Source organism: Prionailurus bengalensis, chromosome B4 (genome assembly GCF_016509475.1).
Source record: "Prionailurus bengalensis isolate Pbe53 chromosome B4, Fcat_Pben_1.1_paternal_pri, whole genome shotgun sequence".
NCBI classification, from domain to species: domain Eukaryota; kingdom Metazoa; phylum Chordata; class Mammalia; order Carnivora; family Felidae; genus Prionailurus; species Prionailurus bengalensis.
This window is the reverse complement of record NC_057358.1, coordinates 54,379,278-54,451,127: the sequence shown is the minus strand read 5'-3', so window position 1 is coordinate 54,451,127 and position 71,850 is coordinate 54,379,278. Positions and strand designations below refer to the sequence as shown.

The 71,850-nt window shown below is 41.8% G+C and overlaps 3 protein-coding genes across 3 annotated transcripts; all 3 read left to right on the top strand.

Annotated features, from left to right (window-relative positions):
• The first annotated feature begins 20,462 nt into the window (after positions 1-20,462).
• LOC122473064 (cationic amino acid transporter 3-like) lies at positions 20,463-23,466 on the top strand. The gene is given in 3 exon segments (XM_043563172.1): positions 20,463-20,534; positions 21,263-22,323; positions 22,326-23,466. Coding segments are annotated over 2 exon segments (1,770 nt in total). The 5' UTR covers positions 20,463-20,534; positions 21,263-21,521; the 3' UTR covers positions 23,294-23,466.
• A 22,599-nt stretch (positions 23,467-46,065) lies between these two features.
• LOC122473074 (cationic amino acid transporter 3-like) lies at positions 46,066-68,427 on the top strand. The gene is made up of 2 exons (XM_043563184.1): positions 46,066-46,563; positions 66,159-68,427. Exon 2 carries the CDS (start codon positions 67,192-67,194, stop codon positions 68,119-68,121), a length of 930 nt encoding a protein of 309 aa, XP_043419119.1. The 5' UTR covers positions 46,066-46,563; positions 66,159-67,191; the 3' UTR covers positions 68,122-68,427.
• Positions 57,882-58,503, top strand: LOC122473077 (cytochrome c-like). The gene has a single exon (XM_043563187.1). The coding sequence runs from the start codon at positions 58,159-58,161 to the stop codon at positions 58,471-58,473; it is 315 nt and encodes a 104-aa protein (XP_043419122.1). The 5' UTR covers positions 57,882-58,158; the 3' UTR covers positions 58,474-58,503.
• Positions 68,428-71,850: the final 3,423 nt, after the last annotated feature.

The window sequence follows — 71,850 nt, the reverse complement described above, 5'->3', positions numbered from 1 at the left end:
ATGCACATCTGGGAAAAATCCCAGTTTGGGGCAGGGTAAGACAGCCTAATATTGTAACAGACACAAATCAAATACCCGGGTGCCCCTCCCCTACTGTTCTGTCATAACAGCCATCCTTCCAAATCCTGCCTGTCTCCTTTGCCTCTAGGAATCTTGGCTCTGTAGTCTGGCTGGGCCACTCATCCACCACATAGTATAGCACCTGGAACAAAGCAGATGCTCAATTAGCACCCTTGGTCTTGCCTACTGGAGATGTGTTAGGGCAGGGCCAATGTGATTTGTAGTTTTTTTCTCAGTTGGAGACTCATCATGAGATCTGGAACAATTTTTTCTGATTCAGTTTTAATGATCTGTCTTAGTATATTTAATGTAGACTTTAGGGACCTGAAGTTACTCTTTTTGCCTCTCCTTCCACTTCCACCCAATTCTTTAAGGAACCTAATTTAGGGTTTAAAGACATCTCAACACTGTCAAGTAGAGGAATCATTGCCCCTTTTCCTTGACATCCGTGCCTTCTTGGTACCATCACTTTTGCATTCATCCTTTGTTTTCTAAGTAGGCCCCATCTTCTCCATCTCTGACAAACATGCCTCTATTTGAAGGTTACCATCCTGGAAAGGTGGCACCTTCCTTCGGTCACTGTTTCAGCGTCTTGAAAGCACTATGTTATGATTGTCTAGAGCAAGAAGCTCTGTAGCCTGGAACTATATATTTTTCTTTACTTTCTCCAGCACAATACTCAATGTATATTCAGTTAGAATGTGCTATGAATGACGAATGAGTGACTCAGGAAGTCCTTCATGATGAAGCATAAGCCAATTCCTTTTAGTTTTATTCTTGGAGTTTTGAGACATGTGGGTGAGGGTGCTGGGATGGATGGTGCTGGTAGAGGAACATAGTGAGAGATTGTTGGAGAGGTGGCTGGGGAATGTGACTCTATCATTGTTTATAGGGGTGCTCTTTAGCTGCTCCTGGAACTGGCCTCCAAATCCCACAGGCTGGGCTCCACCTGCTCCTCACACTCTTCTCCTGCCAATTAGGACCTTCTCTATACCTAGAACCCTGGGAAACTTATTTACTTCTAAATTCACATCTTGCTGCAAATAAAGTCTCCAGCAAAGTCCAATTTGAGCCCTCAGTCCACCTCCTCACCCAGACAGAGTCCCACTAGTCTTCCATTGCCCAGCTCCAGCTTTCCTCCAGGATTCCATCTAAGGTACCTCCTTCACCCTTTCCCACCCTTCCAGGCTGTGGCCTCCCCCATGGCCCTGTCTCCTGATGGCCCCGCCTCCCCATAGGCCCCACCTTCTTGAGGGCACCCTCCAAGTTCCACTCTTCGTTCTGACTCTCCTTGGCCAAGCTCCTTCCCTGTCTCTGGATTTGACTTTCTTTTTCTTCTCCTGTCTTATCCTCCAAAAAGCCTATAGGTAAGTAATTTCTCCTATTTGTAGAGTTGGCAGGAAAGCTGAGACAGAGCCAGAGAGGAAGAAGGCTGAGCTTGGAGTGCTGCTGGGTGTCCAAGTGCTCTGGGGTTTGAGAAGAGGTTATTTCACGGATAGATTGTGAATTGGGGGTGCACATTATAGGCCTTGTGAGTTTGGAAAGAGCAGACAGGTTTGCTGGGGTCAGAGTGATTTGGAGGCCTACACTCTCTTCTCTTCCAGACCAAAAATGTCTCAGCTCTGCTGAGTAAGATATGAGTTAAGGGAGGTTATTTCTTGGTGCTTTTCCTCCAGGGTCCTTCTCACCTCTTTGCCCTGCCCTTCTTCTTGGCTTTCTTTTCTGACCTGGTTCAGAGCTTGCTTTATTCATCTTAGTCTTTCCCACAGGGCCTAGCACATAATATGCTAGACATGTTCTTTGAATGAAGATTCTTCCACCTGGCTCTGCTACGTCCTCATGTTTTCCCACACTTTCCCACTTGAAGTTCTCAAAATGTCTGTGTCATATCTTTTTAGGGAAGATATTGATGTGGACTTTGTAGAATGGCAGGTCCAGTATGATAAGGTGCTCCCCCTGACCATAATGATTTGAGGTACTTCCTCCATGCTCAAAGAGACATATCTATTTTTACAGCTGCAGAAGGTATCTCTCTCCCTTTATCATTTAATTTTTAAATAGGGTGTGTTGGGGATTGCTTGTAGGGTAGGTCAGGCTGTAAAAGCAATAATTACCACGTTTCCCTAGGGTTTGTCTTCCCAATGGTCTTTAAAACACTTTATGAACGATTCTCTGAGGTCCCAAATGTATTGTAAAGGAGCCAGTGTTAAGTTAGCCAAGAAACTTGAGATTCTTTCTCTTAGAATCTATCAAATTTATGCTCATGATAGGCATATTTATTGATTGATAAAGCCTTGAAGGATAAGCCTAAAATAGGTATGGCTCTCTGGGTCTCCAAAAGGTAATTTGGTATTATTGAAAAACGTATTTGCAACTCTTTAATTTTAAAGGCCCTTGGAGTATTAAACTGTTGTTCATTCTCCCTGCCACCGCACTGCCATGTACACCATACCCCAACACCAGAAGTCCAGACAGCACTCATCCATGTGTGACACCTATTTTATTGATTATAGGTGGCAAATGTTTATTTCTGGGTTGTCTTTCTCTGCCCTCTAGCATTTCCTGGGCAAATTTTCTCCATTGTCAATTGATATGTGGAAGTGCCTCTAGAAGATAGATTCATTTTTTTCTTTACCAAACACATCCAAATTGATAAATATAATTTTTGGATTATATTCTTTTGGTTCGTCCTTGTCCCTTATTTTTTTATTATCACAGAAATCATAAAGCCAATTGTAAACTAGAAAGAACTACGGAAGAGGGATATACAGTATCCCTTAAATAGTGGTGGTAGAGGCTCTTTGTTATAATTTGTGTTGCTTGAGCTGAGTTGAGGCAGATGATCTTCGTGGAAAAGCCATATTGATCTATATTTAGCTAAGAACTCAGGAGTTAGAAACATAATACAACTTTCGTATGAACCAGATTATCTGCTGTCTTTACTACAACAAAACAAAACAAAACAAAGCAAAACAAAGCAATGAACTTGATAAGGAAGATGGTGAAGGTGTGGAACAATTACCTAGGGCTATGAGAGGAACCAAGCAAAATCTGGTGAAAGAAGACAGAGAGGAGAAGACATGTGAGTCCTTACATGGAGGACAGGACACATTTAAGACATGAAGGAAGATAACCAGGGAGATAGTTTTTCCCAAGCCACCTTGTGTGCCCTGTATTATTGAGGATGTATATTGGGAGGAGGTACATGGAAAAAGGAGCCGTGGGATCTGGCCACTCACAAATGCTTTTCTAAATGTGGATATAGAGTATAGTGATAAATGGGACACTAGATGCACTATTCTGTGCATAAAAGGAAGGAAGGATTTGAGGGGGAGGGGGAAGCTGTTTAACAAGGCTTTTCTGGAAAAAAATGAGTGTGGATCGCTCCTTATTGTAGGTAAATGTCATCCTACATTATACTTGTAGTTTGGAAAATAAAGTGGACAGGAAGATGGGTTTCCTTCTACTGCTTTCTTCTGAGGACTTTTATTAGGTATTCTGTGTTGACAGGATTGAGGGTTGAGAAAAAAAGGATATAGAATTGTAGAGAGAAATGGAGAAGAAATGGATTTTTACTTTTGACATCAACATATCACATTGCTTTCTAATCCCTTAATTTTACTCCCTCCCTGGATTTTCCCAGCTCTCTTTAATAATTCCTGTTTGGAAATTGTAATTCTGATTCTTCCTGGTATCTGATATAGTTTCTGAAGATCTCTGGAACGAGAAGCTCAGGTTTTTCTGATTTACCAGGTTGATCATCTTGTTTTGGTGTGATAGAAATGTTAAGAATTTCCAAAACTGGATTCTGACTAGAACTTAAGATTTGGAACAATTATCACTGCTCTAATTTTAATGTTCTGTCTTAGTGTAGTTATTATAGACTTTGTCACTTTAGAGACATGCCACTACCCTTGAATCCTTCCCTCCACCTCTACTCCAGTCTTTAAGGAACCTAATTTAGGGTTTAGAGGCATTTCAGCACTACTAAGAGAAGGCAGTAGTTCCCCTTTTCCTTGAGACCCATTCCTTCTTGGGCCATCACTTGTGCATTTAGCCCTCAGTCTCTAAGTAGGCCCCATCTTCTACATCTCTGAGAAGTCTTGCCTCTGTTTGAAGATTATCATTCTGGTAAAGAGGTGGTACCTTCCTTTGGTCATGTTTCAGGGTCTTGGAAGCCCTACATTTTGAATGTCTAGAGCAGCAAGCTCTCTAGGCAGAGAGTACATCTTTTTCTTTACTTTCTCCAGCAGAATTTCAATGCATATTCAGTTGGAATTTTCTATGAATGCTGAATGCCTATTTCAGTAAATCCCTTGTGGTAAAGTTTAAGCCAAATCCCCTTTGGTTTTACTTCTGGATTGATGGGAAACATGGGTGAGGGAGCTGGAATGAATAGTGGTGGTAGAGGAACCCAGTAGGAGTTTCTGGGAGAGGCAGGTGAGTGGTGGTGCTTCTATGCTTGTTTAAGGAGCTCTTCAGTGGGCTTTTTAACTGGATCTGTAAATGGCCTCCAAATCACCACAGGCTGGGCTTCACCTGGCTCTCCACACTCTCTTTGGGCCAACCAGGACCAGGGGAAGATTGTTGACTTCTAAATTAACAACATCTTGCTGCCCACAAAGTCTCCAACAAAGTCTCATTTAGGTCCTCAGTCCACTTGCTCACCCATGCAAGGACACACTGGTCTTCCATTGCCCACTTCTAGTTTTCTTCCTGGTTTCCCTCTAAGCCACCTCCCTCCCCTTTCCCACCAATCCCATGTCCTGCATCCCTGAAGGCTCCAACTTCTAGAAGGCCTGCTTCTCCCAAGGGCCGAATCCCTGAGGGTCCCCTGCTAACCTCCACTCTAAGCCCTGACTCTACTTGGCTAAGCCCTTTCCTCTCACTGGGTTTTGATTGCACTTTCTTCTCATGTTTCTCTCCTCATTAGCAGAAATAGGCCATGGGTAAGTGGTTTCTCTTGTTTATAGAGTTGGCAAGAGAACTGAGACAGAACCAGAGAGGAAGAAGGTTGTGATGGAGTGCTGCTGGCTGTCTAACTTTTTGGTGTTTGAGCAGAGGGTATTTAATGGCACTGGAGCTAGACTTTGGATTGTGGAGTGCAGATTAGAGGCTTTGTGAGTTTGGGAAGGGCAGGCAAGTTTTCTGGGGTCAGAGGAATTTGAGTCCTGCACTCTGTTCTCCTCCAGACCAGAAAGGTTCTCAGCTCTGCTGAGGAAAATATAAACTAGGGGAGGTTTTTCCTTGGTACTTCTCCTCCAGAGTCCTTCCCGCATCTTTGTCCTGCTGTCCTTCCTGGTCTTTTCTTTCTGACCTGGTGCAGAGCTTGCCTTACTCATCTTTGTCTTTCCCACAGGGTCCAGCACATAGTATGCTTAGACACATTGTTTGAATGAATGAAAATTCTTCCACCTGGCTCTACTGCTTCCATGTTTTGCCACACTTTCTCACTGGAGATTCTGAAAGTCTCTGTGTCCTATCTTCTTAGGGAGGACATTGGTGTGGACTTCAGGACAGCAGGTCAAGTTTGATAAGGTGGTTCCCTGTCACCATGATGATTTGAGAGTCTTCTTCCTCCATGCTCAAAGAGACATATATCTATTTTTACAGCTGCTGAAGGTATCTCCCTACGTGTACTATCTAACTTAAAAAGTTGTGGTGGGTATTGATTATAGGTCCGGACAGGCTGTAAGAGGAAAGATTACCAAAATCACCTGGGGTGTGGCTGCCTAGAAGTCTTTAAAACATTTTATGAAGGCTTCTCTGAGGTCCTAAGTATTTTATAAATGAGTCAGTTCTTTCAAGGTTTGAATAAACCTTGAAACCTGATGGCTCTGTTCTTAATCTATAAATTTTATGTTCATGATAGATGTTTATGTTTATTTATCAATAAAGGTTTAGAGGAGAAGCCTGGAATGGGTATGCCTTCCTGGATCTCTAAGAGGCAATTTGCTTTTATCACAAAACATATTTCCAACTTTTTAATTTAAAGGCTGTTAGAGTCTTAAATAGTTGTCTGCTCAACACTCCCTACCCCCAACAGGCATGTATGCTGTGGGCAGTAGCCCAACACTAGAAGCCCAGACTACCCTATACATACACAACACCTGTTTAATTGATTATATGTAGCAAATGTTTATGTCTAGGTTGTCTTTCTCTTGCCCTCCAGAAGTTCTTGGGCAACATCTGTCCATTATCAATTGACATGTGTTATTACCTCCCAAAGGCAGATTAATTTTAACCTTAGTTTAAGCAAAATCATGTGAAAAAGCAAATTTCCTTTTCCAGTATATTTCACATTGATAAAATATGAGTTTTGCATTATATTCTTTTGGTTTATCTTTGTCCTTTTTTCTTTTGTTATTACAGAAATCACAAAGCATCCTGGGGATTAGAAAGAACAAGGGGATAGGGATAAAGGGTGTCCCTTAAAGTGGTGGCAGAGGCTTTTTGTTATACACTATGATGCATGAGCTGGGGTGAGGCAGAGGGGTTTTGGTGGAGAAGTGATATGGATTTATATTTGGATAAGAACACAGGACTTTGAGGCATGATGCAACTTTCATATGATCTGATTTCTTTCCTACAAATAAACAAACAAACAAAAAAACAAAAAAGCCCGATTAATTTTCCTAAGGAGCAAGAAGCAGAATGGAGCAGCTCCCCGGTGAATGAGAGGAAGCAAGCATGGGGTGTTGTAAGAAGACAGAGAGAAGGAGTTAGCTGAGTACATCCATGGGGAGGATAGAAGGACACAGTTAACGATATGAAGGAAGGTAGCTGAGAGATAGTTGTCCTTTCCTAAGCCACTTTGTATGCCGTGTATTACTGAGGGTGTACATTGGGAGGAGGTACATGGAAGAAGGAGCAATGGACTCCCACCACTAACAACTGCTGGTCTAAAAGAGGACACGGGGTTTGGTGATAATGGGGCCACTGAATGGATTTCTGGATTCTGATGAGAAGGAAAGAAAGGATTTGGGTGTAAATACAGATGTTAAGCAAGGTTTCTTGGGAAAAAAAAAAAAGTTTGGATCGGTTCTCATTGTAGACAAAGACCGTCCTACATTACAGTTGTAATTTGGAAAATAGAGTGGACAGCCAGTTGGATTTCCTTCTACTGCTCTCTCCTGAGGACTTTATTAGGTGTTTTGTGTTGACTGGATTCAGGGTTGAGAAAAGGAGTAGGGAATCATAGGGGGAAGTAGAGAAGAAATAGATTTTTACCATTAAAATCAATATATCACATAACTTTCTAATCTCTTAATTGTACACCCTTCCTGGGTTTTCCCAGCTCTCTGATTCTGTTTTTGGAAATTCTATTTCTGATTGTTCCTGCAGCCCATCTAATTTCTGAAGACCTCTAGAAGTAGAAACTAAGTCTTTTCTGATTTCTCAAGTTGATCATCTATGTTGTTTTGGTGTGATGGAAATATTAAGAAACTCCAAAACTGGATTCTAACTGAAATTAAACCTGTAACTGTGTCAAATCATGAATGAGAAACATTGTATTTAACTCTGTCTTCTCTGAAGTTACCCAGAGAGACTCAGAAAAGTCTCTTTGTTCACAACCATCGCAGAATGGTAGTAGATGATATGGAGTCTATACAGCCTCTGGAGAAGCTCTGGTTATCTGCTTTTTACTCAAATAATGGTTCAAGTTACTAGTGTGGTGTGTGCATGAAGCAGTGACTTCATACATATTGTGGGAAGGAAGCAAAAATGCTTTTTTTTCCATCTACATAGATTTTTTTCTATATCTATATAGATTTTGGTCTACATTTGGATGGATGGATTTGGTCTACATACAGTTGGTATGGAGTGTGTTAGTTTGCAGCAGGATGGGTTTTCAGTGACTTGAAATTCATGGTCTGCCAGACTGGAATGAATTTTAGGCGTGGAGCTGGGGGTGGTAGGGTAGGTGGGTGAGTTGGACGAGATGGATGTGTTTCTGCTTGGTCTAAAGAGCACACAGTTTGGAGGTTGCCATCCCTTCAAGTTTAAGTCTGGATTGCACTTTGTATGATTGGCTTGCAGAATTCGGGTTTCTAGCTGTATTCAGAGACCATGAAAGAGGTTCTACCCTATGGAAATTTTATCCTACAAACTTAGAGAATGGTTTCTTCCAAGTAACATGCAAGCAGAATATAGTGCAAAGTAAGATTATAGGTGGGAGGATGCCTGGCAGGTGATCCATTTGGTGAGGTTGTTCTCAGGAGATTCTTGAGAGATAAGTTTGGATATTTATTTTTTTAGCATGAGTTGAATTTGGTTACTTCAGCTTTCTTTCCAACATTTCAGGGAAGCTATCTGAGCTGTACTTCTCTTTACCCAGGGAATAACTTACACCTTTGTGGTTTTTCTCTCTTTTCCTTTTCTGCACAGAAAAAAAAAACCCTGAGAATTATTATATTATTATTATTAGTAGTAGTATTAGTATTAGTAGTAGTAGTAGTAGTAGTGGTAGTATTACTATTATTATATCTCAGTATCTATATCTGTATTAATATCTGTAGCAATTATTTAACTGGATCTGTTAAATCCAGTTAAAGCTGGGCAAACTGGATTTACTGGCTCAGGGTGTGGTAGAGTTTGTTTTATATTTTTTCACGGGGGTCATGGAAAGAAGGCCTCAAAGAGGCTGTATTTATTAGATCATGGTTAAAGCAAAACATGTAGCTTGAAATGATAGTTTCCCAGTGAACAGTTATGCATAATGCCAAGATGGACTAATTCCCACCTCTTTCATGAGGCCTCTCAGGCTGACTCACAGTACACACAAGATACTCACTTTCTTGCCAACACTGGAAAATGAGGTCCTTACTATTCTTAACTTTTATTGACTAGGAAGTCATTTGGGATCTTGACATGCCCTTGCCTCAACTGTTCGTTATCATTTAGGAATACCCTTCCTGGTTCATAGTTTATGTATCTTTTACATATTTTAGAAAGTTGGAGTTGTTTATGAAAAGCTCTTAATTATTCATTCCCAGAGAGGAGAATTCTCTATTCGCCACCACTGTCTTTCACTTTGTGTAACTAAGTGCATGATCATTTGGGGATAATAATGTTGGTATGATAGTTTAGGGGGAAGAAAAATGTTGCTTTTGCTTGAGTTCTTTTGAAGAAAGAATTACTGTGGTGCCTGAATTATCTAATTTGGAAATTACCTTTGTAGTGATTTATGCTTAATTGAAATATGATCTTTAATAGATTGAATCCAGTCTTTCTCACTTAGAAAACTTGTGATTTTTATTTTATTTTATTTTATTTTATTTTATTTTATTTTATTTTATTTTATTTTATTTATTTTGAAGGAGAAAGAGAGAGCACAAGCAGAGGAGGAAAAGAGACATAGAGGGAAAGAGAGAGAATCTCAAGCAGGCTCCACACTGTTAGTGCAGAGCCTGAAGCTGAACTCAAACTTATGAACCATGAGATTATGACCTGACCTGAAATCAAGAGTTGGAGGCTTAACCAACTGAGCCACACAGGCACCCCCCCCCACTTTCTCATTTTAGGCATAATCCAAACTACCCAGAAACCATCTATGTAGCTGTTTACAGAGAGTACACCAACAATGGTAGCAAAGAGAGAAAATTATTTTATGTGGGAGCTTACAACATAAAGGCATTTGATGCGTACTTCCCCATCCTCCTGAAAAAAGTGAAATCCTATTCTCCATACCTCTCAATCTACTGGCTTTTGCCCCACTCCTCCCTTCTGGAGGCCAGCCTTAAGTATAGTTGTGCAGTTTGAGTATTGTGTCATGTTGCCTAATGTCAAAGCATTAGGTGACTTATTTTCCAAACAAATTAAATCAATGAAAGTAATAAAACTGTGTGTTTTCTGTCTTGTTCAGTTGTCACACGTCAAAGGGATGACACTGGAGCGAATCATAAATGTCATAGGTACTGTGCTTTGTCTGAGCTGACTTGGGTTACTTCCTTTGTACTTTCACTTTGTTGTGGTGAAATGGACTTGGGCTTCAGTTCTTGTGTCAGATCTCTGACATCACCAACTGATATGTAGAGCCTGGGGTACTTCCTTGGCTGTGGCCAGTTAATCTTCTCAGTTTCAGCTGGGGAAGGAAAGGCAAGCTGGAAGTATCATCAGGCAGAAGATTTGCTCCTTGGCTCCACCTCATCACCAACTACTCCTACCCTCTTCCCTAACTGGGTGCCCTCCCAGTAGATAATTCTAGTTCAGAGAGTTATGCCACTGGATATTAATGAGGGGAGAGAAGGGCAAGGAGAGCACAATGGAGAGATCAGATTTCTATCTGTAGGTGTGACCAAAGAAGCTTCCAGGAGGAAGGTCATGTTAAACACGGTTTGGAAACAGTGTGTTCTAGGCAAAGGGATGGTCTGTGTGAGGGCTGATATTAATGCCAGTAAGATATGCATGTGTGAGGAAAGGCTTGTCCTGTTCAAGCAGGAGCCACAGAAAAGGTTAATATAGTAGTAAGTGGTAGAAAAACAGTGAAAAGTAAGCCATGTATATATAATCTTAGAAGTTTGGACTCAATAGAGAGCAGGAAACTGTGGGTCTGGTTGGAAGTGTGTGTGTGTGTGTGTGTGTGTGTGTGTGTGTGTGTGTGTGTATCTTTTTAAGACTTAAAGAAAGTGTCATTTTCCAGAAAGAGGTTATAGAACATTCACACTTCAGTTATCTGATGCAGTGTAGTGATCAGGTAGAATGTGATTTAGGGCTTTATCCTGCTTCAAGTGCAGTACTCTCTGAAGGCTTCTGGGTGAATCTGAGTTAGACCCGAGAGTTAGACCTAATCTTATTGTTTAGAGTTACCAATTTTAAGGACCAGCAGTGTGGTCCAGTAAGTATGGCAGGAGGTTGGCTCTGGATATGCTATATTTGTAAAGTATAGGAACCTACTAGGTATAGGTCTAGTATGGACAAGGTGATAAATGTCTAAGTGACTTCATGTCAGCTGAATTGAATTGAGGGCTAGGTTGCTGATCCCCAAATATCTGAAACCAATGAGTTCAGTTGGAATTTCTTAGATTTATTCCAGATTTTTATGCAGTTTCCATGAATAAAGTCAGGATCCTTAGAGACTACTTTGTGAATTCTTTTGTTTCTGGATGTATTTGTGTTTTTCTTCCTTTTGAATCTAAAATGGAAAGGCAATCCTTTCTCTTTTCTGTTGGTCTTCTGTTGACTAATAGCATGTTCAGAATACCCACTATTTCTTAGCTCACATCCATATTCATTGATAACTTTAAAAAAATAATGAGCTTCAAAAATAGACAAAGAGGTCTGAACTGATGCCTGAAGCCCATTGGTCTTTATGTTTATTTCCATGGATGATTAATAAATACTAACAATGCTCTAGGTGCTGTGAGCTCAGTGCTGGTCACAGATATGGCTCACAATAGAGAACGCTAATGCCCATTTTATATATTCTATTAGGTCAGATGTCTGGTTGTCAACAAGAACCAAGCAAAAATGATCAATCTAACATAGGTGATGTCCGTTTTCCCAGCATCACCCTGATATTTTAGCTCTGAGACGGGGTTAGTCATATTTTGGAGTGACTGGCAAGCTGACATTTTTCTGGCACTGGTTCTTTGGATTAAGGATGAAAAGGATATTTTCATTCCATGGCAAACATTCACAGTCTGCTCCCAATTGGCAGCCCAGTCTGGGGAGAAAATAGCCATATGAATTAGGAAGCTTAAAAAGATGTTTTGTTAAATCATCCTTGTTAAACTGGTGCCATCTGCCTTCCTACCTGCCTTTGTAGCATTTGGGGCAGTCTCTTGTGACAGGTGTTTCCTAAATGTTTGTGCAGGCAGCATCTGGAAGCCCTGTATGATGACTGAGGTTTGGGAAGTCCAATCCTGGAAGTATTTAGGTTGTTAGGGAAATTGCACCAATCTTCCTGCCACTGGGCTCCCATTTTAGATAATGTCTGCTACCCACCCCCATCTTCCTTTACACCTGAAGCATGCCTGACAGAGCAGGTGATTTACCCAGGCCCAAGGCTCATTCCAGGAAGGGCAAGTCAGGACGTGTGGAACTCAGTTAGGAAGAAGGTGATGGGCCTGAGGGTAGAGGGAGAATTGGGGTGGGGGTGTGACAGCTGGGTCAGAGAGTCTGGACTGAATATAAACTATTGGAAAAATCACAGATTATTGCATTGAGAAAGGGCATTTCTGAATATGGTGTATAAGGGTGATGTTTCTGTGCTGTTATCAGCTGGATTTGTGGTAGATTCTCTCAGAATTCCCAATCATGGGTTTACTTTCTCTTCTGTATGTTTATTTGTTCATTTGTTTGTTCATACTGCTTCTGTTTGAGTCACAAACTATAATTATTTAGTTCCCAGGTGTTTTGTTCTTTGAGTTGCTTCTCTAGTATCTTCATACTTTGTAGCCCACTTTCCCTCATCTTCAGTAAAAGTGGGAAGAGCTCAAGGACCACCCTGCACAACACAGTTGAGGGAAGCAGGAGTTGTCAAAAGCATTACCCCTTCCCACCCTGCCATTCAGATGGTCGTCCTCTGCGATTCCTACTTAGGGTCCATGGATGGGATTCAGTAGAGTGGAGGACATTTCTTTGAGGTGACCAGTGTCAGCGAGGTCTGTGATTCAACAAATGTGAGGAACTACAGTTGTGCCTTTGTTAAGAGGTAGGTGGCTGGAGATGGTTCCCCAGAGAGAGAGAAATGGTACAAGCATTCTTAGTGTCCATTAAGGAGCCTCCAGAGACAGTTGAAGGACTAAAGGAGAAAGAGGAATCAGGAAAAGGGAGATGAGTTTAGAGTAACTGGCAGGAGGTATGCCTGATCTTCAGTCGTTCTCCACCCTCCTCTAGCACCCTCCTTCCTTGTATTCTCCATGTCCTGGAGATTATAGGATTCCGGTTTCCTTCCATTTAAATCTGTTTAGTGCCTGACATTTCTCAGGCTCTGAACCTCATCCTCTCACATCATCATCTCATGAAATTCCTTTGTTGAACCTGAAATGCACAGAGTGGAGTCAACCTTGCCTTAATCATGGATTATTAGCACCATCGCTTCCTGTCAGGCCTTGTATCAATGGATTTTATTTCCCCCTTTCATTATGATCTATTCTCGTATCCCCTCCTCAAGGGGGGGTGATAATTTCTTTAACGTATGTATAAATGTTCTTCCAATCTATGATCTATATGTGTATTTAGATACATTCATCCACTCAAACAAATTCACAGTGTTGACTCTGTGTCAGGCACAGTTGTAGATGCAGAGAATACAGTCAGGAGCAAAACAATAAAAAAAATCCTGTTTTCATGGAGCTTGCATTATTTTTGAATGAGAAAAATCATGAACAAATATATAACATGTAGTACCTTAAGTAGTGATAAGTACCGTGGAAAAAAAAGGGGCGGGGTGATAAGGTACCTTGTGGGTGGTTAGTGGGAGACTGCATTTTTTTATGGGTTGCTTAAGGGAGGATGTGCTACAAATGTGCTATTTCACCAAATGCAGTTAATGAATCAACCACGTGGATATGTGAGCTAGAAGTGGTGCAGTTATGGAGACAGCAAGTACAAAGGTTTTTATCTGGTATGTTAGGAGGCCAGAATGTTTAGGAGGCCAGTGGCTAGAGAACAATGAGTGGGAGCAGGGAGAAACAGAAGGCTGAAAGGTGGCTGGGTCAGTTACAAATACTGTAGGATTTGGGGGCCATTATAAGTACAGACTTTGGCTTATACTATGAATAAAAAGGGAAAGTAGTGGAAGGTTTTGAGCAGAAAAACAATGTGACGTTTTTAACAGATACATGTGTATTCTTGAAAAATGTACAGAATTTTTTTGCTTGTTTTTAAATGTACATAAATAACATTGTGCTATACACCTCATCCTGCTTTTACTGTTGCTACCTAATATTGTTTCTGAAATCTACCCAAGTAATGCTCTATAAATCTACAGTATTATTCCTGACTGCTGTGTAGTATTTCATTATGCATATACAGCACATATTACTTATACATTCCTCTAGTAACAGATGCTGGCAAAGCTTCCAACATTTTGCTTCCACACAGTCTTGTAATGAACTCACTCATATAAGTCTCTTTATGGACTCAGGAGAGACTTTCCTTGTGGTGTTTACCTGGGAGAAGTAGGAGGGTGTGTGCATTTATAATTCCACTAAGACTGTGCTTCAGGGTGGTGGCACTCCCACCAGCAGTGTCAGATAGTTTATATCTTCTTACAGAATTCTCATGTGGATCCAATAAGGGAAGTCAGGTAAGCTTCCTTGTGGATAAGGAAACTGACACTTAGAGAGATTAAAAAATCACCCTAGTTTATGTTATCAAACAGAAGAGCCATGTCTGGAATCCAAAATTTCTGACATAATGTTCATTTCTCTTACCTCTAATGTACCCACCACTGCCCCTGAAATAAGATGAGGCATCTGTAGGCAAAGATGTTGTTGTTGTTGTTGTTGTTGTTACTGTATTTGAGCCTTGAATTTTTCAATCCTGGTTTAACTCAGCCAGTCTAGGACCAAGTGTTTAGCACCAGCATGTATAAAGGTATCTAATTAGAGCCCTTAGAGTTTCAAGGAGAAATATATGGAATAAAACTTTCATTTTCTCATGAGGGCTAGATGACAGTTGAGTTTTAGTGGGTGATTTTGATACTAGACATTTATAAAGACCAATTAATTACCAGATTTTTGGTACTTTGGATCAGATTTCAATATTAAACATTAGGTGGATTATATTAAGTACATATTGTATGTTAGGCACAGAGCTAAGTACTTTACAGGCATCATTTCACTTACTCCACACATAAACCCTATGAAATATTTACTTTTACTCTCTTTTGACTGAGGCTTTTGATTAAGTTGTGGAAACTTAATCCCTGAGAGGTGAACTAATTTGTTCAGAGTCACCCAGTGTGAGGTTGACGTGCGATTTGAATCTGAACACTCTACTTGCAGAACCTTTACTCCTAACTCCTAAACTGTGTTGCCTTCCTGTGATCAAAGAATTCAGAGTCTCTTTCTTCCCTTTAATGTACTGTTGAACTCGATTTGCTAGTGCCTTGCTGACAATTTCTGCATCCAGTTTCATCAGAAATATTGGCTTGTAATTCTCCTCTTTAGTGGGGTCTTTGGTTTTGGAGTCAAGGTAATGCTGGCTTCAGAGAATGAGTCCAGAAGTTTTCCTACCATTTCTATTTTTTGGAAGAGTTTGAGAAGAATAGTTATTACTTCTGCTTTAAATGTCTAATAGAATTGCCCTGAGAAGCCATCTGGCCCAGGACTCTTACTTTTTGGGAGATTTTTGATAACGAGTTCAATTTCTTTGCTGGATATGGGCCTATTCAAATTTTCTATGTTTTCCCGTTTGAATTTTGGTAGTGTGTGAGTGTCTAGAAATTTGTCCATTTCTTCCAGGTTATTCAGTTTGTTGGCATATAATTTTTTATAGTATTCTCTTATAATTGTGTTTCTGTGGTGTGTTTGTGGTCTTTCCTCCTTTGTCATGATTTTATCTATTTGGGTCCTCTCTTCTTTTTGAGAAGTCTAGCTAGGGGGTTATCGATTTTGTTTATTCTTTCAAAACACCAGCTCTTAGTTTCATTGATCAGTTCTACTGTTTTTTGTTTGTTTCTTTTTGTTCGATTCTATATTGTTTATTTCTGCTCTAATCTTTATTATTTACCTTCTTCTGCTGGCTTTGGGATTTATTTCCTGTCCCTTTTCTAGTTCCTTTAGGTATAAAGTTAGATATATTTTAGGTATTAAGTTAGGTATAAAGTTACGTATATTTGGGAACTTTCTTCCTTCTTGAGATAGGCCTGAATTTCAATGTATTTTCTCTTATGACTACTTTTTATAAATCCCAAAGGGTTTGTATTGTCATGTTTTCATTTTCATTTGCTTCCATGTACAGTATTTTTAAATTTCTTCTTTAATATCCTGCTTAACCCATTCATTCTTTTTTTTTTTTATTTAAAAAAAATTTTTTTTTTCAACGTTTATTTATTTTTGGGACAGAGAGAGACAGAGCATGAACGGGCGAGGGGCAGAGAGAGAGGGAGACACAGAAATGGAAACAGGCTCCAGACTCTGAGCCATCAGCCCAGAGCCTGATGCGGGGCTCGAACTCACGGAGCGCGAGATCGTGACCTGGCTGAAGTCGGACGCTTAACCGACTACGCCACCCAGGCGCCCCAACCCATTCATTCTTTAGTGGGATGTTTTTTAACCTCCTAAGTATTTGAGGTCTTTCCAATTTTTTTCTTGTGGTTGATTTCAAGTTTCATAGCATTGTGATCTGAAAATATGCATGTATGATCTCGATCTTTTTGTACTTGTTGAGGGGAGTTTTGTGACCCAATATGTGATCTATTTTGGAGAATGTTCTATGTGCACTCGAGAAGAATGCATATTCTGCTGCTTTATGGTGAAATGTTCTGATATATCTGTTATGTCCATCTGTCCAAAGTGTCATTCAGAGCTGTTTCCTTATTGATTTTCTGCTTAGATGATCTGCCCATTGATGTAAGTGGAGTATTAAGATATCCCACAACTATGGTATTATTATCAATAATTTTACTTATGTTTGTGATTAATTGATTTATATATTTGGGTGTGCTTAAGTTGGGAGCATAAATTTTTACAATTGTTATTTACCATGATCATGTAGGACTCATTCCTGGGCTGTAGGGCTGGTTTAGTACTCACAAATCAATCAGTATGATGCACCACATTAATAAAAGAAAGGATAAGAACCATATGATCATTTCTATGGATGCAAAAAAAAGTATTTGAGAAAACACAGCATCCTTTCTTGATAAAAACCCTGGAGAAAATAGGGATAAAAGGAATACGCCATAACATCATAAAAGTCATATATGAAAGGTCCACAGCTAATATCATCCTCATTGGGGGAAACTGAGAGCTTTCCCCCTAAGATCAGGAGCATGACAAGGATGTCCGCTCTCACCACTGTTATTCAACATAGTATTGGAAGTCCTAGCCTCAGCAATAAGACAACAAAAAAAAAGATAAAAGCCATCTGAATTAGAAAGGCAGAAATCAAATTTTCACTCCTCACAGATGACATGATGCCCTACATAGAAACCCTAAAGTCTACACCAAAACAAACAAACAAACAAACAAACAAAAAACCACTAGAGCTGATACATGAATTCAGCAAAGTTTCAGGATATAAAAACAATGTATAGAAATTGGACACATTTCTATATACCAATGATGAAGCAACAGAAAGAGATATGAAGGAATCAATCCCTTTTGCAATTGCACCAAAAACTATGAAATACCTAGTAATAAACCTAACTAAACAGGAAATGGATCTATATGCTGAAAACTATAGAAAGATTATGAAAGAAATTGAAGAAGACACAAAGAAATGAAAAATTATTCCACGCTCATGGATTGGAAAAAAATATCGGTAAAATGTCTATACTACCCAAAGCAATCTACATATTCATTGGAATTCCTATCAAACTAACACCAGTACTCTTCACAGAGCTAGAACAAACAATCCTAAAATTGGCATGGAACCAGAAAAGACCCCAAACAGCCAAAGTAATGCTGAAGAAGAAATCCAAAGTTGGAGGTATCACAATTCTGGACATAAAGCTGTATGAAAGAAAGAAAGAAAGAAAGAAAGAAAGAAAGAAAGAAAGAAAGAAAGAAAGAAAGAAAGAAAGAAAGAAAGAAAGGAAGGAAGAAAGATTGATTTTACTCTGACCTGCATGGCAAGCATGACAAACTCAGTCGTCATGACTCAGCAGGAAGTTTTGGGCTTCTTTTCTTAACTGCCTTTCAAAATGTCAATTATTAATACAAAAGTAAATTTATTATTGTGTGATAAATGTATCATGCTATATCTTGCTATGCCAGAATGAACAGATTACTTGTAAATAACATTTTATGTTAAATAAATTAGATATCTTTTTCATTAAAATTTTTTTATGTTTATTTATTTTTGAGAGAGAGAGAGAGAGAGAGAGAGAGAGAGAGAACTCACAAGCAGTGAGATCATGACCTGAGCCAAAGTCAGACGCTCAACCAATTGAGCCACCCAGGAGCCCCAAGAAATCTTTGTCATTAAACAACAACAACAACAACAACAACAACAAAACTTCAATCCTTTCCTATCACCAGATATCCCAGTGTGTGGCATACCTCTTTAGAGACCATTTGCCCATGCTTTTGAATATACATCTATAACTATATACTTATAGAGATAGATTTCATGGAAATTATGTAATATTACATAGAGTTGTACTGTACATATAATTTTGCAACTTCTTTTTTTCTCTCAATAATGTATATTGAATACATATTAATGTTACTTTACATAGATTTAACACGTACCTTTTAGTATTAACATAAAAAAAAAGAATCTCTTCCCTTTAAAATTGAGGACCATTTCTTGTCAGTTGGGTGGTTTAGAGCAATCATGGGAACTACTGGACAAGAATCTTCAGAGGGAGAGGATATAAAGTTTGAAAATGTCTCTAGGTGTCTCCATTATGCCTTCCTCTGTCCCCTGAAGTGAGAACCTCTGCCTTAGGACATCTCTCCTAGATTATAGGTCCTGAAAATGATGCCTTCAAAAAAATAGGAATTTTATAACAGGGTGTGGGTGTTGGCTACCTATAACCCAAGGCAGCCTGGTATTTTTAAAACAAGTCTTCTGGCAAATAATGGTTATCACCTATGTGTGGCTTATACCTTCCATGAATGATGTGTGGTGAAGGTTATATCAAAGTTGGTTTTCACATTATATTTTCATTTTGCTTTCCTTCTACAAGTAAGATAATACCATTTATATCTTTACCTGAGCCATTTTATAAAGGCTGCTTGGCTACAAAGTAGTTATCTCAAAGTCAAGAGATAGGAATTTTTGATTTTGTGTTCTTTCAGGTTTCTTTTCTCAGTTTACACATTTGTTCAACAGATATTTATTGAGCACCTGACTCACAGTCTAATGGAGGAGGCAGGCAGCTGACTTGTAACTTGGACACATTAGGATAAATGGCACATGAGGAAAATTCAGATTCTATGAGAGGTCACAGGAATGGAAGCATAAGGATCAGGGGAGGCTTCCTCGGGAAGCAACTTCTGAGCTGGGAACTGAAAGAGAAGTGGGGATTAGCTAAGTGAAGGGACAAGAGGATATTACAGACAGGTAACAGGGTGAGTGTGGAATTTCTCAGCTGGAGCAGGAACTGGGCAGGGGGTGAGGCTGGAGGAACTAGCACAGGTCAGATGATGAAGGAAGGAAGGACCATGAAGGAAGGACAGCAGGAACCACTGAAGGGTGTGAAACCTGGGGATGGGTGGGAGACACGTCAATCACATTCATAGTGTAGTGTCCATGAGTTAAGAATTGATACTCCTTATTTTTCTCCCATGCTGAGAGTAAATCATAAAATGGAATTGGTGAGGGGCACTTGGGTGCTTCAGTCAGTTAAGACTCTGACTCTTAATTTTGGCTCAGGTCATGGTCTCATGGTTTGTGGGATGGAGCCCTGCATTGGACTCTGAGCTGACAGCATAGGGCCTGGTTGGGATTCCCTCCCTCTCCCTCTCTGTCCCTCCCCTGCTCTCCCTCTCTCTCTCCAAAATATTAAAAATAAATAAACTTTAAAAAATTTGAATTGACCTTTCATTCTTTTGAAAGCTTTACCAACATTTCCTAAAATTCTCTTAAATTCAAAGCTTGAGTAGGAAGGAGAGAGGGAAGTTAATGGCTTTGTTTTCTTTGTTCTCCCCTACTCATTTCTGGGGAATTTCTGTGAATTAATTGTTCATCTAAAGTTTTGCTCCTCTTGAGGTGGAGACCATTTGAATAGGAGCAGGGAAGTAGGGGTAAAAAGGAACCACATCCAGGTTTCTCCATTGGGAAAATATATTTGGCCTCTTCAGACCACTGTTTGATCCAGTTAAAAATAACTCCTTTTGAAACATTAGTAGGCAGTTACAAGTAAGTGTTTCAACAAAAGCTCACAGAGCAGGGCAAATTCTCCAGGCTCCTGGCAACTGACATCACAGATGGCCCAGGGTGTTTACAGAGCACAGTGTGGTCAGCAAGGAGACTGTCAGCATAAGTGAACTCACCTTCTCTCCAGGATCCAGATAGGGAGGAGACAGAAGAAATTATTTTGGCTGGGAGCTACTGTGATGTAGGTGACCTAACTTTTTTCTCCCTATCCAGCACACTTTCATAACTGTGGACATAAATATTGCAGTAAATTTTGTCTGATTGTTTGGGTGAGGTTTATTCAATGTCAGAATTCCTAAAATGACCTTTCAAACTCTTCAACTTTCTTAGTAATGGACCTTTGAATGACTGCTGCACCTGTTTCTTCAGTGTTTCCTTACACAACCTGTCACTCTCCTTTTTGCAGGTAGTTATGAAGGCCCTGCCGCTTTTTCCCCTCTTCCTCTCTTCTCACAGTGACCCTGTGGGCCAAGGTGGGTAAAGCAAAGGGTTGGACTGTATATTCTTTGCCATCAGTACAGCTAAATGGATGATGCAGAATGTGGAGAAAGGGGGGCAAAGTAACATTTGTCCTTGGATAATTGATTTTGGGGATAAATGTTTTTTTTTTTTTTAATTTTTTTTTCAACGTTTATTTATTTTTGGGACAGAGAGAGACAGAGCATGAACGGGGGAGGGGCAGAGAGAGAGGGAGACACAGAATCGGAAACAAGCTCCAGGCTCTGAGCCATCAGCCCAGAGCCCGACGCGGGGCTCGAACTCATGGACCGCGAGATCGTGACCTGGCTGAAGTCGGACGCTTAACCGACTGCGCCACCCAGGCGCCCCTGGGGATAAATGTTTTAAGGCCAGGGACCAATATTTGTGTTTTAAACTCAGATGATATTTTTTAAAAATGGTTCTGCAATTGCAACGAGGCTGTCTAGTCAATGAATTAATGTGTCATAGCTCATGCTCATCATACACACCACAGAAACAACCCACATGTGAATTATTGCACAATAAATTCATGCTCTCTTGTGTATTGCAGCTTAATTAGTCAGCTACATGAGTTAGATGAACCTAAATGGGATAATGTCATGTGATGTATAAAACAGGACAATACTGTGAGGTATTTGACACATTTTCTGCAGGGAAAGCAGGGTTGATTTGTCTATGATGTCTTTTGATATCTGTTTCTGTGATATTTGTTTTGTAACAGGTGACATGAGATATCTGAGCTGCATTGGTTGGTTGAGCATCATTGTTCAAGAAGTATTTATTGTTTATTTAGATATTATGAAGGGATAGGATATACCAGATGAAAGATGATGCAGCAGATTTGAAGCCTGAGACTTGGAACGTGGCAGCCCCAAATCAACTTGGGTTAATTCAGTTCTTCAAACCCCATCTGAACACTCTCAGTTCCCTGGCCTTGTTGCAGCTCTCTGACCCTGGAATCCTCTTCAGTTGCAGCTAAAATGCTGCATCAAGCACTTCGCAGATTTGGTCAAAAGCTGGTATGCAGACGTAAGCTGGAACAACCGGTGGCTGAGGATGACCCATCCAGAAGCCTGAGCACTCTGGATTTAGTGGCCCTGGGTGTGGGCCGCACAGTAGGTGTAGGTGTGTATGTCTTAGCTGGTGAGGTGATCAGCAATCAAGCAGGACCATCCATTGTGATCTGCTTCTTGGTGGCTGGCCTATCTACTGTGTTGGCTGGGCTGTGCTATGCAGAAATTAGTGCCCGTATTCCCCATTCTGGCTCTGCATATCTCTACACCTATGTCACTATAGGTGAATTTTGGGCCTTCGTCACTGGCTGGAACCTCATCCTTTCCTGTGTTGGTGGTATAGCCAGTGTGGTCCGAGCCTGGATCTTAGCTTTTGCTAGCCTGATTGGGATCCAGATCTTTCAGAAACTGCATGAGAGCATTGCACCATATGTTCCCCAGGTCTTTTCAGAATACCTAGACTTCTTTGTTGTGGGCTTTGTGTTGTTGCTCATTGGATTGCTGACTCTGTGGGTGGATGAGATTTTCCTGGTTAACAAAGTGCTCACATTGGTGAGCCTTTTGGTTCTTACTTTTGTCATCATCGCTGGCTTCATTAAGGGGGACCTGCACAACTGGAAGCTCACAGAAGAGGACTACGTAAAGGCTGGACTCAATGACACCTCAAGCTTGGGCCCTCTGGGCTCTGGAGGATTTGTGCCTTTCGGCTTTGAGGGGATTCTCCGTGGAGCAGCTACCTGTTTCTATGCATTTATAGGTTTCAGCAGTATTGTACCAGGGTTGACAAAGCCAAGAATCCCTGGAGTTCCATACCCACGGGCATTATGATTTCACTGTTCATCTGCTTTTTGATGTATTTTGGTGTTTCTGCAGCACTTACACTCATGGTGCCTTACTACAAGCTTCAACGTGGCAGCACCTTGCCTGAGGCCTTTCTTAATATTGGCTGGGCCCCTGCCTGCTATGTTGTAGCTTTTGGATTTATCTGTGGTTTTCCTGTCAGTATCTTAGGCTTTATGGTCCCCATACGTCAGGTGATATACAGGATGTCAGAGGATCACCTCCTGTTCCCTGTCCTTGCCAGGATCCAAACAGGCAAATACACCCCCATCGTGGCCACTGTGATCTTGAGCATTATTGCACCAATCATGGCCTTCTTCTTTAGACTCACTGATCTTGTGGACCTCTGGTCACTTACTTTCCTGATAGCTTACTCCCTGGTGGCTCTTTGTGTTCTCATCATCAGTTATCAGCCTGAGAGGAGGAATGGGGGAAATGAAGCAGAGATGCAGGAGGAGAATGGGCCTGCAGCAGACAGGCTGACTCTACAAGGACTACTTTTTCCAGGCAGCTACTCCCCAACTCCATTCTCTGGCCGGATTGTCCGTGTTTGCTCCTCACTGCTTGCTCTGCTGCTCACTCTTCTTTGCCTGGTGCTGGCCCAGTGGCCAGTTCTGCTTTCTGGAGACCCAGTGTGGATTTCAGTGGTTGTGCTGCTCCTGGTGCTCATCACTGGGATCACTGGGGTCATCTGGAGACAGCCACAGAGCCCCAGTCCTCTTCCCTTTAAGGTCCTTGCTCTCCCTCTCCTCCCACTACTGAGCATCTTCATGAATGTTTTCCTTATGATGCAGGTGACAGCTGACGCCTGGATCTTATTTGGTATCTGGATGTTGATTGGTTTTGCCATCTACTTTGGCTATGGGCTCCAGGGCAGCCTGGTCGCTAACCCCACTTAAGTTAGTTCCAAAACTATACACCTTGAACTCAACAGTTCCAGTACATATTTGGTTTAACGTCATCACACTGAAATGCAGTCTTGTCCCCTGCACAGTTATGTAAGGTACTCTTAGCACATGGAAATCTAGGTTTGCCATGGGATGTTGATGTGGGGGAACACTAATAGAGCTTGTAGTTATCGTGAAGTGAAGGGTGTGTCTTTGCTCTTTCTCCTTTTTTTTTAATTGTGTACTTTTTATTTGTCTCTGTAGCTCTATACTGGATTTAAAAAAACGATTATTAAAATAAACTAAAAATTATTTTGCTTTCTTTGTGGTAATATCCAGTGGAGGAAATACTGGATCATTTGGCAGTTCCATTTTCTAATTTTTGAGGAACTCCCATACTGTTTTCCATAGTGGCTGCACCAATTTACATTCCCAACAAGAGTGCATGACAGTTCCTTTTTTTCTACATCTTCACCAATACTTGTTATTTTGTCTTTTCAATTGTAGCCATGGGGCAGGTGTAATGTGATATTTCATTGTAGTTCTAATTTACATTTCCCTGATGATGAGTGATGCTGAGCATGTTTTCATGTGTGCTTTGACTTCTGTTTTTAATTTTTAATGTTTATTTTTTTTGAGAGAGAGAGAGAGTGAGCGAGCGAGCAGGGGAGGTGCAGAAATAGAGGGAGACACAGAATCTGAAGAAAGTTCCAGGCTCCAAGCTGTCAGCACAGAGCCCGACATGGGGCTCAAACTCACAAACTATGAGATCATGACCTAAGCCAAAGTCAGAAGGTTAAACGACTGAGCCACCCAGGCACCCCTCTTGACCTCCATTTTTTAAATGGATTATTTGTGTTTTGGTGTAGAGTTGTGTAAGTTCGTTATGTATTTAATATATTAACCCCTTATTACCTATATCATTTGGAAATATCTTCTGTCATTTTGTAGGTTGTCTTTTCATTTTTTGATGGTTTCCTTTGTTTTGCAAAAGCTTTTTAGTTACATTAATTTGAAAACATATGTACACCTATGTTTATTGCAGTGTTACTTGACAATAGCCAGGATATGGAAACAACACAATGTCCATCAATTGATGAATAGATAAAAAAGATGTGATACACACACACACACACACACACACACACAAATGGAATATTATTCAGCCATAAAAATGAAATCTTGTCATTTGTAACAACATGGATGGACCTATAGGGTATTATGCTAAGTGAAATAAGTCAGCCTGATAAAGACAAATACCATATGATTTCATTCATATGTTGAACTTATGTCTTAAAACATAAAACAAATGAACAAACAAACAAAAAGAGACAAAAAAGCAACCTCCCCCAGACTCTTAAATACAAGGAACAGACTAGTGGTTGACAGAGGGGAGGTGGGTGGGAGGATGGGTGAAATAAATAAAGGAACTAAGAGCACACTCATCTTCATGTGCAGAGAAATGTGTAGAATCATAGAAATATTATATAGTACACCCTAGAATAATAGAATGACACTGCATGTTAATTAATACTTCAAAAAATAATAAAGGGGAGACAAGAGGCCAGAAAGAGATGAAATACGGACCCTGCCCTTAAGGAGCTTAAATTCTAATACAAAGGGTAAAGCCTAACTGTAGCATAAGGTAGAAAGTGTTGTCCTAAGTAATATGCAAATAAAATGTCCTGGGAATTCAGAGTGGAGGATGATCACTCGTGGATGACACAGTAGTGAGGATTGATCCGTGAAATCAGAGTAGACTTTGTAGAGGAATGGCATTTGAATTGGCTCTCCCCAGGGACACATAGGATTTATGCCACACATGGGAAGCAGGGAGAGATTGTAGGAAGAGAGAACAACTCTAGGAAAAGCATGGGAAAAGGAAGCAGTGTTCAGAGCACACTGAGCATGTAGTGTAGCCTGAGCCTTGGCTGTAAGAGGGGGGCAATAGAACATGCACAGGTGGATTGGAGCCAGGGCTTTCCTCTGACCAGAAAGCACTTTGGCTTTAAACCTACTACCCATACTGAAAATCCCTGGGGCTGGTTCTTCTACTTGGCGATATCTGCATTCTTGGACTTGAAAGTTACTCTACAATTGTCAGCTTTTGTCCACCTGCTCAGAAACACAGAGCTGAGAACCAAGTGTCCTGGGTTCTGGTCTTATTTCCACCACTAAGTAGCCATGTGACCTTGAGCAAGCCTCCCAGTTCCCTCAACACTCTGCTTATTTATCTGTAACATGAGAGATCAGAACTGATCATTTCTAAAGTTTCATTTACTTAAATAATTCTAAGATTTCCTCTGGTTCTTGTGTCCTCTCATTCTCTGAACTAAGTCTCTACTGCATGTGATTTGAACCAACATTCTGCCCACTTTTCACTACAACCCATTCTTAGAGCTGTAGAGGTCTAATAAAGCATACCCCATCTCTCCCTCTTATGTTTGGAACCTATTGATAGAGACAGATAATTAAACCTTCAGCTTTAGATCTGCAGCCTAATTTGTTTGCTAATACTGCATCCCTAAATAAGCTAGACTTACTCCTCATCACAAATAGTGCTGAGCACCCCCACCCTACACCATAGGAGAGAGCCTGCATTTATTAGATTTTCTCATGTATGAACAGCTTGGAATGAAAGTGTCCTGTGGGCATGTTGTTTCTGGATAAAACACACACACACACCACCACCACCACCACCACCACCAACAACAACAACAACAACACAGACTGGATCATGTTATGGTCTAAGCTGGTTATTCTCAGTTGCTGTCTTTTCAACCCACTAAACAAAGTCGAAGTGTGGGCGAGGGGAGGGGAGAGAAGCCAGGAATAGTACTCTGTTCAGGGGTGCTCAAACTTCAGCAGGTGTCACCTCACCTGGAGGGCTTGTGAAAACAGACATTGCTGGCCCTCACTCCTAGGGTTTACAATTCAGTAGATCCAGTGGGGCTTAGAACTTTTACTTCTAACAAGTTCCCAAGTGATGCTGATGCTTCTAATATAGGGACCACACACTGAAAAACAAAGCTCCAGCTGAAGCCCCTCACATGTATGATGAAGTGTTGGAAATAAAGTCGCCCTTTGGACATTTACCTTTATTTAATCAAGATGTAGGTTAGTATTTCATCCTTAATACCTTCATAGTGGAGAAATCATGGTGAATCATTTCAAAATGTATATGTTTATCAAATCACCGCAATGTATACTTAGATATCTTATAATTTTATATGTCAATTATACCTCAATAAAGCTGAAATAAAAGAAATACCACAGTTATCTGGGTGTCTTTATTTTCTTCATTTTGTTGGTGATTTATGTCTTAGGTAAGGAGTGTATCTTGTTCATTCCCTCAGAACATCCAACTGGGGGCCATGCATATAAACAGCTTTTAATAAATTCATGTTCAATTGACTTGATCCTTACACTGTTCTTTGATACAGAAAATGCTCCTTCCTTTCAGGCTAGCACTGTGCTAACCCTTTAAAACTATCTTCAGTTTTAGAAGACTTCCTTAATAATCATCATTTCTCTCCATTCAGAACTATCTCTATCTCTATCTCTATCTCTATCTCTATCTCTATCTCTATCTCTATCTCTATCTCTATCTCTATCATCTCTTCATCTCTATATCTATCATCTAGAACTGTGCCCAGGCACTTTTGGTTTTGCCTTTTTGTGACTATGCTTGAGTTCTGCTGACTGTCCTGTCTGTTCCATCACAGTGGAATCTTACTCAGGGAAGGAGGCTATTCTTCCCTTCTCCCAGGCCCAACAGTAAGAACAGTGCTGTTCATTCAAAGAAAAACTATTCCCATAGGATTGGGGAAGGGTCCTGAAGTAGTAAAACTGATAGAAGGCTCACCTGCTTTAACCTGACTCAAGGGAGTCCCTGCAGATGAACTAGCTCAAGAATTTCCCAAAGTCATCTTTCTTTCTTTTAAAAAAAATTAATGTTTTTTAATTTATTTTATAATTTTTTTTTTACTTTTCTTTTTTAAGAATTTTTTTTAAATTTTTTATTTTTTTAAAGTTTACATCCAAATTAGTTAGCATATAGTGAAACAATGATTTCAGGAGTAGATTCCTTAATGCCCCTTACCCATTCAGCCCATCCCCCCTCCAACAACCCTCAGTTTGTTCTCCATATTTATGAGTCTCTTCTGTTTTGTCTCCCTCCTTGTTTTTTATATTATTTTTATTGCCCTTCCCTTATGTTCATCTGTTTTTATCTCTTAAAGTCCTCATATGAGTGAAGTCGCATGATTTTTGTATTTCTCTGACTAATTTCACTTACCATAATACCTTTCACTTCCATCCACGTAGATACAAATAGCAAGATTTCATTCTTTTTGATTGCCGAGCAATACTCCATTATATATATATATATATATATATATATATATATATATATATCTCACAACTGCTTTTCTTTTTTAATTTTTGTAACGTTTATCTATTTTTGACAGAGAGAGATTGAGCATGAGTGGGGGAGAGGCAGAGAGAGAGGGAGACACAAAATCCCAAGCAGGCTCCAGGCTCTGAGCTGTCAGCACAGAGCCCAATGCGGGGCTCGAACTCAGACTACGAGATCATGATCTGAGCCGAAGTCAGATACTCAACCGACTGAGCCACCCAGGCACCCCTATACCACAAATTCTTTATCCATTCATCCATCGATGGACATTTGGGCTCCTTCCATGCTTTGGCTATTGTTGATAGTGTTGCTATAAACATGGGAGTGCATGTGTCCCTTCGAAACAGCACACCTGTATCCCGTGGATAAATGCCTAGTAGTGCAATTGCTAGGTCATAGAGTAGTTCTATTTTTCATTTTTTGAGGAACCTCCATACTGTTTTCCAGAGTGGCTGCACCAGCTTGCATTCCCAAAACAATGCAAAAGAGATCCTCTTTCTCTGCATCCTCACCAACACCTGTTGTTGCCTGAGTGGTTAATGTTAGCCATTCTGACAGGTGTCAGGTGGTATCTCATTGTAGTTTTGATTTGTATTTCCCTGATGATTAGTGATGTTGAGCATTTTTTCATGTGTCAGTTGGCCATCTGGATGTCTTCCTTGAAGAAGTGTCTATTCATGTCTTCGCCCATTTCTTCACTGGATTATTTGTTTTATGGGTGTTGAGTTTGATAAGTTCTTTATAGACTTTGGATACTAACCCTTTATCTGATATGTCGTTTGCAAATATCTTCTCCCATTCTGTCGGTTGCCTTTTAATTTTGCTGATTGTTTCCTTCGCTGTGCAGAGGATTTTTATTTTGATGAGGTCCCAGTAGTTCATTTTTGCTTTTGTTTACCTTGCTTCTGGAGACGTGTTGAGTAAAAAGTTGCTGCAGGCAAGATCAAAGAGGTTTTTGCCTGCTTTATTCTCGAGGATTTTGATGGTTTCCTGTCTTACATTGAGGTCTTTCATCCATTTTGAGTTTATTTTTGTGTATGGTGTAAGAAAGTGGTCCAGGTTCATTCTTCTGCATGTCGCTGTCCAGTTTTCCCAGCACCACTTGCTGAAGAGACTGTCTTTATTCCATTGGATATTCTTTCCTGCTTTGTCAAAGATTAGTTGGGCATAGCTTTGTGCGTCCATTTCTGGGTTCTCTATTCTGTTCCCTTGATCTGAGTGTCTGTTCTTGTGCCAGTACCATACTGCCTTGATGATTACAACTTTGTAGTATAGCTTGAAGTCTGGGATTGTGATGCCTCCTGCTTTGGTTTTCTTTATAAGATTGCTTTGGCTATTCGAGGTCTTGTTCCATACAAATTTTAGGATTATTTGTTCTAGATCTGTGAAGAATGCTGGTGTTATTTTGATAGGGATTGCACTGAATATGTAAATTGCTTTGGGTAGTATCGGCATTTTAACAGTTTTTTTCTTTCTATCCAGGAACATGGAATCTTTTTCCACGTAGTTGTGTCTTCTTCCATTTCTTTCATAAGCTTTCTATAGTTTTCAGTGTATAGATTTTTCACCTCTTTGGTTAGATTTATTCCTAGGTATTTTATGGTTTTTTTGGTGCAACTGTAAATGGGATCGATTCCTTGATTTCTCTTTCTGTCACTTCATTGTTAGTGTATAGGAATGCCACCGATTTCTATGCGTTGATTTTATATCCTGCAAATTTGCTGAATTTATGAATCAATTTTAGCAATTTTTTGGTGGAATGTTTTGTGTTTTCCACATAGAGTATCATGTCATCTGCAAAGTGAAAGTTTGACCTCCTCCTGGCCGATATGGATGCCTTTTGTTTCTTTGTGTTGTCTAATGGCTGAGGCTAAGGCTTCTAATGCTATGTTGAATAACAGTGGTGAGAGTGGACATCCCTGTCTTGTTGCTGACCTTAGGGGGAAAACTCTCAGTTTTTCCCCATTGAGGATGATATTAGCATTGGGTCTTTCATATATGACTTTTATGATCTTGAGGAATGATCCTTGTATCCCTACTTTCTTGAGGGTTTTATAAAGAAAGTATGCTGTATTTTGTCAAATGATTTCTCTGCATCTATTGACAGGATCATGTGGTACTTGTCCTTTCTTTTATTGATGTGATGTATCACATTGATTGTTTTGGGGATATTGAACCAGTCCTGGATCCCAGGTATAAATTCACTTGGCCATGTTGAATAATTTTTTTTTTTTAAATTTATTGTTGGATCCAGTTGGCTAATATCTTGTTGAGGATTTTTGCATCCATGTTCATCAGGGAAATTTGTCTATAGTTCTCCTTTTAGTGGGGTCTTTGTCTGGTTTTGAAATCAAGGTAATGCTGGCTTCATAGCAAGTATTTGGAAGGTTTCCTTCCATTTCTATTTTTTTTAAAAAAAGCTGTTTTTCGCATAGTCTTCCCCCCCCCCCCGCCATTTCCATCCTCTCTCCACAAGCAAAAATAGCTCCCTGCCCCCGGCGGCTTCTCTCCCCCAGTTCACTTCTCCACGCCATGTACTTGCTGAGTGCTGTGGTTCAAGTTGTGAAGATTGTTGTGTTAATCACCAAATCAGTTTGTTACGTGTGCAGGCTGGTTTAGTGTTGACCTGGCTGTATTTCATTGATGTGAGACACAAAAAAACTTCCATTTAGTTCCACCATCTTGGCTTCTCCAAAATCTCAGAAAGTTCTAAAGCAAACACCTAAATATAACTACAGACCTTTGCAAAAACTTAATATGTAATTATTTACTTAAGCTGGCAATAAGATTCTACAGAAGGTCATAGTTGTTAGAAAAACTTAGTTCCTTTAACATTGAGAAGTTTTAGTTCTCTTAAGTAACCAAAGACCTGATAAAGATAAAACACGGAAACTGGTTTTCTGGGCAAGGAAAAGAAGAAAAAAAAAACCCTTACTTTATAATTTATTATACAGAGGAGACCAAAAATCCAAATAAACTTTGTCCTCTAATGGAGAGAAGAGCAGAATTTCCATTTTATACAAGTGTGGGGCTAGTTGTGGTGGGCAGGGCATCCCCCAGGTAGGACTGAAGTGCCTGCCAGGTTTTCTCCTGGTCACCCTGTTCCTCTGTGAGCCTCCGCCCATCACTTTGCTGATGGAGAGATATTTCTTCAGCTCTCCTTTACACCTGACAGGGTCTGCCTACAGGAAGATGGGGGGGGGGGCATCAGGCAGAGGGCAGGAGAGAGAAGGGGCAATGTCCTTCCTTTCATTGGGCTCTGAGCCCTGCTCTTCTCCCTAGATTCTGAAGGGTGGGAGAGGTGTGAAAGCAGATGTAGAAATGACTTGAAATGGGGCAAAATTGTTGGATGCAGTGGGTTGGAGAGATGGAGGTAATTGGAAAGTGGAGCTCACTTAGGAGTTGGGGTTTTCTGGGGGAGGTGAGCAAGCAGGGGAGGGAGGCAGGCTGGGTCAGGTGGAAGGTTGTAAAGGTGGGAGGGATATAGAAAGAGGTGGGCAGTGCAGAGGGTCAGAGGGATGGGAGGTGGGTAGGGCAGGGAGGTGGAGGAACCAGGATGGGACAATGCCAGATGGAAACTCAGAGATGGTCAGGGTGGCAGGTTGCTGGAAGGACTGGAGGAGGATCCCACTGGGAGGAGGAGAAGGCAGACAGCAGTACAGAAACAGTCAGAGCCTGGGAGGATTGTAGAGAGTAAGCCTGTGTCATGGAAACAAGGATGTTTGTGGGTCCTTGGAGGATCCCAAGAAGGCGAGGGAAAGACCTCCAGAGACACTTCCCACTCAGACTGAGGCCTGACTCTGAATGGACTTGAGGAAACCACCTGAACAGCAGGGGAAGGGGTGCAATTCCTGCTCCCTTTAGCCCAAGAAACCTGCAGGTATTGCCCATCAGGGTGGGGGTGGGCTTGGCTGCTTCTCGGCTCTGAGCTCAGAATCCAGTGGGGTTTCTTTGGAGCAACTGTTTAGTATTCATGAGTTTAAGAAATCTCTCCCACATCTGCTTGTCACAGCTAGTCTTGTCATATAACTGTCCATAGTACTGTCCATGAAGAATGTTTCAGAATTGGAGTAATCAGAGAAGGTAATGATGACTTTCTACAGGAGGGCTCCATGCGGGATGAGTAGCCCTTCATGTCCATCTCATGCATCGGCCCAGCACTCCATTTGGAACATTTGAGCTTTTGTCAGTCACTTTAAAGGTTATTATGGAATGGGATCAGAAGTTTGAAACTCAAGAGGTCTCACTCAGTTCTAGTACTGAATGTCCACCCTGCTATGGCTTGTGAAATGATGTTTTTACTCTTTAGAGAATTATAGAGATATTTAATTTTTATAATAAAAGATTTACTAATGTCTAATAACTGCCAACATGTACAGATACACAACAATGCTGTATGCTGATTACAGAAACAATATGCAATCAGTTTCAGTTGGATCCATAATGCTATAGTATCTAAAATATAGATCTGATAGCATGTTCATATTTTCAACTTTTAGGTGTATGGGTGTTACATTATTCTTTTCTCTTTTTTAAATTTACATAAAGAATCAATAAATCATTATGATGTTAAAAAATAAAATAAAGACGGGGTGCCTGGGTGGTTCAGTCAGTTGGCCGTCTGACTTCGGCTCAGGTCATAATCTCGCAGCTCATGGGTTCAAGCCCCACATAAGGCTCTGTGCTGACAGCTCAGCTGTGCTAACAGCTCAGAGCCTGGAGTCTGCTTTGCATTCTGTGTCTCCCTCTCTCTCTGCACCCCCACCCCCTTCTCACACACTCTCTCCCTCTCTCAAAAATAAACATTAAGAAATAAATAAATAAAATAAAATAAAGTTTATTATGGAAAACCCAATCTGCAAATGAGCAAGAGACTGATGGAACAAGAAGAGTGGGGGCTGGTGTGGGGAAAGGGGAATGGGATAGAACCTGCCAAGTTGAGATCAAGTTTCCCCAGGTGTGAGGACTTGGTGGTCTGACCCTGAAGGAGACTGGGTTTCTGTTTCATGGACACAAGACTGGAAGGGTGTTGGGGTGATGCTCACCACAGATGCTTGGGGATTGAAATGGGGTGGCTTTCACAGGTAGACATAGTCCTGATGGACTGTCTTAATCTTCACACAATTATTAGGTATATTTTATTAATCCAACTTTACAGGTGATGAAATTGAGTCTCAGAGAGGCTATGTCAATGACTCAAGATAACATAGCTTAGTAAGAGGCAAATCTGGATTTGAACTCAGGTCTTTGACTCCTGAGCTCTTGCTCCTTCCATAACACCACTGGGTAGAAAGTCTTACTCTGTTATGTGTCTGCCTCAGCTTCAGGCCTGGGGATGGAGAGCAAGGTGGGTTGTGGCTGATAAGTGCTCAAAAGTGTTTGTTGTATGGAGGAATGAATTACTTGTGCAGGTTCACCTTCCATTGTGTGGGCCTAAGTTCTAGAGACTCTGTCAGGAAGGAGAATATAGCAAAGGAGTTCCAGTGTGGGCCAGGAAACTGGAAATGGGTTTCCTGTGGGTTTCCATCCTTTTCCTGGGCATTTCTAGATCTATAGAATCTAGAGGACTGGGCACTGGCTCCTTACAAGAAAAGAATAGAGTGGAGTGTATGTGTGCACAGTATATTTGATAAGAGTATGACAGTGTGTAAGTTTGGGTGTGCATGCCTGTCTGTAAAGGTAGGAGTTTGTGAGTACGTGTCTTTGTGTTGGAAACATGTGGGAATGTTTGTGATAAATGGGTGTGTATATGTGTGTATTTGAGGGTATATGTCTGTGTGTATGTATGAGTGTGAACATCTGGGTGTGTGTATCTGCATGTGTGCAGGTGCAAGTGTGCATATGTGTATGTGTGCAAGCTGTCGCAGGGGAGCTGAAGACTCATAGTTGAAGATGTCTTTGATGTGATTTGTGCAATCTTCTTGCAAGATTCAGGCTGTGGTATGGAATGGGGTGAGTTGGGAGGGCAGAAGAGGAAGGCTGTCTGTGCTTGGGGTGTGAGGGGATTGGGTAATCTGAGCAATGAGTGCCTCTGCCCTGGCAGGTACAGAGGGATGGCATCAGGATTCCAGGTCTGAGGCTGGGTGGAGACTGGGTCCTGAGGCCTTCACTCAGGACTTGCACTGGAAGAACTCAGACACCCTATTCTGACCAGGGAGGGCCATAAAGAGGTGGGGTCAGGATGGGAGTGTGGCCAGACAGTGGAGGGTTCAGGCCTACTCTCTCCCCCATCCACACCCCCAGGATTTGGGAATGACGTAACCAGGCTGCTATTCCTACCTCTAGGCCCCACCCATTCTTCCCAAGGGCCTTAGAGTTTCCAGAACTCTTTGTGTGCCACCTTCTGAGGCTGGGATGACCAAAATCACAGTGAAGACTTGTCTCTAGTCAGTACTACCCAGACAGGTCCAAAACAAGTCCTTGTCTCTTGGAGGCACCTGGTAAGCCAAATATGCATTATTACTGAATTTCATACAAGCTAAGGCTTCAGACCACTTGTGCTGGGAAGTTCTTGCAGAGTTTAAACTCAAATTTCTGGTTGTACTTTGTGCCCCAAAATCCCAGGCTAAGTTGGTTAAGTTGGAGCCAATCACCTTCAGCCAAAAGTATAGAAGAAGTTTCTTCTGGATAGGGAAGTGGGTCAGAGTATATGGACACTAAGAGGATGTGGGGCTAAAGCTGGTGGATCACAGAACTCTCCTGGGCAGAATGGCCATGATCAACAGGGCAGATTCAGAGACGGGAGCTTAGAGATCAACAGTTTTTCCTGTTTCCCATGTTATTCCAAGCTGTGCCAGGGGAAGCAGCAGAAACCGAGGCTACGATAGGAGGGACCAGATTAGAAAGGGAATGTGTTTCCCTGACTACAGCTTTGAGAAGCCTGTGGAAACACAGGATAAACAGCAAATTATGAAAGCAGAAATGTTCCTCTTGCAGCTCAGGAAGTAGGAAGAGAGGTGCCAGGGCTGTGGGACTCTGAGGGGCAGAGGGGTGTGTGTGCTGAGGGTGAGGGTGTGAACAGCACAGTGTTTGTGGTGTACATGTCTGTGCGCTGTGTTTAACAGTCCCATGTGCACCAGTCATGTACGTAAACATGAATCACATGGGGAAGGGCGCAGCTTTGACATGTTTTTTTTAAACCAAGAATTGTGATCTGGCTTCTCACTGGGGCCTGCAAAGTAAGCTTTTCTATTAGGAGCAGCAGTCAGCACCAATGGGAAGACCCCTCGAGTGAGAATCAAGAAAATGTGGGTTCCAGTTCTGGCCCTAGTTATCAGCTGGGACCCTATGACATGTCACTTCTCTGAGATGGGATGTCATTTGCTGTCCAAAAATAAAGGAAAAGCCACAAATTCCTTCTGTGCCAGCAGCCTCAGTGCTGGGGACCAGAAAAGGGAAGGGGACTGGAGTGGGTGATGGCATTTCAGGGGCCAAAAGGAATAAGGGATGCCAGTGAAAAAGGCTGCATGAGGGGTTTCCTGAATTCAGAAATTCATGGGTTCTTGCTGGAGCCACTGATTTCCCCAATCTGGGCAACCCAGCCCTATTTCAGCACCCAGCATGGAGGAATGGCTCTTCAGCCAGAGACGTTCTCTGCCGTCCTCTTGTGGCTGCTGAGTACTATGTAGGTCTGAGAAGGTTTTGCTCTAGCCCACAGGGCATCTTCCCTTGCTCCCTGGTGGAAATTGCCTATTATCAGGAAAAGGGACCTTTCTTTGCTCCTCTAACCTCATCTTTCCCCCCAACTCCCCTGGTTCCTGGAGGCACTCACAACCTCCTTAAGATTTAAGTCTGTCTGAGATTTATCTCTGTTTTCCATTTCCTGAGGTTTTAAGTTCTGCTTTCGGGGATGTGCAGTGGAGACAAGGGGTTGAAATTAAGATACTGAGCCAAGAGAGCAACTTCTCTTCTCTGGGTTCCATCTATAACCTCATCTATAACCTTAGCTTCCCAGGTAGTAGGAATTTTTGAAAACATTTAGGGGCTAATGACATTCCTGGAGAAAATGGGTTTGGAGCAGACCAGAGTTATGCATCTAGGCTTCTGTGAAATTGTACCCAAGTTAGCAGGGAGGTGGATTGCCAGAAGCCATGAGGCAAGAGACAGGGATGCTGGAGGGAGATGGTGTATTTGACAGATACTGACAGGACTCCTTATCTGCTAGCTCTGGAGTCCCCTCCTACCCACCAGGCTGCCCTTGACTTCCCTTCTAGTATTCACTGCTCATTAGTGACTGTCTTTGGGGACACATCCAATGGGCCACATTGCATTGGATGGACAAGAAGGGTGAGTAGGGAAAAGGGGACACCAGGTAAGTGATGGAAGAGGAGGGGTTGAAATAACTGAAATTTGAGCTGATATCTGAGGATCACTCGGGAGCTTGGAAGACGTGGCAGGGGAATCTTTCCTGGGGGCAGATGCTGAGTTGCTGAAGAGGAGTAACTGGGGTGAGGGTGGAGGTGTGAAGAAATACTGAAAGATATTGAGTTCCACTTATTTTGGGAGACCTGATAAAAATTAGCCATGATTTTATTGAGAGCTTCCTATGTACAAGGAAGGGTTATAGCTGCCATGAGAAGATAAAAGAGGGACACACATTTTCTATTCTCCTTTGAGTATTGAAGACCTGCCTATCTCCTCCATGGACTGGTTGTCCCATGTTTGCCTATCTGAGAGGTGCAAGGAGCACTTGGGGGATTTCACCCAAGATGCAGAGGGAAAACTCCCAGGTTTTCTGTCCTGCACTCCCACCCCTTTCTGGCAAAGCACCTCCAGTGGGCCTTCTGCCTCTCCTCACTCCTCTTCTCACAGAATTCTCCAGACTTATAGATACCTGGATGAGGGGGGACATTGACTGCCCTTCCAGAATTTCCAGTGACTCCTGGTTGACAAACTAGGGAGGGGATAGGGTCAAGCCTCAGTGCCTGAGTAGCCAGTATAACAGACAGGGAGGCAACTCGCATCTGGAGTTGTGGAGAATGTTAGGGGTGAAACAGAATGTTCCAGTGGAAACCTGAGTTTCATCCTAATCTTCCAGCCATCTATCTTCCTCATAAAAGGCTGCCTGCTGCATCCCCTTTATGTCCTCTGTGCCAGCCCACCCCATGAACCACAGGACAGCATGTGGGAGGCAGAAGGGGGGAGATGGACACAGGGACAGGGACAGAAAGGCCCAATAAATTCAAGCCAAGACTAACAGGAGACAAACAGTCCACAGTGGAATGGAGAGACAAGGAGACAGACCCAGAGATGGTAGGGAGGGAAGAGGGGATCATCTAGAGAGCAGAGAGAAAGGTCCAAGACAGACACAGAGAGACACCCAGAGGTCAGAGATAGTAGAGATAAACATGGATGCAGAGAAATGAGTTGGAAACAGGCTCAGAGGGTTTGAAAGCCATGGATCCAGAGCCAAACAGATACATGGGCATAGGGCCAGGGCAGAGCAGATAGCCTAAAGAAGTGCACACAGAGAGGGAGGAGAGGGAGACAGAGAAGGGAAAGGAGGAGGTGGGGGCCAGAGAGGAAGGCAGTGAGAAGGGGCAGGTAGAGGTTGCAGAGGTTGGGATGCAGACTCTGCTACAAGGGTTCTACTGCTCTCTCAGGATCTGAGAGTCCAGTGCGATGAGAGCCGTGTGTGTGTGTGTGTGTGTGTGTGTGTGTGTGTGTGTGTGTGTGTGTATGCGCGTGCACACACACACACACACACACACACACACACACACCCTCTCTCTGTCTTCACTCCTTCCCAAATCCTATGCCTCTCCCCTGTGCTCTTTGAGGCTTATTCCTGCTTCCCCCTCTCTGAGCACTGCCTCTCACCCTGGGTTCCTCTACCTGCCTCAGTCCCACATCACTTCCACATAGTCTCTCCTTCACTCAGGCTTTTCATACTTTTGCCTGGACTTTATATTTCTCCCCCATTCTGCTGCTATCACTCCCTCCCTGGCACCCTAGACTCTGTAGGCTGGTTCCTCCAAGTCACCTCTGCCTTGGTCTCCTCCTGCAGGTCCTCCTTCCACCCTTCTGCACTCTGCCTGAGGCTGATGTTGCCTCCCAGTCTCAGTCCCAGTCCTAGCTGTGTTTCTGCCCTGATTCTTTTTTTTTTTTATGAAATTTATTGACAAATTGGTTTCCATACAACACCCAGTGCTCATCCCAAAAGGTGCCCTCCTCAATACCCATCACCCACCCTCTCCTCCCTCCCACCCCCCATCAACCCTCAGTTTGTTCTCAGTTTTTAACAGTCTCTTATGCTTTGGCTCTCTCCCATTCTAACCTCTTTTTTTTTTTTCCTTCCCCTCCCCTATGGGTTCCTGTTAAGATTCTCAGGATCCACATAAGAGTGAAACCATATGGTATCTGTCTTTCTCTGTATGGCTTATTTCACTTAGCACCACACTCTCCAGTTCCATCCACGTTGCTACAAAAGGCCATATTTCATTTTTTCTCATTGCCACGTAATATTCCATTGTGTATATAAACCACAATTTCTTTTATTTATTTATTTATTTATTTATTTATTTATTTATTTAAATGAAATTTATTGACAAATTGGTTTCCATACAACACCCAGTGCTCATCCCAAAAGGTGCCCTCCTCAATACCCATCACCCACCCTCTCCTCCCTCCCACCCCCCATCAACCCTCAGTTTGTTCTCAGTTTTTAACAGTCTCTTATGCTTTGGCTCTCTCCCATTCTAACCTCTTTTTTTTTTTTCCTTCCCCTCCCCCATGGGTTCCTGTGAAGTTTCTCAGGATCCACATAAGAGTGAAACCATATGGTATCTGTCTTTCTCTGTATGGCTTATTTCACTTAGCATCACACTCTCCAGTTCCATCCACGTTGCTACAAAAGGCCATATTTCATTTTTTCTCATTGCCACGTAATATTCCATTGTGTATATAAACCACAATTTCTTTATCCATTCATCAGTTGATGGACATTTAGGCTCTTTCCATAATTTGGCTATTATTGAGAGTGCTGCTATGAACATTGGGGTACAAGTGGCCCTATGCATCAGTGCTCCTGTATCCCTTGGATAAATTCCTAGTAGTGCTATTGCTGGGTCATAGGGTAGGTCTATTTTTAATTTTCTGAGGAACCTCCACACTGCTTTCCAGAGCGGCTGCACCAATTTGCATTCCCACCAACAGTGCAAGACGGTTCCCGTTTCTCCACATCCTCTCCAGCATCTATAGTCTCCTGATTTGTTCATTTCGGCCACTCTGACTGGCGTGAGGTGATACCTGAGTGTGGTTTTGATTTGTATTTCCCTGATAAGGAGAGACGCTGAACATCTTTTCATGTGCCTGTTGGCCATCCGGATGTCTTCTTTAGGGAAGTGTCTATTCATGTTTTCTGCCCATTTCTTCACTGGGTTATTTGTTTTTTGGGTATGGAGTTTGGTGAGCTCTTTATAGATTTTGGATACTAGCCCTTTGTCCGATATGTCATTTGCGAATATCTTTTCCCATTCCGTTGGTTGCCTTTTAGTTTTGTTGGTTGTTTCCTTTGCTGTGCAGAAGCTTTTTATCCTCATAAGGTCCCAGTAATTCACTTTTGCTTTTAATTCCCTTGCCTTTGGGGTTGTGTCGAGTAAGAGATTGCTACGGCTGAGGTCAGAGAGGTCTTTTCCTGCTTTCTCCTCTAAGGTTTTGATGGTTTCCTGTCTCACATTTAGGTCCTTTATCCATTTTGAGTTTATTTTTGTGAATGGTGTGAGAAAGTGGTCTAGTTTCAACCTTCTGCATGTTGCTGTCCAGTTCTCCCAGCACCATTTGTTAAAGAGACTATCTTTTTTCCATTGGATGTTCTTTCCTGCTTTGTCAAAGATGAGTTGGCCATACGTTTGTGGGTCTAATTCTGGGGTTTCTATTCTATTCCATTGGTCTATGTGTCTGTTTTGGTGCCAATACCATGCTGTCTTGATGATGACAGCTTTGTAGTAGAGGCTAAAGTCTGGGATTGTGATGCCTCCTGCTTTGGTCTTCTTCTTCAAAATTCCTTTGGCTATTCGGGGCCTTTTGTGGTTCCATATGAATTTTAGGATTGCTTGTTCTAGTTTCGAGAAGAATGCTGGTGCAATTTTGATTGGGATTGCATTGAATGTGTAGATAGCTTTGAGTAGTATTGACATTGTGACAATATTTATTTTTCCAATCCATGAGCAGGGAATGTCTTTCCATTTCTTTAAATCTTCTTCAATTTCCTTCATAAGCTTTCTATAGTTTTCAGCATACAGATCTTGTACATCTTTGGTTAGATTTATTCCTAGGTATTTTATGCTTCTTGGTGCCATTGTGAATGGGATCAGTTTCTTTATTTGTCTTTCTGTTGCTTCATTGTTAGTGTATAAGAATGCAACTGATTTCTGTACATTGATTTTGTATCCTGCAACTTTGCTGAATTCATGTATCAGTTCTAGCAGACTTTTGGTGGAGTCTATCGGATTTTCCATGTATAATATCATGTCATCTGCAAAAAGCGAAAGCTTGACTTTATCTTTGCCAATTTTAATGCCTTTGATTTCCTTTTGTTGTCTGATTGCTGATGCTAGAACTTCCAGCACTATGTTAAACAGCAGCGGTGAGAGTGGGCATCCTTGCCGTGTTCCTGATCTCAGGGAAAAAGCTCTCAGTTTTTCCCCGTTGAGGATGATGTTAGCTGTGGGCTTTTCATAAATGGCTTTTATGATCTTTAAGTATGTTCCTTCTATCCCGACTTTCTCAAGGGTTTTTATTAAGAAAGGGTGCTGGATTTTGTCGAAGGCCTTTTCTGCATCGATTGACAGGATCATATGGTTCTTCTCTTTTTTTTTTGTTAATGTGATGTATCACGTTGATTGATTTGCGAATGTTGAACCAGCCCTGCATCCCAGGAATGAATCCCACTTGATCATGGTGAATAATTCTTTTTATATGCCGTTGAATTCGATTTGCTAGTACCTTATTGAGAATTTTTGCATCCATATTCATCAGGGATATTGGCCTGTAGTTCTCTATTTTACTGGGTCTCTGTCTGGTTTAGGAATCAAAGTAATACTGGCTTCATAGAATGAGTCTGGAAGTTTTCCTTCCCTTTCTATTTCTTGGAATAGCTTGAGAAGGATAGGTATTATCTCTGCTTTAAACGTCTGGTAGAACTCCCCTGGGAAGCCATCTGGTCCTGGACTCTTATTTGTTGGGAGATTTTTGATAACCGATTCAGTTTCTTCACTGGTTATGGGTCTGTTCAAGCTTTCTATTTCCTCCTGATTGAGTTTTGGAAGAGTGTGGGTGTTCAGGAATTTGTCCATTTCTTCCAGGTTGTCCAATTTGTTGGCATATAATTTTTCATAGTATTCCCTGATAATTGTTTGTATCTCTGAGGGATTGGTTGTAATAATTCCATTTTCATTCATGATTTTATCTATTTGGGTCCTCTCCCTTTTCTTTTTGAGAAGCCTGGCTAGAGGTTTGTCAATTTTGTTTATTTTTTCAAAAAACCAACTCTTGGTTTCGTTGATCTGCTCTACAGTTTTTTTAGTTTCTATATTGTTTATTTCTGCTCTAATCTTTATTATTTCTCTTCTTCTGCTGGGCTTAGGCTGCCTTTGCTGTTCTGCTTCTAGTTCCTTTAGGTGTGCTGTTAGATTTTGTATTTGGGATTTTTCTTGTTTCTTGAGATAGGCGTGGATTGCAATGTATTTTCCTCTCAGGACTGCCTTTGCTGCGTCCCAAAGCGTTTGGATTGTTGTATTTTCATTTTCGTTTGTTTCCGTATATTTTTTAATTTCTTCTCTAATTGTCTGGTTGACCCACTCATTCGTTAGTAGGGTGTTCTTTAACCTCCATGCTTTTGGAGGTTTTCCAGACTTTTTTCTGTGGTTGATTTCAAGCTTCATAGCATTGTGGTCTGAAAGTAAGCATGGTATAATTTCAATTCTTGTAAACTGATGAAGGGCTGTTTTGTGACCCAGTATATGATCTATCTTGGAGAATGTTCCATGTGCACTCGAGAAGAAAGTATATTCTGTTGCTTTGGGATGCAGAGTTCTAAATATATCTGTCAAGTCCATCTGATCCAATGTCTCATTCAGGGCCCTTGTTTCTTTATTGACCGTGTGTCTAGATGATCTGTCCATTTCTGTAAGTGGGGTGTTAAAGTCCCCTGCAATTACCACATTCTTATCAATAAGGTTGATTCCGTTTGTGAGTAATTGTTTTATATATTTGGGGGCTCCGGTATTTGGTGCATAGACATTTATAATTGTTAGCTCTTCCTGATGGATAGACCCTGTAACTATTATATAATGTCCTTCTTCATCTCTTGTTACAGCCTTTAATTTAAAGTCTAGTTTGTCTGATATAAGTATGGCTACTCCAGCTTTCTTTTGGCTTCCAGTCGCATGATAAATAGTTCTCCATCCCCTCACTCTCAATCTAAAGGTGTCCTCAGGTCTAAAATGAGTCTCTTGTGGACAGGAAATAGATGGGTCTTGTTTTTTTATCCATTCTGATGCCCTATGTCTTTTGGTTGGCGCATTTAATCCATTTACATTCAGTGTTATTATAGAAAGATACGGGTTTAGAGTCATTGTGATGTCTGTATGTTTTATGCTTATAGTGATGTCTCTGGGACTTTGTCTCACAGGGTCCCCCTTAGGATCTCTTGTAGGGCTGGTTTAGTGGTGACAAATTCCTTCAGTTTTTGTTTGTTTGGGAAGACCTTTATCTCTCCTTCTATTCTAAATGACAGACTTGCTGGATAAAGGATTCTTGGCTGCATATTTTTTCTGTCTAGCACCCTGAAAATCTCGTGCCAATTCCTTCTGGCCTGCCAAGTTTCAAAAGAGAGATCAGTCACGAGTCTTATAGGTCTCCCTTTATATGTGAGGGCACATTTACCCCTTGCTGCTTTCAGAATTTTCTCTTTATCCTTGTATTTTGCCAGTTTCACTATGATATGTCATGCAGAAGATCGATTCAAGTTACGTCTGAAGGGAGTTCTCTGTGCCTCTTGGATTTCAATGCCTTTTTCCTTCCCCAGTTCAGGGAAGTTCTCAACTATTATTTCTTCAAGTACCCCTTCAGCACCTTTCCCTCTCTCTCCCTCCTCTGGGATACCAATTATGCGTATATTATTTCTTTTTCGTGTATCACTTAATTCTCTAATTTTCCCCTCATACTCCTGGATTTTTTTATCTCTCTTTTTCTCAGCTTCCTCTTTTTCCATAACTTTATCTTCTAGTTCACCTATTCTCTCCTCTGCCTCTTCAAGCCGAGCTGTGGTGGTTTCCATTTTGTTATGCATTTCGTTTAAAGCGTTTTTCAGCTCCTCGTGACTGTTCCTTAGTCCCTTGATCTCTGTAGCAAGAGATTCTCTGCTGTCCTGTATACTGTTTTCAAGCCCAGCGATTAATTTTATGACTATTATTCTAAATTCACTTTCTGTTATGTTATTTAAGTCCTTTTTGATCAGCTCATTAGCTGTTGTTATTTCCTGGAGATTCTTCTGAGGGGAATTCTTCCGCTTGGTCATTTTGGATAGTCCCTGGTGTGGTGAGGACCTGCAGGGCACTTCCCCTGTGCTATGGTGTATAACTGGAGTTGGTGGGCGGGGCCGCAGTCAGACCTGATGTCTGCCCCCAGCCCACCGCTGGGGCCACAGTCAGACTGGTGTGTGCCTTCTCTTCCCCTCTCCTAGGGGCGGGATTCACTGTGGGGTGGTGTGGCTCCTCTGGGCTACTTGCACCCTGCCAGGCTTGTGATGCTGGGGATCTGGCGTATTAGCTGGGGTGGGTAGGCAAGGTGCTCGGGGGCAGGAGGGGCAGGCTTAGATCGCTTCTCCTTAGGTGATCCACTTCAGGAGGGGCCCTGTGGCAGCGGGAGGGAGTCAGATCCGCTGCCGGAGGTTTGGCTCCGCAGAAGCGCAGAGTTGGGTGTTTGCGCGGAGGGAGCAAGTTCCCTGGCAGGAACCAGTTCCCTTTGGGATTTCGGCTGGGGGATGGGCGGGGGAGATGGCGCTGGCGAGCGCCTTTGTTCCCCACCAAACTGAGCTCTGTTGTCAGGGGGCTCAGCAGCTCTCCCTCCCTTTGTCCTCCAGCCTTCCCGCTTTCCGAGCAGAGCTGTTAACTTATGACCTCCCAGACGCTAAGTCGCGCTTGTTATGGGAACACAGGCCCCTCCACTTTTGCAAGCCAGACTCGGGGGCTCTGCTTGGCCGGCGAGCCGCCCCTCCGCCCCGGCTCCCTCCCGCCAGTCCGTGGAGCGTGCACCACCTCGCCGCCCTTCCTACCCTCTTCCGTGGGCCTCTCGTCTGCGTTTGGCTCCGGCGACTCCGTTCTGCTAATCCTCTGGCGGTTTTCTGGTTATTTAGGCAGGTGTAGATGGAATCTAAGTGATCAGCAGGACGTGCGGTGAGCCCAGCGTCCTCCTAAGCCGCCATCTTGCCGCTCTCTCTAAACCACAATTTCTTTATCCATTCATCAGTTGATGGACATTTAGACTCTTTCCATAATTTGGCTATTGTTGAGAGCGCTGCTATGAACATTGGGGTACAAGTGGCCCTGTGCATCAGTACTCCTGTATCCCTTGGATAAATTCCTAGCAGTGCTATTGCTGGGTCATAGGGTAGGTCTATTTTTAATTTTCTGAGGAACCTCCACACTGCTTTCCAGAGTGGCTGCACCAATTTGCATTCCCACCAACAGTCTGCCCTGATTCTTTATCAGATTCTCTTTTCTTGCTCAGTTTCAGGTGTGGTTGCTGGCCTTTGCCCCCACCCTCTTCTGTAGGGTCTCTTCTGGACATGCCAGAGCTCCAATTCGACCTATTTCCTCCTCTCCTTCCTATTGTGAAGGTTCAGGTGTTGCATTCTGGCTCCCAGTCTCTGCCAGGACCTCCCTGGTTGTGAAGCAAGAGGTCTTGGGCTGAATTGGAATACCAGCCATGTTCTTCCCCATGTAGCCTCTTCACCTGGACTTACTCACCTGTAAAATGTGGGAAATAATATAGGAGCTTCAGGATATAACGCATGGTAATGCAGTGAGAATTAGCGCTGTGGTAAGGAATACAACAAACTCAGAGACTAAAGAGATGGTGACCTGAGCCAAAATCAAGTCAGATGCTTAACTGACTGAGCCACCCAGGTGCCCCTCAAACCATTATAAACACCTAGGAAATTGACCTGAGAATTCATGCAAAATCTGCATAATTTGAGCCAGAGAACATGACAGCTTTGTGGTGTGGAGAGGTGAATTGGGGGAGAGAAAAGCCACAGAGCTGCCACGTGTAGGAAGCCATTTTCACAGAGGACAGAGAGAGAAAGAGAAGAGGGGAAAGTGAGGCGCATTGGGATCATGCAAGTAAAGCACTATCCCTGAAAGAGGCTAGACAGAAAGATTGAAAACACTTGCAGGGAACTGGAAGTTCCCCAGACCATTGTTCGCCAAAACCATTGCTAGAGAGAATGGAAAGGGTTTCGTTACTGCCAGCATTCTATAAACAGTGGAGCACAGAGTCTGAAGTTTCAGAGCTCAGTGTCTGGCTATGCTCTGGTGAGGAAGGAAAGCGAATCCTCAGGAGCAGGCAGCTTGGTATGAGTGGTCTGTGTGCCACATGGGGAGAAGTGGTTCCCCTGCTTGGACTGCATTTGGTAGAGGCCATACAGCTTCCCTGTGGACGAAAGTCACAGAAGACCCCAGAGAGCTGCCACGTTTACTGCTATAGTGAAAAGATACCAGCTGAGTGCAGCAAAGCCTGGCACCAGGTGTGTGTTGTGATTTACCATAAACTCTGAGCCTTTGCCACTGCAAAATTGGGTGAATGTTTTCTGGGACAAGCTGGTACCAGGACATTGCTCAGCAAGATACACAATGGAATATTACTCAGCGATCAAAAACAATGAAATCTTGCCTTTTGCAACAACGTGTATGGAAGTAGAATGTATTATGCTAAGGGAAATAAGTCAGGCAGAGAAAGACAAATAAGGGGGATGAGATGGCACCTTCTTTTGGTCACCATTCAGGGTCTTGGCAGCCTAGTTTTGATTACTTAGAGCAGGAAGCTCTCTAGACAGAGAATATATATATATATATATATATATATATATATTTCTCCAGCACAATGCTCAATGTATATTCAGTTAAAATATGCTACAAACTATGAATGACTATCTCAGAAAGTCCTTTATGGTGAAGCCTAAGCCAGATATCTTTTAATTTTACTCCTGGAGTGATGGGAAACATGGGTGAGAGGGCGGGGATGGATGGTGATGATAGAGGAACCTAGTAGGAGATTCTGGAACAGGCAGCTTTAGGGGGTGCTTCCATCCTTTTTAAAGAGCTGCTTAGAGGACTCTTTAGCTGGATCTGGGAGTGGCCTCCAAATGACATAGGCTGGACTCCACATGGCTTCCCTCACTCTCCTCCTGCCAACCAGGACCTCCTCCAAACCCAGGACCCTGGGAAGCTTGTTTCCTTTTAAATTCCATCTTGCCTCCAAAAAGTCTCCAACAAAGTCCCACTTAAGCTCTTAGTCCACCAAGTCACTCATGTAAGGTCCCACTAGTCTTCCATCACCCTCCTCCAGCTTTCCTCTAGATTTTGCCTAATCTACTTCCTTCACTCTTTACCATTCCCTTGTGACCGCCTCCTGAGGGCCCTCCTCCTGAGGACCCCACCTCTCGAGGGCCCTGCCTCTCTAAGGCCCTGCCTCTCATGGGCTCCACCTCCAGAAGGCCCTGCCTTGGGATGGCCCCAACTCCCTGTGGGCCCAGCTAAGCTCCACTCCTGGTCCTGACTCTGCTTGGGTAAACTTCCCTCTCCCTGGGTTTTACTTACCCTTTCTTTCAGGTCTTCCTCTTCTGGGGTAGGAAAAGCACCTGGTAAGTGATTTCTCCTATTTACAGAGTTTGGCAAGAAAATGCAGACAGAGCCAGAGAGCAAGAAGGCTGGCCTGGAGTTCCACCGACTGTGGACTCGGGCTTTAGAGCAGAGGGTATTTCATAGCGCCAGAACCAGACTCTGGATGGGGGGAGGGCAGTGCAGATCAGAGACCTTGAGAGTTTGGGAATGGCAAGTAGGTTTGCTGGGGTCAGAGTGGTTTAGAGGCCTGCACTCTCTTCTCCTCTAGACCAGAAACCTTCTCAGCTCTGCTGAGGAAAATATTAATTAGGGGAGGTTATTCCTTTGACCTTCTCTGGCATCCTTCCTACTTCTTTGCCCTGTCCTCCTCCCTTGCCTTTCCTTTCTGACCTGGTGCCAAGCTTGTTTTATCCATCTTTGTCTTTCCCACAGCACCCAGCACATTGTATGCTTAGACCTGTTCTTTGAATTAATGAATATTCTTCCACCTGGCTTTGCTGCTTCCTTCGTGTTTTGCCATGTTTTATCACTGGAAATTTTAAGTCTCTGTATCATATCCTCTTAGGGTGGACATTGTTGTGGACTTTGCAGAGTAGTGGGTCAGCTGTATAAAGTGTTCCACCACCATGACAGAGGATTTGAGGGACTTCTTCCTCCATGCTCAAAGTGCTAGATATCTATTTTTACAACTGCTGAATGTCTCTCCCTGACTTTCTTATCTAATTTTCAAAAGTTGTGGTGGGGATTGATTATAGGCAAGCTCAGGGTATAGCAGGCAATTTTACCAAGTTCCCCTGGGGTTTGGCTCCCTATTGGTCTTAAAACACTGGGTCTCCTAAAGGCAGTTTGCCGTTATCCCAAAATATATTTGCAACTGTTTAATTTTAAAGGCGATGGGAATATTAAATTGTTCTCCACCCTCCTCCTAACTTCCATGTACATGTGGACAGAACCCAAACACCAGAAGCCTAGATAACACTTATCTAAGCACAGCACCTGTTTTATTGATTATATGTGGCAAATGTTTATTTCTAGGTTGTATTTCTCTTACCCTCTGGCAATTCTTGGGCAACTTCTGTCCATTATCAACTGAGACATATTATGTGCTTCCAGAAGGCAGATTCATTTTAACCTTAGTTTAGCAAAATCATGTAGAAAGTCCATTTTTCTTCAACAAGTATATTCCAAATTAATCAAAATAGTTTTTCAATTATATTCTTTTGGTTTATTCTCATCCCTTTTTTCTTTTATTACTGCAGAAATCACAAAGCAGAGTGGGGATTAGAAAGAACAAGGAAAAATAGATAGAGTGTCCCTTGAAAAGTGGTGCCAGAAGTTATTTGTTGTAGATTATAATGCCTGATCTGGGGTGAGACAGATGGGTCTTGATGGAGAAATCATATTGACCATTATTTGGATAAGAACACAGTACTTTGAGTCATGATACAACTTTCATATGACTCAGATAATCTGGTGACATTCCTAAAACAAAACAAAGCCAAACAAATTAATATTACAAAGGAGATATTGAAGATGTACAGCAGGGCTATGAGGGGAAACAAGCACAGTCTTGTGAGAGAGGATAGAGAGAAAGAGACAGTTGAGTCCTTACATGGGAGGTCAGAAGGACACATTTAAAGATATGAAAGAAGATAACCAGAGAGATAGTTGGCTTTCCAAAGCCACCTTGTGTGCAGTATATTAGTGAGAGTGTATATTGGGAAGAGGGACACAGAAGAAAGAACCAGTGGTTCTGACCACTCAAAATGACTAGTCTAAAAGTGGAGACAAGAGTATTGTGATAGATGGGATTATTAGATGGATTTCTAGAATCTGTGCCTTCAAGGAAAGAAAGGGCTTGGGGGAAAAAACAAAGTATTCAACAAAGCTTCTTGGAAAAAGTGGTTTTTTATCAGTGCTCACTGTAGATAAAGGCCATCCTACATTAAGTTGTTTGGAAAATAAGGTAGACAGCCAGATGGATTTCCTTCTACTGGTTTCTCCTGAGAACTTTTATTAGGTGTTCTGTGTTGACAGGATTTGGGGCTGAGAAAAGGGCATGGAGAAGCATAGGGGGAAGAAGAGAAGAAGTTGATTTTCACTGCTGACATCAATGTATCACATCCCTCTCTAATCCCTTAACTGCATGTGCAGACTGGCATTCCCCAGATCTCTTTCTTATTCTTGTATGGAAATTATAATTCTGATTCTTCCTGGTAGTGCATCTAATTTCTGAAGACCTTTAGAAGCAGAAGCTCAAGGTTTCTGATTTGTCAAGTTGACTATCTTGTTTTGGTGTGATTGAAATATTAAGAATTTCAAAGCATGGATTATGATTGAAATTAAACCTGTAAATGTGTCAAATCATGAATGCGGAATGTTGCTTTTAACTTTGTCTTCTCTGCAGTTATCCCAAAATGACTATGAAAAGGTACCTTTTCACAACCATCCTAGAATGATACTAGAAAATATGGAGTCTACACAACCTCTAGAAAAGTTATGGCTCTCTGATTGTATACCCAAATAATGGTTAAATGATACTAATGTGGTGTGTGCATGTACCAGGGACTCCATTGTCATTGTGGGAAGGAAGCAGACATGTTTTGTTCTACATCTACATAGATTTGGGTCTATATTTGGCTGGATGTGTTTGATCTGCATAGAGTTTGTTTGGATCATGTTAGTTTGCATCAGGATGGGTTTTCACTGACTCAGAATTCAGCTTCTGCCAGACTGGAATGGTATTTGAGAGGTGTAGGCCTGGGGGTGCTAGGGTAGGTAGATGAGTAGGTGGAGGTGGATGTGTTTCTTCCTGGTCTAATGAGTTTGGGGGTTGCCATGCCTTCAAGCTGAAGTCTTGGTTGCACCTGGTAATATTTACTTGCATAATAAGGGTTTCAAGCCTTATGAGAAAAAAAAATGAAGCAGATTCTACCCTAAGGAATTTTTATTTTAGAAAGGGAGACAAAGGCTGCTTTCAAGTAACATGCATGCAAAGTATACCACAAAGTGAGATTACAGTTGGGAGGATGTCTGGTAAGTGATCCATTTGGTGAGGTTGTTCTCAGAAGACTCCTGGGAGATTAGTTCGGATATTTATTTTCCTTAGTAAGAGCTGAATTTGGTTACTTCAGCTTTCTTTCCAACTTTTCAGGGAAGCTACCTGAACTTTACTTCTCTATCCCCAGAGGAGAAGAAACACACTTATTACTATTGCATTGGGTTCTCCTTTCCTTTTCTGCACAAAGAATGAGAATATTTTTATATTATTCTTATATTTTAGTATCTAGATCTTTACTAATATCTGTAGCAAATATTTATCTGGATCTGTTTAGTTAGGCAAAATGGATTTACCATTTCAAGATGTTATGAAGTTTGTTTTGTGCTTTTGTTGGGGGGGGGTCTATTTATTAGAGTAAGTCCAAGGCTGACAATGTAGCTTGAACTGATGTTTTCCTGGGAAACAGATATACACAAGGCCAAGATGGGGGTAATTCCCCTCTCTTCCATGCAGCATTCTCAGGTTGACTCATGGTGCACAGAACATACTCAGTAGTCTTGCCAACACTGGAAAATGAGGTCCTTACTACTCTTACCTTCCATCAACTAGGAAGCCATCTGGGATCTTGACATACTCTTGCTGTGACTGAGGAATACCCTTCCTGGTTCACAGTTTATGTATCTTTCACTTATTTTGGCAGGATGGAGGTCTTCACGAAATGCCCTTGGTTGTAAGTTCCCAGACAGGGGTATTCTGTATTTGCCACCATTGTTCTTGCACTGTGTGTAACTGAATGCATTATGATTTTGGCATAATAGTGGTGGTGTTGATAATTTAAGGGGAAGAAAAATGTTGATTTTGCTAGAGTTCTTTTGCACAAAGAATCAGTGTGGTGCCTAAATTTTCTAACTTGGAATTTTCCCTTGTATTCATTTATGCTCAGTTGAAATCTTATCTTTAAAAGATTGAATCCAGTCCTTCTCACTTAGAAATTTTATGTGGCTTCTACTTGAGGAATGATCAAATTTCTCACTCAGACCCAGCTCAAAGTACATTGAATCCATTTGCGTAGTTATTTATAGACAGTACAGGAAAAATGGTAGCAAATAGAGAAAATTCTTTTCTCCAGGAACTTAGAATCTAAAGGAATTTCAGAGATACATTCCTAAAATCCTGAAACAGGTGAAACCATGTTCTACACACTATTCAATCATTTGAGCATTGTACATTCCTCCTTTCTTCAGGCTAGCCTTAAATGCAATTATGCAGCTTCAGTCTTATGTCACGTAGCCTAAGGCCAAAGCATTAGTTGGCTTATTTTCCAAATAAAGTAAAGCAGTGGAAGTAATAAAACTCTGTGTTGTCTATCTGTTCAATTGTCAAACATCAAAGAGATGACACTGGAGAAAATCATAAAGGTCACAGATAATACACTTTGTTTCAACTGACTTGGGTTACTTCCTTTGTACTTTCACTTTGTTGTGAAAGCGACTTGGGCCTCAGTTGTTGTGTTGGATCTCTGACATAACCAAACTGGGATGTAAATCTTGGGACTTCCTTGGATGTGATTGTTTAATTCTCTGTACCTTAGGCTTCAGCTGGGGAAGGAAAGGCAAGCAGAAGCACCATCAGGCAGAAGCTCTGCTCCCAGTACCACCTCACCACCCACTATTCCTACCCTCTTCCTTAACTGGGTGTCTACTCAGGGCAAAGTTCTTGGCTAGTGGACATTAATGAGGGGAGATCAGGGGGCAAGGAGAGCATACTGGAGAATACTGGAGAGATCAGGTATCTCTGTGTAGGTGTGCCTAGAGAAGCTGGGGGATGGAGGGTCATGTTGAGTAAATTTGGAAAAAGCTTGTTCTAGGCAGAGAAAGGCAGTCTCTGTGATGGCTGATAATAATGATAGCAAGATGTGCATGTGTGGGAAAAGATTTGTCCTGTCCAAACAGGAGCCACAAAAGTTAACAGTAGGAGTAAGTGGTAGAAGAACAGTGAAAAGAGAACGTTGGCAATACAATCTTAGAATCTTAGAAGTTTGGACTTAGTAGAGAGGAGGAAACTGCAGGTTGATTGTGTGTGTGTGTGTGTGTGTGTGTGTGTGTGTGTGTGTGTGTGTGTTTTTAAGACTTGAGGAAAGTGTCATTTCCCAGAAGGAGGGTAGAGAGAACTTACACTTCAGTTATCGGCTGCATGTAGCGATCAGGAAGAATGTATTTCAGGGCTTTATCCTGCTTCAAGGGCAGCAGGGTGAATCTTCGTGAGAGCTGAGGGCATCTCATTGTTCAGAGTTACCAATTTTATGGAGCAGGAGGGTGAATCAGAGAGTATGGCAGGAAGCTGGCCTTAGACACGCAGTATTCTCAAACCATAGGAAGTTACTAGATACAGGTCTACTGTGGACAAGGTTCTAAATGTCTAAGTGATTTCATGTCATCTGAATTGAACTGAGGTCTAGGTTGGTGATCCCCAAATATCTGAAACCAATGAGTTCAGATGGAATTCCTTAGATTTGTTCCAAATTTTTATGCACTTTCCCCAAATAAGGTCAGGATCCTTAGAGGCTGCTTTGTCAATCCCCTTGTTTCTGGATATATTTGAAGTTTTCTTCCTTTTGAAACCAAAATAGAAAGGAAACCCTTTATCTTTTCTGTTGATCTTCCTGTACCAATATCATGTTCATAATGCCCATTATTCCTTATCTCAAGTTCATATCCCTTAATAACTTAAAAAAATACTGAAGATACCCAAAAACAGACAAAGAGGTCTTACCGGTGCCTGATGTCCATGGGTGATTAATAAATACTAACTTTGCTTTAGGTGCTGTGAGCTCAGAGCTGGTCACAGACATGGGTCACAATGGGGAATCCTAATGCCCATTTTATATTTTCTACCAGATCAGGTCTCCTGTTTTCAACAACAACCAAGTCAGAATGATCACTCTGAAATAGCTGAGTCCTATTGCAGCAACACTCTGCCATTTTAGCTCTGAAAGTGGTTAATCAAATTTTGGAATGATCGGCGAGCTGACATTTTTCTGGTACTGGTTCTTCTGGGTTAAGGATAAGAGGACATTTCAGTTTCTGGCACACATTCCTAGTCTGCCTGATTGGCAGGTACATCTGGGGAGCAAATAGCCAGGTGAATTAGGAAGCTTAAAAAATGTTTTGTTAAACTATAGTCATTAAACTGTCACCATCTGCATTCTAACCTCCTATGTTCCAGTTGGGGCTGTCCTTTGTAACAGATTATTCCTAACACTATGTGCCAACAGACTGTTGTCTGGAAGACTTGGGTGATGGCTGAGGTTTGGGATCCCAAACTAGAGATATTTAGGTTGTCCAAGAAATTGTAACCATCTTCCTGCCATTGGGCTCTCATTTTAGAAAATGTCTGTTCTCCATCTTCCTTTACACAATCAGAGTCAAGGTTTCATTTTCTTCTCCAGCGCTCCCTAACTGCGTGAATGTGGATTTATTTCATTTTAATAATGAGGTAATAACTAGAAAAAATTGGATAAAAGAATAGGATGATGAAAGAAGTCATGGGAGGACAATTTATATTTGGCATCTAGAGATCTATTACCCTGTATTTCCACAAAAAGCCAAGTGAAAGGAGATGGGCTGAAGTTGTGGGTAGGAATTACAATTATCTGTAACATCATATCCCAGAACATTTGGAATAGCTACATGGATGCTTTGAAATCTTACTTGGCGTCTAAAAGCATAGTCTGGAGACCATTTGACCCTAGGTTAGGTTTGGAGTTTAGCAAGATAAGATTTAATTGTAGTTCTCAGATTTGATGGTCCCAGTACTTGCAGCTCTGGCTGATCAGTATCTATTTGTGAGGAAAAGGAAGAGATTAGGAGAAGATAACCATGGCACAGATAAAATAACTGGCTCAAATACTCCTTTAATAGTTATTCCCTGAAGTCTTGACTCTTTGTGGAGGTAGCATGCTGCATGCAGTAGAAAGATTATCATCTTTGAAATAATAAAGAACAAAATTCAAATTCCAGCTCTTCTTTGTACTGGCTATGTGAGCCTGGGACTGTTGTCTAACCTCTCAGTCTGTAAAATGAAATAATAATACTTATTTAATTGGGATGTTATGAGGGTTAAATGAAATAGCATGTGTACATTACTTGCAGCTCAACAAATGTTGGTTCTCTTTGTCCCCCTCAATGTATCCCTAAATTTTGCACATATACCTGGTACCCCTATTTGCCAGATCCCATTTTTCTCTGCCTCATGTCCATGCACGTGTTTCCCAATGCCTCTAGAGTTGAAGTCTAGGGCCCTGGCTTATTAGTCTGTGATCGCCCTACAAAATGACAGTAAGGATATGGAATTTTAAAAACCGTGCTAACATGAGCCATGGTTGTGGTTTTGTTCCAGTAATTTTTGCTGTTGAGTTTTGGTTGTAAATCAAAGCCAAGAGAGTTCTATCTTCCCACCCACTCCTCTCATCTAAAGTTCCTGATTTGGGGCTAGATCATTCAGGGTGGGATTCAATTCCAAACAAGTATAATGGCAAGGTTGTTTATAAAGGGCATTCAGGGAAAAAGAATCCATAATGTTTACTATGGGGACATTCTTGTTTTTCTTCTACCCTTTTAGTTTGAAAAATATCCAACTTACAGAATGTTGCAGGAATAGTATAATTAACACCCATTTATATTTTACCAAGGTTGAGCAATTATTAATATTTTCCACATTTGTTATCTCCAGTGTGTGTGTGTGTGTGAATAAAATATGACCCATATTCAAAGTTTACTAAATGTTCAGTTTTTCTATAGCAGAATGTTTCTGCCTAATCCCTGTGCAGTCCAGAATTCTGCATTGCATTTGATTGTCATGTCTTTTTATTCTCCTTTAATCTGCAACAGTTCCTCAGCCTGTCATTCCTGACATGGACAGTTTTGAACAGTACAGGTCAGTTTTATAACAAATCAATATTCTTTGGAAGGTTGCTTTGTACACTGATCATTTTTTATAATTAGATTCAGGTTACACAATTTATATAAGAACATTGTTGACAGCAATGAGTGCCATGTCAACAGGGGGCACATCTTTTTCTTCCCTATTGTGTTTGTAGCATCATGCACTAGGACTGGCGTTTATAAGGTGCTTAATGTTTATTAAATGAATGAATGACCTAAGATGTTCACTGCTACTTAGGTCTATTATTTTGCTACTTGAGGGCTACTCCCATTTTTATTATACATGTTTGAAGTCTTAAAGATAACACAGGACCTCTGTAATGATCCCAGAGAGAAGGGAAATGAGATTGGGACTATGATGTGAGGCAATCTGTGGAGTCTCTTTACCCTAGAACTGGGTGGTGATCATAGTGTGTTGAGAGTGGAGGATGAGTAGATGGTCCTTAGCTGGGAAAACACAGCACACAGAAACTAGGAGTACATGGCATGTTTCCTTGCCAAGAGAAATTAGTTATTTACATTTCCAGATTTTACTATATTTCCCTCCCCTCACCCCCATTAGAATCATAAGAATGCCATAGTGAAAATGGACTTCTGTCTCTCCTACTTTCCCAGCTGGGACAACCCCATAATTCTCTCCTTCTCTACACTTCATCTCTCGCCCACCCACACACAAGTGTGTATTTTTTTAACATTTATAAATGGTGGTTGGGTGGCCATTCTTTCTTGATTTGTGTTAAGAAAATATATAACTTTTTGGATTTACAATTTGGATATAGAAGCTTTCATCCCTGTTTCCTGGGGGGAAATGAGGTTATGACAGTTACTCTTTACTTTTCAGAAATGTGTATTCAGGCTTCCATTTGGGGCCCCTTCTCTCTCCAGCTCTGAGCATCTCAGACATTTCTGACAGTTCTACCTGGGGCATCTGGGGCTTGGGACTGGATTCATGAATGTAATTCTTCAAGACTTGCAGTGCCTGGTTCACATGATTCCTACCCTCTTTCTGAGAGTCTACCTACCCTTATCTTGGCAGTCCTTATTTTCACCAGGTTACAGAAAGACATCTTTTTATCTTCATGTCAGCTCCTGATTATCCACAATAATGCTAGAGAATAACATTAAATAGTGAGTGATGCTAAAATGACATTTGTTTGATTTATAAGTGATGGAGTCCTGTCTAGAGATAATCCAGAAAGTGAACAGCTTCAGTCAAGTCAATTCATCATGTTATTCTCCCATGCTGGTGAATGGAATCTCTTCTTTGTCATCTAGTCAGGGAGGCGGATGCAAGAACACAGCATGTTCAACCCTCATTTTGTTTCAGACCCACAAGTTATCTATTGAGAGCTCTGCAAAACTTATTTTCATGCCTTGTTTAAAACTGAGAACCCAATACTTAGCTCACAAAACCTTTTTAAAACTGAGAACCCAATACTTAGCTCACCAAACATTAAAATCAGTAGGCAACATGTAAAACTATCAGCTTTTCTAGGGTTTCCATCACACCCAAAGTGACAGCCAAAGTCTTCACGGTGACTCTCAGACCCTATGTGAAGGATCAGGCTTCCTGCTTTTCTCTTTGATCATCCTTTCCTGCTTCCTCCTTACTCATTCTGTCCTGGCCCCACATGCCTCTTTGTTATTTCTCAAAAATAAGTGGTTTTCATGATAGAGATGTTGATATGACAGAGTAGTATAGGGACCCTGAGATTGTCTCATCCCTGAAACACTGCTATATCAGCATTAAACCATTTTGAACACCTAAGAAATTGATCTGAGGATTCACAGAACAATTAATTCTGCATAATTGGAGCCAGAGAACTTGCCAGGTATGTGGTATAGAGAAGTGATTTGGTAGAGAGAAAAGCTGCAGAGCCTTGGAGTGTAGGGAGCCATTTTCATGGAGAGAAGACAGAGAGAAAGGGGGAGAGTGAAGCACATCGGGATTGCACAAGTAAAGCACTCTTCCTGGAAGTAGCTGGAGAGAAAAAGTGAAAACACTCGCAAGGGACTGAACAAAAAAATCTGTTCCCAGAAACCATTGACAGGGAAAAAGGAGAGGATTTCATTGCTGCCAGGATTCTATAAACAGTGGAGTGCAGAGTGTGAAGTTTCAGAGCTCAGTGCCTGGCGGTGCTGTGGTGAGGAAGTAGGATGAATTCCTTGGAGCAGGCAATGTGTTCTGAGGGGTGCCACATGAGAAGAAGTACTTCCCCTGATTAGAGTGTATTTGATAGAGGTTATATGGCCTCCCCACTAGCAAAACCCCAGGCTGACCCCCAGAGAGCAGCCATGTTTGCTGCGGTATTGGAACAAAGATGCCAAAGGACAGCAAAACTGCCCTCTGTGTGTTGCACAGGCTGTGTGTTGTGATGTGTCATAATCTCTGAACCTCTGTCACAGTGTAACTGCATTAATATTTTCTGGGACAAGCTGGCACCTGGACATTGCTGGGCAAGACCAATCTCCCAGAGAGTTGGCATGGGTCCAAGTGGAGTGGTCTCTGAAGTGTGGGGTTTTTGAAACACGGTTCCATCTCAGATAAAACTTTGGAGGAAGGTGCCACCTGGAAGACAGACAGTTTGGACACTGACAGGGAAGAGGTGGGGAGCAGATGAAAACCTGAGACAAAGGAGGGAGTTTGCAGGTCGGTGAGGGCAAGGGGTTCCTGTGCCAGAGACTAGGGAGCTGGGTGAAGCCATTTTCACATCTAGCATGTGCATGTGCATGTGTGCACACACACAGATGACCCTAGTAAGCTAAGTAGTGCCACCAAGTGAAGAAGGAGCCCTCACACAAAGCCCCATCCACCTGTGCCCTCTAGGCACAGCCCCAGAAGACCAGCACAAACCCCTTCCACAGGCTTATTAGTCTGCAGACTATAGTGTGCTGCAAAGTTTCAGTTATAGAAGAAACTGGATGTAACTTCATTTGGGTTTCATTCTGTGTGCTGGATCCTTTGTTTATTTGTTCATTTTCTTTACTTCCATTTTTGGTTAGGTTGTTCTCCTTGTTCTTTCTTTCTTTTCTTTTTCTTTCTTGTATAAAGAAAGAGAAAATTCTTTTTATTGTTTTGTTGTTTTAACTTTTTAATTTTTATTCTATTTCATTTTCTTTATTTTATTCTACTTTATGGTTGAAAACTTTTTTATTTTTTTAACATTTTCCCTTTCTCTTTTTTCTCTATTCTATCAAGCTTTTCTCAATAAGCAGACCAAAACACACCTAAAATCTAGCTTCCTTTATTTGATTTTTTTGTTTTCAGTTTTTAATTTTTATTAATCTTTTTCTTCCTCCACAATGAGAAGATGGAGGAATTCATGCCAAAACAAAGAATAGGAAGAAATGATGGCCAGGATTTAATCAACAGATATAAGTAAGATGTCTGAACTAGAATTTAAAATCACACTTACTGGAGAGAATTGGACCTCTGGCTTGTGAGCAGGCACCTTCACTTTGCACACAACCAAAGAGCAGTGAGCGCAAAGCCGTGAAGGGAGGCTGAAGCAGGGGCAGGGGAAGCTCAGCCATAGGGCACACAATTGCTTTGGCGGGTATATGGGTGGGGCCGAAGTTAGTGCCCAGGTGCTGCAAGTGGGGCCCACGCGGGTACAGCATGCCTGGAAGTGAAGACCCCGGACTTCGGCCAGCCAGAACCTGATTTAAAAATGGGTGATGTTGAGAAGGGCAAGAAGATTTTTGTTCAGAAGTGTGCCCAGTGCCATACTGTGGAAACGGAAGGCAAGCACAACACTGGGCCAAATCTCCATGGTTTATTTGGGCGAAAGACAGGTCAAGCCCCTGGATTTTCTTACATGGATGCCAACAAGAACAAAGGCATCACCTGGGGAGAGGAGACACTGATGGAGTATTTGGAAAATCCCAAGAAGTACATCCCTGGAACAAAAATGTTCACTAGCATTAAGAAGTCAGGGGAAAGAGCAGACTTGATAGCTTATCTCAAAAAAGCTACTAAGGAGTAATAGTTGGCCACTGCCTTATTTATTACAAAACAAAAAATGTCTCATGACTTTTTTTTTGTCTTTATCAAACTTCTAGTGAAGCAGCTGGTATCCAAACTCTCTTTAAAGCTATTCAGAAGCCACAAGGCCAACTCCCTGATTGGCAGGAGTGTTAACATCCAACCACGGGAACCAGTGGAACTTACTGTTTTGGAAAAATGTTTTGAAAGGGAAAGGTCCAGAGTGAGGGCAGTGCCCTTCTTAGAGGAGTGTACACATGACCTCCAGGACAAAGAAGAATGGGTAGGGTTGGCTGGGAAAGCAAGAAGGCCTTAATTTAGTGGGTGGATATTGGATTTGACAGTGGTTCTTCTTGGGGACATGGGATTGAACTTTTGTTTTGGAGTTTGGAAGTTGCTTAGATACTGAGAGAAACCCAGGGAGGAGAGGGAGGAAAGGGGAAGCCTGGGGTATTATTTCATACAACCTGGCTTCATGTCCTCTGGTCCCTCTCTGCAATTCTTTAAGCACCCCCCCTAAGGAAGCACCACCTTTGGGAGAGACAGTTTCCTAATTAAACTGAGATTCACAGGGACGCCTGGGTGGCTCAGTCGGTTAAGTGTCCGACTTCAGCTCAGGTCACGAACTCGCGGTCCGTGAGTTCGAGCCCCGCGTCAGGCTCTGGGCTGATGGCTCAGAGCCTGGAGCCTGCTTCCGATTCTGTGTCTCCCTCTCTCTCTGCCCCTCCCCCATTCATGCTCTGTCTCTCTCTGTCCCCAAAATAAATAAACATTTTTAAAAAATTAAAAAAAAAATAAACTGAGATTCACAGACCCAGGGCCCTCATTAGGAATTGCTCTTGAAATAAATTATGGTGCATATTCTTTTTAAAAAATTTTTTAATGTTTATTTATTTTTGAGAGAGAGAGAGAATGCAAGCAGAGGAGGGGCAGAGAGAGAAGGAGACACAGATTCTGAAGCAGGCTTCAGGCTCTGAGCTGTGAGCACAGAGCCCAATGTGAGACTCAAAACGAACAAACTGTAAGACCATGACCTGAGTTGAAGTCAGACGTTTAACGGACTGAGGCATCCAGCAGTTCCTTTTTAAAATTTTTTAATGTTTATGATAATGCATATTATAATCTGTTTCCACCTGGGTTTGCCCTTTTCAATCTCTCTTTCTCTTTCTCTCAAAAATCCTACTTATAGGAATCTCAAGATATGCTAGTCAATGAATACATCTATATACTCATTTTTTTCTGTCCTAAGTGCCTTGTATGGTTGTTTCCTAAAATTATGAGCAAATCCTAGTCCTGTGTAGTGAATATTGGGGCTGGAAGTATGGAATTCAGAAGAGGAGGTATATGGATCCTGGTCCTGCCCGCTGAAAACTTTTAGGCAATAAAGGAATTTAAACAACACACCCAGGACACTAACATGCAGAAAGGGAAAGTTAGTTTCAACTGAGCATCAGGTTGGGCTGTAAGTGCTGGCAGGAAGGGGAGGATAGTTCAAGACAGGAATCAGTTTAGGAAAGTCATTTTAGACATGGAATGGGGGAAATGTAAGATGAGGTTGAGAAGGGATAGTCCTGTCATAACTAGACAGGACTGAGGAGGGCATCCCTGGAGGGGCGGGGGGGGCAAGGCAGGTAACTTACCTAGGCCAAAGGCTCATTACAGGAACAGTAAACAAGGATGTGAGGAGCTGAGTTAGGAAGGAGGTGATGGACCTGAAGGTAGGAGGAGAATTAATGTGGGGCTCTGACAGCTGGGTCAGAGAGTCTGGACTGAATATAAGCTATTGGAATAATCACAGATTATTGCACGGAGAAAGAGCATTTCTGATCATGGTATTTGAGGCTGATGTTTCTCTGTTGTTATAAACTGGATTTGTGGTAGGCTTTCTCAGGATTCCCAGTCATGGATTTGCTTTCCCTTCTGTAAGTTTGCTTGTTCATCTCTTGTTCTGTCTGCTTCTGTTGGAATCATAAAATATTTTTATTTAGTTCCCAGATGTTTTGTTCTTTGGGATGCTTCTCCAGTATTTACATACTTTATTGTAGCCCTCTTTCCCTCATCTTCAGTAAAAGTGGGAAGAGCACAAAGACCACCCTGCACAACATAGTTGAGGGAAACAAATGATCAAAAGCCTTACCCCTCTCTCACCCTGCCATTCAGATGGTCCTCCTCTGGGATTCTGGCTCATGGTCCATGGATAGACCTCTGGAGAGTGTAGAACATTTTTTTGAGGTGGTCAACCTCAGAAGGGTGTGTGATTCAACAAATGTTAAGAATCACTGTTGTGTCTTTGTTGGGAGGTAGGTGGCTGGAGACAGTTCCCCAGACGGAGAAATGTGGTACAAGCATCCAGAAACAATTAAAGGAGCTGGAGGAGAAAGAGGAATTGGGGAAAAGGAAATGGGTTCAGAGGGAACTGGTAGGAAGGGTGTCCCATCGTTCCTTGTTCTCCACCCTCTTTCTAGTAGGTATTTCTTCTCTGTATTCTCCAAGTCCTGGCAATTACATGATTCCAGTTCCTTCAATTTAAATCTACTGAGTTCCTGCCATTTATTAAGCAATGAACTGGGTCCTCTCACAACATCACCTCATGCAATTCCTTTGTTGAACCTGAAGTACAGAGTGGAGTCCACCCTCCCTCAGTCGTGGACTGTTAGCACCATCACTTCCTGTTAGGCCCTATATAAATGCACTTTTCCCCCTTTCATTCTTATCTCTATTCTTATTTCTCCTCCTCACTGGAGGCACTTGCTTTAGTGTATTTAGCAAATACTCTTTCAATCCATGGTCTATATGTGTATTTAGATGCATTCATCCACTCAACAACTACACAGTGCCAACTATATGTCAGACACAGCTGTAGGTACAGGGAATACAGCCAGGAGAAAAGAAAAAGTCCTGCTTTAATAGAACTTACTTTCTTTTGGAGTGAAATAAATCATGAACAAATGAATAAGTAAAACATATAGTACCTCAAATATTAAGTGCTATGGAAAAAAAGCATGGTGAATAAGGTATGTTGTGGGTGGCTAGGAGTGGAGTGACTAATGAAGGTTGTGCTACAAATGTACTTTTTCACAAAATGCAGTTAAGGGAGCAACTATCCAAATATCTAGGTTAGAAGTGGTACAGTTATAGGGGACATCAAGTACCAAGGGTGTGAGTTAGGGCCTGCCTGGTATATTAGGAGGCTAGTGGCTACAGAAAAAATGAGTGGGAGAAGAGAGAAACAGAATACTGAGAGGTAGCTGAGTGGGAGAGGAGAATATGAGTGGGAGAAGAGAAAACAGAATCCTCCAGTGACAAATACTGGAGGATTTTGTAGGCCATTGTAAATGCAGATATTGGCTTCTACTCTGAATAAAAAGGGAAACAGTGGAAGGTTTTGAGCACAAGAATTATGTGACATTTTTAACAGATATATGTGTATCCTTGACCAACATACAATATTTTTTGGGCTGTTTTTGTTTGTTTGTTTTGTTTCATTTTATTTATTTTTGAGATAGATACAGAGCAAGTGCAAGAGGGGCAGAGAGAGAGAGAGGGAAATAAAAAATCCCAAGCAGGCTCCACGTTGTCAGTGCGGAGCCTGACTTGGGGTTCAAACCCAAGAATCGTGAGATCATGACCGGAACAAAAATCAGGAGTCATATACTTAACCTACTGAGACACCCAGGAAGCCCATGGCTGTTTTTTTTTTTTTTAATGTACATAAATGGCATTGTGCCTTACACCTCATTCCCCTTTTACTTTTCCTACCTAACATTGTTTCTGAGATCTACCCAAGTTGCTGTCTGTAAATTTGCTTATTTCTCTGACCTGCTGTATAATATTTAATTATGCATATAGGACACATTTTACTTACATATTCCTCTAGTAACAGACTCTTGCATAGCTTCCAACTTCCAGCTACCACAAATAGTCCTGTGATGAATGTGCTCATGTGGGTCTCCTTATGAACTTGGGAGTTTCCTTTAAGTGCTACCTCAGAGAGGGATTGTGGGGTGGGAGGATGTGTGCATTTTTAATTCCAAGGTTGTACTTCAGGTTGTACTTCAGGATGGTGGGCCCAGTTACACTCCTACCAACAGTGAATGATAGTTTATATTTTCTCATCAGATTCCCATGTTGATCCAGTAAGGGAGGTCAAGTAAGGTTCCTGGAACTGAAGCTTAAAGAGATTAGACAAATCACCCTGGTTTATATAGACAAGAAGAAGAGCCAGGGCTGAAATCCAAAATTTCTGACATAATGTTCCTTGTTCTTGCCACTATAGCACCCAGCACTGTCTCTTCCAGAAATAATATGAAGCATCTGTAGACAAAGATATTGTTATAATATTAATTATAATAATTATATTATATAAATATATTATAATTATCATAATATATGTTATAATATTCTATATCACAATTATTATAATTATGTAATAATACTTATTATTATCATTGTATTTGAACTTTGCATCTTTTGATTAGATCTTTTTGATCTAATTCAGTAAGCCTACGACCCCCATGTGTTTAGCACTAACATCTATGCCAGTGTCTAATTAAGTTTCAAGGCAAAGTATATGGAATAAAACTGTTTTCATTGTCTCAGGAGGACCAGCTAACAGACTTGAGTTTTAGTGGATGATTTCAAGGTTAGACATTTATAAAGACTAATTGATTTTAAAGTTTGGGCACTTGGGTCAGATTTTAATATTAAACAGGTAGAGTATATTAAGTATATATTGTTTGTTAGAAACTGAGCTAAGTACTACTTTACAGGTATTGTTTCACTTCACACAACAACCCTATGAAGTATTACTTTTGTTCCCTTTTGACTCATGGAAACTAAAGTTCTGAGGGCTGAACAAATTTGTCCAGAGTCACCCAGTATGTGGTAGAGTTGTGATTTGAACCTGAACCATCTACCTGCAGAGCCTTTACTTCTAACTACCAAAATGTGCTTGCTTATTGTGAAAAGAAAGCTCTTAGAATCTCTTCCCTTTGAAATTGAGGACAATTTCTTATCAGTTGGGTAGTTTAGAGCAGTCATGGGAAGTATGGAGCTATGGAGCTAGTTGGACAAGAATCTCCAGAGGGAGAGGATATTTGAAAATGTGCGCAGGTATCTTCATTATGCCTCCCTCTGTTCCCTGAAGTGAGAACCTCTGCCTTAGGATATCCCACCTAGATTATAGGGCCTGGGTGTGATGCCTTCCAAAAAGTAAGAATTCTCTAATTGAGTGTTGGTGGTTGGCTGTGTAGAACTCAAGGCAACCTGATCTTTTTTAAACAAGTGTCCTCAAAGGCAAACGATTCTTTATCATCCCATGTGCCTTATACCTGCCATGAATGATGTACAGTCAAGGTTTTATCACAGTTGGTTTTCCTTTCATACTTTTCATTTTGCTTGCATTCTACAAGGAAAGTAATACCATTTATATTTTTACCTGAACCAGGTTTATAAATGTTGCTTGGCTACAAAGTATGTATCTCAAAGTCAAGTAGATAGGAATTCTGGATTATGTGCTCTTTCAGGTTTCTTTTCTCAGTTTGTGTATTTGTTCAACAAATATTTATTGAGCACCCAACTCACAGCCTAATTGAGGAGACAGGAAGCTGACCTGGAATTTTGATTCATTAGGATCAATGGCACATGGGGGAAGCCTGGGTGCTATGAGAGCACATATGGAGGGTAGCATAACAGTTAGGGGAGGCTCCCTGGGGAAATAACTTCTGAGCTGGGAGCTGAAAAAGAAGCTGAGGTTAGTATGTGAAGGGGCCAAGAGGGCGTTAGAGACAAGGGAACATGGTGAGTGTAGAAATCACCACTAGAGCAGGAACTGGGCAGGGGATGAAGTTGAAGGAATAATCACAGGTCAGATGATGAAGGAAGGAGGACTAGGAAGGAAGATCAGTGGGAATCACTGAAGGATTTGAAGCCTGGGGGTGGGTGGGGGACATGTCAATCACATTCACAGTGTAGAAAAGTTCCATGAATTAAGAAGTGACCACCCCCCCTTATCTATCTCATGTACTTGTTAGTAAATCATAAAATTGGAACTGGTGGTGGCAAATAAGGAGTGTAGATGGATTTGTACACGGAAGGTCTGATCCATAACCCAAGAGTTCCTTTTGATAATCTGTAGAGAAGACTTTTCAATTTTGACTTGATTTTTCTATCTTTAGAAACCTCTGACATTTCCTAAAATTCTCCCAAACCAAGTCTGAGTAGGGAGGAGAGTGGGGGCTGCATGACTTTGCTTTATCTGTTCTCCACCATTCATTTCCAGGGTTTTGCTATGAATTTTTCATTCAAAGTCTTGCTTCCCATTGGGGAGGGGCCCATTTGAATAGCAGCAGGGGAGGAGAGGGAACCTCATGCAAATTCCTTCATTAAGAAAACATATTTGGCATATTGAAAGCCTGGTTGAATGAGTTAAAAATAACTACTTATGAAAAACTAATAGGAGTTACAAGTGAGTGATTTAATATAAGCTCACAGAGCAGGGTAGATTCTCCAGGCTGCTGGCAGCTGACATCACAGATGGTGCAGGATGTTTATAGAGCATAGTGTGACCAGTGAGCAGAGTTCCTGCAGAAATGAGCTCATCTTCTTTACTAGAATCCAAAGAGGGAAGAGACAGAAGAAAATGTTTAGGTTGTGAGCTTCTGAGCTAAGTGACTTATTTCTTTCCTTCCTACCCATCATACTCTCATAACTATGGATGTAAAAATTGTAGTACATTTTGCCTGGTTGCTTCATAAAAGCACCTTTATATCTCTTCTCCCTTCTTAGAAATGGATTGTTGGTTGGCTACTGCACCTATCTCTCCAATGTTTCCTTACTAAACAGCCTGCTCCTCTCCTTTTTGGAAGTAGTTATAAAGGTCTTGCCCCTTTCTCCCTCTTCCTCTCTTCTCACAACACCCTGTGGGCCTAGGTGGGTAAAGGGAAGGGTTTGGACTATACATCCTTTGTCATCACTGCAGTTAAATGGAAGATGCAGAGTGAGGAGGAAGGGGGACAAAGTGACATCTGACTTTGGCTAGCTGATTTTGGGGCTAAAGATTTTAAGACTGGGAGACCAATGGGGCACCTGGATGGCTCAGTAGGCTAAGCGTCAGACTTCAGCTCAAGTTATAATCTCATGGCTTGTGAGTTCAAGCCCCGCATCAGGCTCTCTGCTGTCAGCGCAGAGCCTACTAAGTTCCTGTCTCCCTCTCTCTCTGCCCCTTTGCATTTGGTGCTTTTTTTTTGTCTCAAAAATAAAACCATCAAAAAAAATACTGGGGGGCCAATATTTGTAATTTAAACTCAGGTGATATTTGAAAATATAGTTCTGTAATTGCAATCAGGCCCTCTAGTCAATGAATTAATGTGCCATAATTCATGCTCAAGCATGGCCCAAACATCTCACATGTGAATTGTTGCACAATAAATTCATGCCATCTTGTGTCTTATAGCTTAATTAGTACATGAAGCTACATGAGATGTACCCAAATTTAAATATATCATGTAGTTCATTAAAAGCAGAATGTTGGGAAGTACTTGGCACTTTTCTAGGGGAAAGCAAGGTTCGTTTTTCTGTGATGTCCTTTAGTGTCAGTTTCTGTGATATTGGGCTACAACAGGTAACCTGATACTTCTAAGCGTTGGTTGAACACCATTGTTCAGTAAATACTTATTGTTTACTTAGGCATTATGGAAGAATAGCACATATAAGATGAAATATGAAGCATCAGCTTTCAAGCCTGAGCAATAGAACTCAGCAGTGACAACCCAACTTGGCTTAACTGAGACTCAGTGAACCCAGCTCCAGACTCTCGGCTCTCCACACTTTCTGCAGCTCTCTGATCCTAGAATCTTCAACTCCAGCTACAATGCTGGGTTAGGCACTTTTCAGATTTGGTCAAAAGCTGCTACGCAGACGTCAGCTGGAACATTTGGTGACCGAGGATGTCCCATGCAGAAGACTGAACACTTTGGATTTAGTGGCCCTGGGTGTATGCTCAACAGTGGGTGCAGTTATATATGTCATAGCTGGTGAAGTGGCTAGAGATAAAGCCGGACCATCCATTGTGATCTGCTTTTTGGTGGCCGGCCTAACTTCTGTGCTGACGGGGCTGTGCTATGCAGAGTTTGGTGCCCGTGTTCCCCATTCTGGCTCTGCATATCTCTACAGCTATGTCACTATAGGTGAACTCTGGGCTTTCATCACTGGCTGGAACCTCATCTTTTCCTATGTTGCTGGTACAGCCATTGTGGTCTTTGCCTGGAGCTTAGCTTTTGACAACCTGTTTGGGAACCAGATCTCTCAGACCCTGCATGAAAACATCTTACTGCATGTTCCCCAGGTCCTTGCAGAAATTCTAGGCTTCTGTGTTGTGGCCCTTGTGTTGTTGCTCATCGGATTGCTGACTCTGAGGGCTAGAGAGTCAGGACTGTTTACCAAAGTAGTCACATTGGTGAGCCTTTTAGTTCTCAGTTTTGTCATCATCTCTGGTTTCATTAAGGGGGACCTGCACAACTGGAAGCTCACAGAAGAGGACTACGTAAAGGCTGGACTCAATGACACCTCAAGCTTGGGGCCTCTGGGCACTGGAGGATTTGTGCCTTTTGGCCTCAATGGGATTCTCCATGGAGCAGCTACCTGTCTGTATTCATTTATAGGTTTTGACAACATTGTTACCAGAGTTGAAGAAGCCCAGAACCCCCAGCATTCCATCCCTATGGGCATTGTGATTTCACTGTTCATCAGCACTTTGATGTATTTTGGTGTCTCTTCAGCACTTACACTTATGGTTCCTTACTATCAGCTTCAACCTGGGACCCCCTTGCCTGAGGTATTTCACCATATTGGCTGGGCCCCTGCCTACTATGTTATAGCTTTTGGATTTTTCTGTAGTCTTTCTGCCAGCCTCTTGGGCTATATGTTCCCTATACGTCAGCTGATATACACGATGGCAAAGGATGGCCTCCTGTTCTCTGTCCTTGCCAGGATCCAAACTGGCACATACATCCCCATAATGGCCACTGTGATCTTTGGCATTATCGCAGCAATCATGGCATTCTTCTTTGGACTCACTGATCTTCTGGACTTCATGTCAATTGGGACACGGCTAGCTTACTCCCTGGTGGCTTTTTGTGTTCTCATCCTCAGGTATCAGCCTGAGGTGAAGAAAGGGGGAAATGAAGCAGACGTGCAGGATGAGAGTGGACCTGCAGAAGAGAAGCTGACTCTACAGGGACTACTTTTTCCAGGCAGTTCCACCCCCACTCCACTCTCTGGCCGGGTTGTCTATGTTTGCTCCTCACTGCTTGCTCTGCTGCTTACTCTTCTTTGCCTGGTGCTGGCCCAGTGGCCAGTTCTGCATTCTGGAACTGCAGTGTGGATTTCATTGGTTGTGCTGCTCCTGGTGCTCATCACTGGGATCACTGGGGTCATCTGGAGACAGCCGCAGAGCTCCAGTCCCCTTCCCTTTAAGGTCCCTGCTCTGCCTCTCCTCCCACTACTGAGTGTCTTTGTGAATGTTTACCTTATGATGCGGATGACAGCTGGCACCTGGGCCCCAATTGGTTTCTGGATGCTGATTGGGTTTACTATCTACTTTAGCTATGGGATCCAATACAGCCTGGTTGCTGAATCCCACTTAAGTTAGCGCTAAACTGTAGAACTTGTACTCAGGAATGCAGTACATATTTGTTTTGACATCATCACGCCTGAATGCAGTCCAGTCCACTGCACAATAATGGTGAATACTTTTGGGCACATGGAAAGCTAGGCCTCCCATGGCATGTTGTTTGGGGGAACATGAATAGAGTCGTGTATTTATTGTGGAGCAAATAATATGTCTTTACATTTCCTTCCTTTTTTTTTTTTTTTTTTACTTGTTTCATTATCAGTTGCATCCATAATTGCTTACCGGCTTTAGAAAATATTATTAAAATAAACTAGAAAAGGTGTTTTTGTTTTCCTTGGATAAATATTCAGTTGTTGAAATAGTGTATTTATGGTAGTTCTATTTTACTTTTTTGAGGAACTTCAATACTCTTTTCCACAGTGGCTGCACCAATTTACGTTCCCAATAACAGTGTACAAGTGTTCCTTTTTCTCCACTTCCTCTCCAACACTTTTCTTTTTTTTATTTATTTATTTATTTTTTTTTTATTAAATTTTTTTTTCAACGTTTATTTATTTTTTGGACAGAGAGAGACAGAGCATGAACGGGGGAGGGGCAGAGAGAGAGGGAGACACAGAATCGGAAACAGGCTCCAGGCTCTGAGCCATCAGCCCAGAGCCTGACGCGGGGCTCGAACTCATGGACCGCGAGATCATGACCTGGCTGAAGTCAGACGCTTAACCGACTGCGCCACCCAGGCGCCCCTCCAACACTTTTCATTTGTGTTTTGATTTTAGCCATTCTGACAGGTATAAAGTGATATTTCATTGTAGTTTTAATTTACATTTCCCTGATGATTAGTGATGCTGAGCATATTTTCATATGTCTGTTGGCCATCTGTTTGTCTTCTTTCCAAAAATTTCTATTTAATTCTTCTGCCCAGTTTAAAATTGGCTTGTGTGTGTGTGTGTGTGTCTGTGTGTGCATGTATGTATATGTACAAATACAAACAACAGGATACTACTTAGCCATAAAAAAACATGAAATCTTGCCATTTGTAACAACATGAATGGACATACAGTATATAAGTGTAAGTGAAATGTTAGTCTGAGAAAGACATATGATTTAACTTTCATATGGAATTTAAGATATAAAACAAACAAACAGACAAAAAAGAGAGACAAGCAAATAAAAAAAATCCAAGACTCTTAAACACAATGAACAAACTGGTGGTTGCCAAAGTGGAGGTGGGTAGGAAAATGGGTGAAATATATAAAGGGAATTAAGAGTGCACTTATCTTGATGCTCCTGAGAAATGTGTGGAAGTGTTGGATCATTATATAGTACACCTAGAGTAATATAATGACACCGTATCTTAACTATTCTTCAATAAGAAAGAGAAAAAGATGAAATAAAAAGATGAAATATGAACTGTGCCCTTAAGGAGCTTATATTCTAGTACAGGAGCTTATATTCTAGTGCCATATTTCTGTAACACAAAAGAGTGTGGTATCATAAGTAATATACAAATAAAGTGCCTTGGGAATTCAGAGTGGAGGTTGATCTTTTGTGGCTGGCACAGTGGTGAGGTTTGATTGGTGAAATCAGAAGACTTTGTAGAGGAATGGCATTTAAATTGGCTCTCTCCAAGAAAAGATAGGATTTTGCTACATGTGGGCAGCAGGGAGAGATTGTAGACACAGAGAACAACACTAGGAAAAGCCCAGAAAAATGAAGCAGTATTCAGAACACACTGAACAGGCTGTTAGCTTGAGCCTTGCTGTGAAGGGAGGGGGGGTGGGCAACAGAACACACACAGGTGGATTGGAGCCAGAGCTTTCCTCTGAGAAGAAAGGATTCTGGCTGTGAACCCACTACATATGCTGAAAATCCATGGTGTTGGTTCATCTACTTGGCAATATCTGTATTCTTGGACTTTAAATTTCTGTACTATTGTCTGCTTTGGTCCACCTGCTCAGAAAGTGCAGAGCTGAGGCCCAGGTATCCTGGGTTCTGGTCTTGTTTCTACCACTAGCCTAGCATGTGACCTTGAGCAAGCTGCTCAGTGCCCTCAATACTCTGCTTATTTATCTGTAATATGAGAGGTCAATTTTTTTTACTTAAAAAAATCTAGGATTTCCTCTGGTTATTCTGTCCTGTTATTCTCTCAGCCAGGTCTCTCTACTGAATGCAATCTGAACCTACATCCTGCCCACTTTTCACTACAGCCCATTGTTGAAGCTACAAATGTCCAATAAATAACACCCCATTTCCCTCTCCTATGTTTGGAACCAATTGATAATCAAGACAGAGACAGATGATCAAACCATCAGCTTTAGATCTGCAGCCTAATTGGCTTGCCAATCACACATCACTAAATTAGATAGACTTATTCCTCATCACAAGTTGTGCTGAGCACCCCCTGCCTCCCATCACAGGAGAGAGCCTGATTTTCTTAAATTTTTTCCTGTATGAGCAAGTTGGAATACATGTGTCCTGTGAGCAGATTGGTTCTGGATAAAAAAAGGAGTCCTCCAAAAATGTGGAAGCCCTTGAAGCGAGCATATCTCTTTGACTCACTAATTAAAGTCACAGTAAAGAGTGGGTATAGGAAGGACTGGATTAGTACTAATTAGGACTGGATTAGTACTGGATTAGTACTCTGCTCAGTGGTGCTCAAACTTTATTGGGTGCCACCTCCCTTGGAGGACTCGTGGAAACACAGATTGCTGAGCCCTGCCCCCATCATTTGGAATTCAGTAACTCTGGGTGGGGTCCAGAGCTTATCCTTCAATCAAGTTCCCAGGTAAGGCTGAGGCTGCTGGTCCAGGGACCCCACTTTAAAAGCCAAAGCTCCAGTTGAAGGCCCTCCACAGGTAAAAATTAAAGGAGGGAAATGAAAGGGCCCTTGTAACACTTGCCTGCTTGTTTCTTTCTTTCTTTCTTTCTTTCTTTCTTTCTTTCTTTCTTTCTTTCTTTCTTTTTCTTTCCTCTTTTTAATGTTTATTTTTGAGAGAGAGAAAGACACAGAGCATGAGCGGGGAAAGGGGCAGAGAGACAGGGAGACAAAGAATCCAAAGCAGGCTCCAGGCTCTGTGCCTAACTTGGGGCTTGAACTCACAAACCACAAGATTATGACCTGAGTCAAATTCGGATGCTTAACCGATTGAACCACCCAGGCACCCTATCACTTGCCTTCTTTAAATGAAAGATTTAGATTAAAATATCATGGTTAATCCTTTCACAGTGGGGAAATCAGTGAATCATTTAACAATATATATGTATATCGAATCACCACAATGTATATTTTAAATATCTTTCAATTTTATATGGTAAGTGTACCTCAATAAAGCTGAAATTTAAAAAAAATACTACAGTTATTTGTATATTTTTTCATTTTGTTTCCTGATTATAGACTATATGTAAGGAGTATATCTTGTTCATTCCCCCAGAGCACCTACATGGGGGCCAGGCACATAAAGAGCATTTAATAAATTCATGTTAAATTGAATTGAGCCTTACACATTTTGTTTTTTTGGCACAGAAAATTCTCCTTCCTTTCAGGCTAGCACTGTGCTACTTATTCTTTAAAATTATCTTCTGGGAGGGGCGCCTGAGTGGCTCAGTCGGTTAAGCTTCTGACTTCAGCTCAGGTCCTGATCTCAGGGTTTGTTCCAGCCCCATGTCAGGCTCTGTGCCAACAGCTCAGAGTCTGGAGCCTCCTTTGGTTTCTGTGTCTCCATCTCTCTCTGCCCTCCCCTGCTCATG

Bases quoted from the DNA above. Each gene is read 5' to 3' on its own strand.
- LOC122473077 (XM_043563187.1), top strand. From the start codon at position 58,159: ATGGGTGATGTTGAGAAGGGCAAGAAGATTTTTGTTCAGAAGTGTGCC.
- LOC122473074 (XM_043563184.1), top strand. From the start codon at position 67,192: ATGGGCATTGTGATTTCACTGTTCATCAGCACTTTGATGTATTTTGGT.